The following is a 72,089-nucleotide window of genomic DNA, read 5'->3' as shown; positions in this document are numbered from 1 at the left end:
TAACGGCGGGCTCGGTTGTAGAGTGCTCGGCTCATATCCGCAAGATCGCGAGTTTGCGCCTCGATCCCGGCAGTTACCAATACAATACAATATCCGCAAGATCGCGAGTTTGCGCCTCGATCCCGGCAGTTACTCGATTGCGAGTTTGAGTCTTCAATGTAGTTTGTTCTTGCAGAATAGGAGAGAATAGGGAGGGTTAGGCTGGGATCATTCTCTGCGAGATGATCTTAGTGCGGGAGACAAGTGTAGGAGAGGTGTACTGACTGTGTGGGCAGAACTTTGGAAGTGATTGCCCACCATTCTCAAAAGCCGCTGTGTCTCCCTGTCCCTCCAACTCCAGAGGAATCCGCTCCCCGATGCGCCGCTATGGCGACAAGTGGCTGTTTGCCCACAGCCCGAGTTGCGCCACCCCAAGAACAAGACGTACCTTGCACACCATCAGCTTCTGCCCCTACGTGTTCCTCTGGAGTTGGAGCGGGGCTGTGCTGGAGTTGCTGATCTGGGATCTCCGTGCTTGCAGTGGGCCTGGGGGTCGGTGTCCCGATGAGGGGGCGCAGCTCGGGCCGTGGGCGAACTGCCACTTGTCGCCGTAGCGGCCCATCGGGGAGCGGCTTCTGGTGGTCCTGACATCTCTCAGCTCCTGTCCAGGGGGGTGGCCGGAGACGTCAGGACCAACAGGAACCCGCTCCCCGATGGGCCGCTACAGCGACAAGTGGCAGTTCGCCCACAGCCCAAGCTGCGTCCCCTCATCCGCAACCCGGGTTCCTCTGGAGTTGGAGCAGGGCTGGGCTAGAGTTGCTGCTGGCTGTGAGTCTCTGGGATCTCCGTGCTTGCAGTCGGTGTCCCGTTGGTCCTGACGTCTCCGGCCACCCCCCTGGAAAGGAGCTGAGACTGGGAACTGTACCGCCCTTGCCCCCACCCTCTGCAACTGCAAACAACCCCACTCTCCTGCAAGGGCGGTACAGCTCCCAGTCTCAGCTCCTGTACAGGGGGGTGGCCGGAGACGTCACAGCCCGAGCTGCGCCCCCTCATCCGCAACCCCTAGAACAAGACGTACCTTGCACACCTTCAGCTTCTGTCCTCTGTAGTTGGAACGGGGCTGGGCTGCTGCTGGCTGTGGGTCTCTGGGATCTCCGTGCTTGCAGTGGGCCTGGGGGTCGATGCCCCGTTGGTCCTGACGTCTCCGGTGACTGACACTGACCTGCTGGCATCGCCGACGTGAAGACAGTGCAAAGCCCCCGCGCCGGTGCAATGGGCGGGGAGCTGGAGAGGGGAGGGAAGGGGTCACACACATAGTCGGGAAGCAGAGGGGTGTAGGTGGGGTGAAACTGAAGGGAGCGACAATCTGCTGCTGCCTGACCGCTGAGTTTAAAAAGTTCCCATGCAAGACTCACGATAGACTGTGTATCGTGAGTCTACCGTGGGAACTTTTTAACTCAGCAGGCAGGCAGCAGCAGATTGTCAATTATTAACCCTCCCGCGCAATATACCCTCACCTTCTCTTTTGTGAATGGGGATTTAGTTCCCCTTTCTTCGAGGACCGACCGGAGGTTCCGCTGTCACCTCTGCGGGCCGCCCTTGGTGAACGTCTTCATGGACCTTTCTTCAAGGACCGAAAAAATGTCCGCTATTCGGAGCTTTTCGTTATTTGGAATTTCGGATAAAAGGTTGTGCACCTGTACTTGGATTTTTGTTAGACATATGTCCTAAAGTCAACAGAATCAAGGTACATTTGGTTAACATGCTGACAAACTGTGGTTGCAACAGAGGGACCTGAGAGCAGAGTGGTCGGCTGCTGCTCTCTGCAGTCCTAAAGATTGAAAGTAAACAAGTCTGGAGAGAATATAGGCAATGGTCCAATGCTTGAAACTGCCTTGGTTTATTTTGTTTTCAATTTTTTTTTTTCATTTTGGTATGGAAATCCTCATTGGTTTCCTGCTCTCATCTTAGGAGAAACATAGGGCTGCTATAATGCTTTACCAGCCTCACCCCCAGTCTTTGAATTATTTGCAATGGATCTGCCCTGCAATGCATAATGTCATTTCCTCCATAATTATCATCACCGGAACAATAAAGCTCTAGGATAGCCTTGTCAGTAATTAGGGAAGGATGTTATTTTCCACTGTTTAAAAAGTGCAAGTTCTTTAAGAAACTTGTGAGCCATGAAAATACTCTTGTCCTTGAGTCAGAGGTTTATAGGTACAATTTCCTCTGTGGTTTATGGGAAAAAAAGTCTAAGTAACCACTCTGGGAGAGTTGGCTACTGCCAAGATGTCAAACTAATGCTGTTTCCTTCTCTACGGCTGATATAAAAGGCTCCATTGCACTTTTTGGCTTGACCTATATTTATCCCTTCATGAATAGCATACAAAGAGAATTATCTGTTTCTTATTATGTTGGTATTTGTGGGAGCTTGCAGAGCTGAAATCTAGCTGCTGTTTTTAAGGTTACAGTGGTCAATTACTTGTGTATTTCATTGGCTTCAAAAATATGCCAGACGAGGAAACCCATGAATACACTTCATCACCTTAAATTTTAATTCATTCCTTATTATTTCTGTATAAGTAGATTTCCTCGGCTAATTCATCCATGTTTTTATGAACATGTTTATGAAGCTATGGGATGGAAGCTGTACCGGAATACAGACTTGTGATTCATGTGGTGTGTCATGCGTGTAAATATAGCCTGTTTGCTACGTTTAACGTCAGCTGCTCTTATTTGGTTGATTATCTGATGTCAGTAGTTTGTGTCGTTTGAAGAAAAGCAATGCGTCACTTTATGATAGCTTGCTGTCCTGTGCCACATGAAACAGTGCAATCACCTGGTGCTGCCATGAACTTGATCATGTGAAGAAATCAAGTTCAACTTCAGGTTTATTGTCATATGCGCGAGTATGGTGATGTACAGGTACAATGAAAAGTCATGCTTGCAGCAGTGTCACAGGCACAGCCAAAACGCATATCAACAAAATACACATCAATGACAAATAACATTCTAAAATAGAGAAGACTGCAAAAATAAAACATAATTAGAAATAAAGTGTATAACTTATGAACCTGCCTGATGGTAGCAGTGATAAGTGCGCATTTCACTGCAATCGTTTTTTAGAGGAAAACATGCCATCAAGTGACAGGTATGACATCTCCTGCAGTTGAAGAGAAAAGTACCTGGGGCCAGGGTGGTTTGGATGGGGAGGGATGAGCGAGCCAAGTTGCAGAGGGAGCAGTCTCTGCGGTTGGTGGAAAGGGGATGGAAAGATGTGACCGATGGTGAGATCACGTTGAAAGTGGGTGAAATGAGGTGGGGGGGGGGAACCAAAGATCTCGGAGAAAACCCATGCAGGTCACAGGAAGAAGGTACAGCACCTGTAGTCAGGATCGAACCTGGGTCTCCAGCGCTGCAGTCGCCGTAGGGCAGCAGCTCTGCCGCTGCTCCACAGTGACCACCCATATTTAGCATGGGTAGCTTACAATCCAATGTTCATATCATCTAATGGTATGAACATTGATTTCTCCAATTTCAGGTAACTAACTTCTTTCCTGCCACCATCTTGCCTGTGTCAGACCTAGCCTCGCAACCGTTTCTCCCTTTCCCCCTCCCTCGCCATCCATATTGCTTCTTCTGGCTTCACAATTTACGCATCTATCCTCGTCTCACATATTTTGCCTTTTCGACTCTGGCCTTTGTCGAAGTATTTGTCCTATCAACCCCTCCGCACCACAATCAGCCGGAAGAAGGGTCCCGACTTAAAATGTAATCTATCCATGATCTCCAGAGATACTGCCCGAACTGCTGAGTTACCCCAGCACTTTGTCCTTTTTTGTAAACCAGCACCTGCATTTCCTCATATCAATGTGATTTTGACGTCTGATTTGCAGACACAATGCATTCAGATGAAATCTGTTGGATATATGACGGACATATATCCAACAAATAACGACCTGGTATTGCAGATGCTATCATGCACTTAAGAACCCTGCTTTCCAAACTTGCCATATTATTTCAATTACTGAATAGTGTATTTGAACAATTGGTTGTTACACCTGAAACCATCAGATATCATCTGATCAAATAGAAGTTGCAGTGCAATACATCTGTCTATTTTCACTAATCCAATTTTTTTTAAATTCCTGTTGACTTTAAATAACACAGATATGAAAGTTGTGGATAATCAGCCACTGATTTAAAGACTCGGGAGCATGTAAAAGCTGGGGGCTAAATCTAAACTCAAGAGGTCTGCCAGTGTCTGTGGGGGAAAAGGAAATGTCTGATGGAGGGTCCTCGTGCATGGTTTTGACCTATCACTTCAACCACTCCTTTCCATGTACAGATGCTGCATGATGCACTTCGTTCCTCCAGCAGATTGTTTGTAGTTTCAGATCTAGATCCAGTTCCAAAAATATCTGCATCTTTCATTGACCAGTTTCATTGATGTGGTTAGCATTTTTAGCATCGCAACATAATGGCTGGTATATGTTGGAAAGATGAATATTAAGGCCCTGTCCCACTTTCCCGAGTTACTCACGAACTCTTGAGTTTTCCCCTTGATTCGAACTCGGAGAATTACGGTAATAGCCGTTCATAGATTCTCTCGGGGCTATTTTTTAAACTCGTGGACATTTTTCAAAATGTTGAAAAAACATCTCGACTTACCTGATGCCCCGAGTTCCTACGGCTGGCATTACGAACCCCTACGAAACATCTACTGACTCCCACGGACTCGCTACCGACATTACCCGAGTTCGAATCAAGGGGAAAACTCAGGAGAGTTCGTGAGTAACTCAGGAAAGTGGGACGGGGCCTTTAGTGTGCTTTCAGATTTACATTTTATTTTTATTTTTTATGCTTTGAGCCTTTGTTATCTCAGTCCATTGCTTAAAATGTGCCATTCTTCTATAATCATTTGATAGGAAATTATTGACTCTTTCTAATGTCAAATTTACCTTTGTTTTCCATTCAGTAATCTTAGTCACTCAGTTCTGTGAATGTGTTTTCAGATGAGTAACCATAATGCATCATCCATTATAAAAGCCTGATTCGTATCTCATCAGTTTTTTTCTGGCTAGCCCACCAGGCTGCTGAATTATATATTAAAAATAATCATAATCCTGTTAATAAACAAATAGCATTAAGATGTAGGGTTTAATTAACCTTGCTGAAAATGATAATGTACTGATGATAGCAAAGCTTAGTGAGTTATTTTTATTTTTTCTCAACTTTCCATTTTGAGTAAACATATATTGAGCAGCTGGGCTTCTATGATTATTAGTCGAGTTGAAAATGGGTTTCCTGTTTACAATTTTGAGTGTTTATTACTCGATTGGGCCTAATCTGTATGGTATTTTAGAATTAGCTACCTCTCGTTAATAATGTTATAATAATATTGTAATAACTGGTTTCAGTATTGTTGCCATCAATTCCCTGTTGAACAGAGACATCGATTTAAGAAAAAAAAACATACTTTCCAATGGTAGATGTATTCACGGGAATCTTGCTGTGAAAAATATTTATACAATAATTGTATAAATATTGCATTTTCTATATCAAATTGCATTAATCTAAATACCACTACATTAGGTTTGGCCTGTCATTAATTACCACATGTACCTAATGGAAATGAAACATAAAATACATTTTATTTCAAACATTGCACCTTATATGCAGACTGTTCATATATGTGACAAACTAAAATATAACATTTCAGTCATTAAATTAGCTCATAAATTGAGCTGACCTGTAACATTACTGGTGATAGAAAAGAGAGAAAAAATGAGGCGTAGTGTATGTTAAGACATCAGCTGCTTGCCACATGATTTTACCTTTAATGAAAAGTTTTAGGAAGCTCCAAAATGGTTTCTCATATGCATACATACATAGACATGAATACCAATTCTTAGCAAACACCCCACAGTGATCCAAGTATTTGTTATGCTTAACGCATTCTGTACTTGATTTGTATGATAAAAGTTAGAAGTTTGGCGTGATTAATAGTATGCTAAACATCTTGGCTATGGTATATGTTATCTTATGCGTTGCACATCTGTGGTGAATTTGGGTGTGCTCAGAATTACTTTGCATGGATTTAAGAGCAACTTTGCACAGGGTTTGTTGGACAATCATTGTTACTAAGTCTAAAGAAACACTATAGTGTAATGTAAGGTTAATCTAACCATGTGCTTACAATCCTCCATGCTCTTTTTCTGTTCAATGCTGGGCTATTGTACATCTTTATTTTAGTTCCAACACAATTACCATACAGTACTCTAATCCCTACTTCCCGACCCTAATTTTCCAAGACTCTCTAATTTTGGTCCCCCTTTTTATGTGTTCCTTAACTTGCTTCTTTGACCAAGCATATGAATCTATCTTAAAAGCAGGTGTTAGGCCTTTTGGTCTCTTGTGCTTGCTCCCTAATTTGATACCATCATGGCAGATCCTTTAATTCAACACCACTTGATCAACTGCTCTAAAATCTTTTCATGGTTCAGTACCTAATTTTGTTTAATGGGGCAGCAAGGTGGCGAAGCCCCACTTTGCAATTTTTTCAGCGGCTGTGAACGTCAGTGACTGACGCCCTAAAAACCGTCAAGTTGTACGGCACTCCGCGTCTCCGACACGTCGAGCTGCGACACTTTGCGTCACCCGCCTTCACAACACACGAAGGTTACACTGAAGTATAATAATCACATTGGAAATGAACTTATCTACAATAAATCTAAGGACCAATAACTTTTTAATGGATAAGCCGGCGCTTTACATGCCCGCATCACTGGCCGTCACCCGCAGGACAGCATACGTCAGCGTGTGACAGGGCACATGACATAAGACACCCAGATGTTGCCTGAAGATTTTGAACATTCCAAAATCCAGGGGCGACAGGGAGACACCGCAAGTCACTACAGGCATCACTGCGCGTCATGCCCCGACCACCCCACCACAACATCGTTTCAGGCTGTCGCCGAAAATGTCGCCCAAGTGGGACAGGCCCTGTGGAGTTACAGTGCGAGAGACATGAGTTTGATCCTAACTACGGGTGCTGTCTCGTGAGCACTTGTGTTTTCTCTGGGTGCTCCAGTTTTCTCCCACACCCAAGACGTACAGGTTTGTAGGTTAATTTGCTTCAGTAAAAATTGTGAATTGTCCCTAGTGTGTAGGATAGTGTACGGAGATCGCTGGTTGGTGCAGCTTGATGGCTGGAGGGTCTGTTTCCACACTCTCTCTAAATCTGAAACTAAAACTAAGATAGGTCCTGTAAAGGGTTATGGAATGTTTTTGCATATTTTATAAAAACTATTTGTTGTAGCATTGGAAATAAAGGATGACAATGTTAGGACATGCGGAGTGTATGAAGGAACTGCAGATGCTGGTTTAAACCAAAGATAGACACAAAATACTGGAGTAACTCAGCAGGCCAGGTGGCATCTCTGAGGAGAAGGAATAGGTGGCGTTTTGGGTCTCGACCCTTCTTCAGTGAGTTACTATAGCATTTTATGTCTATCTTTAGCAGATGTAGATACAGATATTTGATGATCTGCTATAAATAATAAAGAAAATGCAATGCATAGTTACATTTAATGCAAACTGAATGGGAGCAGTGGGGTGAGCTGAAAGTTTGAAATACATGTTTAACACATTATGTAGTCCCAGACTGTACTTTCCAGGAAATTCCAGTGTATAAATTATGATGATAAACATGACTTGGATTTTACAGCAGATACATCACCGTTTGGGATATCGGCATCACTGTGAGGCAAGATAGTGGTGGTGTGCCACTGTCCTTCTAGTTAAGGTAGTGCAACAATGCTGGTGGCTGAGGAATTCCAGGATTTGAACCCAGTCATGAGGAAAAGACTGGCTCTTTCCAGGTTGCTATCATATGTGGGGCGGGGGGATGGGATTACCTGGAGGAGTTGGCTTTCTTGTGTGCCTGGTCTCCTTGACTTTCTTGGTAGTAAATCTGTTTTTAAGAGATGCCCACATGGGTATTACAGTGCATTTCGCAGGTGGTGCATGTTATGCCATCTGGATGCGAATAGATGTTCAGAGTGGTGGATCAAGCAGGCTGCTTTGGCTTGGATGGTGTTGAGCCTTTGATTGTTACAGTTCCCATTATGCTGCATCTGACAAGCAAGGTGGAAAGGCTTTGCAACATCAGGTGATCAGTGACCTAGTTGGTCAGTGATGTGCAGCATTTTCTTTACACTCTGACTTTTAAAAATTATTATTCATACTTCTACCCTCACTGCTTGCAGAAAATTGAGAAACAATTTCATTTTGCTCAATTCTTTTTGATTAATTGTGCATTTTAATTCACTACTAATTCAGTTTCTACTGCGTTCTCATATTTACTTGGGTTTGTTTTTCAGAACCGTAACCCATCTGTGGCTGTGTACCACACAAACCGTGCTCTGTGCTATGTGAAGATGCAACAATTCGACAAGGCGGTGGCAGACTGTAAACATGCCCTGGAGTTAGATAGCCAATCTGTTAAGGCTCACTTCTTCCTGGGACAGTGCCTGGTGGAAATGGAGAATTATGATGAAGCAATCGGCAACCTGAATCGAGGTCAGAGATCTAGCTTTTGTTCATGATCAATCCATGCATAATTGTGGGCAGAACTCCGTCAATAGGAAAGATGAGGGGATTCAATTATTGCAGTTATTTTTGGGATGAGGACTTTATTAGCGAGACCAGCAATTATTACTCATTCCAGCTTGCCCTTGAAGGTGGTGGTGAGTGCTTGCCGTCCTCTGGTAAAGGTACTCCCATAATAGTGGGGAGGCTGTCTTTATGTTTAGACCTAACAATCATGAAGGAAGCATTAGTGATGTCCATATGTCATGCAGACGTATCCAGTCACAAATTTAGTGGTTTAAAGTTTTGATTTTTTTTTTTTTTAAGTTCCTGCTTTTGGATAGTTCAGAGAGAAGTTATTGTTTGGCTCATCCATTTAATTAATCAGGCGATCATTGTTGAAGTCTAGTCTTTATTGTAATCACATTGGCTACTTTTTGTGAATATTTCTAATGTGACCTTTTGATTAACTGCTTAATCTGAACATAGTTATGCTGAAAGCCAATTGGCTGTGTTCATCTATGATAAAAATGTAAAAATTAGGCTGTGAAAAATGTTCTCACTGTCATACCATTGGAAGGCATTTCTAACATGATATGGTGTAGGATTCCTATGCATGGTTACAGCATATGGTCATTTTCAGAAGTACAGCCATGATAAACCATTTTGACATTTTCTATATCAACCATCTCTTGGTGTCTCTCAGTGAAACTGAAATATATGGATTATGGGGGGTAAAATAGACACCAAGTGCTGGTTAGGCAGCATCCCTGGAGAACACGGATAGACAATTCTTTGGGTCGGGATCCTTCAGGCTGATTGTAGTTGTGGAGAGAAAGGTGGAGGAGATGTGGGGGTGGCAGACTCTGTCCCACCCCCACTTCTTCTAGGTTTCCTTCCCTAAAATAAATGAGTGATGCAGAGCTGCCAAGTAGTACGGTGTTCTGTATTTTGTACGGAAATGCGATAAGAATACGGATGTACGGATTTGCTTTGTAAAATACGGATTTTTAAAAAATCGGCCCGACTTCCTGTTTCATCTTGCTGCTTAAAAAAATGCAAGGATATAAAAAGTCATACTGTAACTCAAATTATAGCAGATTAAATCTATTAGTATTTTAAATTTCAAGATCTGGATGATTATTTTTGTAAGCTTTGATCTGCCTGTCCCGCTACAGGTTTAAACAGCGCTGTCAGTTTAGCGCGTGGGAATTTAAACGAGCAGCGCTATTGGTTCTAATTATAGCGCTACCAGCTGGAGCGCTATTGCCTTTACACATAGCGCTATGGGCTTTACACAAAGTGCTATGGCCACAGCGCTATGGGTTACAGACTGTTCGGGGAGGGAGAAGGAGAGAGAGTGGGAGGGAGGGAGAAAAGGGAAGGAGAAGGGGAGGGAGAGGGAGAGAGCGAGGGAGGGAGGGTGAGGCTTCCAAAATGTCTTCTACATCATCATCTGGTGCTAAAAGCAGGAAGCAGCCGTTCAAACAGAAGTATACAAAGAGATGGCAATGAATGGCCATGAAAAGGATTTGAGTATAGGAGCAGAGAGGTTCTACTGCAGTTGTACAGGGTCTTGGTGAGACCACACCTGGAGTATTGCGTACAGTTTTGGTCTCCAAATCTGAGGAAGGACATTATTGCCATAGAGGGAGTGCAGAGACGGTTCACCAGACTGATTCCTGGGATGTCAGGACTGTCTTATGAAGAAAGACTGGATAGACTTGGTTTATACTCTCTAGAATTTAGAAGATTGAGAGGGGATCTTATAGAAACTTACAAAATTCTTAAGGGGTTGGACAGGCTAGATGCAGGAAGATTGTTCCCGATGTTAGGGAAGTCCAGGATAAGGGGTCACAGCTTAAGGATAAAGGGGAAATCCTTTAAAACCGAGATGAGGAGAACTTTTTTCACGCAGAGAGTGGTGAATCTCTGGAACTCTCTGCCACAGAGGGTAGTTGAGGCCAGTTCATTGGCTATATTTAAGAGGGAGTTAGATGTGGCCCTTGTGGCTAAGGGGATCAGGGGGTATGGAGAGAAGGCAGGTACGGGATACTGAGTTGGATGATCAGCCATGATCATATTGAATGGCGGTGCAGGCTCGAAGGGCCGAATGGCCTACTCCTGCACCTAATTTCTATGTTTCTATGTTTCTATGAATGCACTGTCAAGTAAGGTGCGTAGAAGACATGTCAATCGGTAGCAAAGTTATGCATTGTTGTACTCTTACATGGGTAAGACCGCACATAAAAAACACATTTTTTTTTCAACAAAATGGAACCTCGTAAAAATACTGATTTCCTCAGCAAAATACTGATTTTCAGGTACTAGAATACTGAAATGCTCTGATAAAACTTAGCAGCTCTGGTGATGTAGTTGGGTCAGGATAGCAACCTTGCAGTTTCATAATCAGTGACACTAGTTAGAGTTTCATGTATTGAATTTAATATCCCCAGCTGCTGTACTAGGATTTTGAATGACATTTAAGATTGTTAGTTTGGGTCTTTGGGTACTCTTCAAATAACATAACTAACTTGTTCTTGTACATCCAGCATGTCTATGTGTGATATGGCCTTAAGCTTTAAACTAGGTGACCGTTCCAGGCAGCACCAATAGTCTGAGAGTTAAATTTATTGCCTTTGCCAATCCATTTTGCTGATTGTGAGGTGCCCTGCACAAGCTGCTAAAAGTCCTATTTATGTCAAGATCCTGTTGTTGTAATCTGGTCTTGACATATGGAGTCACACAGTTATTCAGCCGGTGTGAAGCTTTGCTAAATTTTGTTTTGGAAGGGACATTGGTGCACGTTGTCAACTGCCCAGTTTCTAATTTAGACAAGTCATGCTCTGTAGCCCTGCAAGAGGATTGAGGAACCTGTTCAACTAAAAAAACCGTCAGCAAAAAGCAATTTCATGAGAATCTATAGCAAAAGCATTAAAAAAAATCATATCTACATAGTGTGTGATCTTTAGGAAGCTATAAAGATTTATTAAAAAATTACCATTGCTTTTTGGAAGTGAATAGAACTTTATTTGACCTGAAGAAGGGTTTTGGCCCGAAACGTTGCCTATTCCCTTCGCTCCATAGATGCTGCTGCACCCGCTGAGTTTCTCCAGCTTTTTTGTGTACCTTTTAATTGACCTAAGTGGTTCTTTTCCTTAGTGCTTTAAAATGATGAAAAATGCAAGATGTGTTAAGTAAAGACTGCCCTCATGCGAGCCATGCTCACTCTTTGGAAGTGAGGGTAATATGTTTTTAGACAATAGATATTAGACAATAGGTGCAGAGTAGGCCATTCGGCCCTTCGAGCCAGCATCGCCATCCAATGTGATCATGGCTGATCATCCACAATCAGTTTGCTGATTTTTGTAATAGTTGGCATGCAAATTCTTTTTTCAGCTTACAATTTAGCAAAAGAACAAAGGCTGAATTTTGGGGATGACATTCCAAGTGCCCTGAGGATAGCGAAAAAGAAGCGCTGGAACAACATTGAAGACAAAAGAATACAGCAGGAGAATGATCTTCATGACTACCTCTCCAAACTGATCCTCTCAGAAAAAGAAAGGTTTGTTTCAGTGCTTTAGTATGCAGTTGAAAGAACTGTAAAATAGCTTCAATATCTAAAATGTGTTACATGTAATAGTAATTAAGATTAGAAGGGTGCCCTGAAATGCTCTATTGCTTCCTATTGCTTTGTGCATGGAAAATAATCTTCTACACTGAACAATGAATCGTGAATACTGCACATTGTGAAAACTCCTCTATCCCCTATTTCGACTTCCGCTACTCTTCCCATTCTTATTGCCTTGTTAGGAAAATAGATGATGTGAAAGTTAGGCCCGAAAGTATTTTGAGTATTACGGCCAAAAACGTGCTGATGTACAAGAGGCCATATCAGGAACACTGGTTGCAGTCAATGAGGTTAGACAAGGTGCACCTAGAAGAATTGCTGGGGTTCTTGGATGGAGGTGAGGTTGGAGGTATATGGAAAGGTGTTATATCTCGTGTGGTTTCTGGCAAAAGTACCTGGGGAGAAGGTGATTTGGGTGGAAACGGATGAGTGATGAGTTACAGAGGGAGCAGTCTCCACCCCTTTCCCCTTCCATAGAGACTGCTCCTGTACATCGGCAAGACAAAACGTAGACTTGGCAAATATCACTTGACACCGATCATTTGCACTCAGTCTGCCATGGCATACTGGATCTGCCAGTTGATAACTATTTTAACTCCTCTACCGATTCACTTAATGTTCTTTATCTCTCCACATCACTGCCTATATCCCTTGCTTCCCTTATCCCAAACCAGTCTGAAGAAGGGTCTCGACCTGAAGCGTCACCCATTCCTTCTCTCCTAAGATGCTGCCTGTCCCGCTGAGTTACTCCAGCTTTTTGTGTCTGTCCCTATAATTACCATTCTGTCCTGGCGCCTCTATTGCCAGAAAGAGGCCGCACACAAACTGGAGGAACAACACCACGTTGAATTTCCCGATTTTGGGTACCTACATAAATCCCACCTCTCATCTTTTTGAGGATGTAACCAGGATAATGGACAAGGGAGAGCCAGTGGATGTAGTGCACCTGGACTTTCAGGAAGCATTCGATAAGGTCCCACATAGGAGATTAGTGGGCAAAATTAGAGCACATGGTATTGGGGGTAGGGTGCTGACATGGATAGAAAATTGGTTGGCAGATGGGGAACAAAGGGTAGGAATTAATGGGTTCCTTTCAGAATGGCATGCAGTGACTAGTGGGCTACCGCAAAGCTGGGTACCGCAGCTATTTATAATATATTAATCATTTGGATGAAGGGATTAAAAGTAACATTAGCAAATTAAATATATATATATATCTATATCTTGTGAATATGACTGTAATCATATATAATTATGTATTTTTATTTTCTAAAAATAATATAATTGTGAGTGTTTATTTTGAATGAGACTGCTGCAGGGGTCCGGATCCTGAACCAGCCTAATTAATGGGTGAGGGCAGATCCTGTGGGTTCCCCCGTTTACTGAACCCCACTGAGTGCCAGTGTGCAGAGTGGGACTGTGACAGTGCCAGGCTGGGGGAAAGCTAAGGCATCTTCCACTGACAGGAATATGCCTAACCCTAACTCTCCCCCCCTTCCAGAGCTGCTCACGGCTGGAGCCACGTTGGTACCAGCTGCGGGCTCCTTACGTGTGACCCAGCAGCATGCCCAGCTCGGCCAACATGCCCTTCTGGATCATCGTGGTGATGATGGTGGGGAGCAGCACTGCCCTGCACGCCGCCCGGGTTGCCTTCAGCACCCGCATAGTGCCGGCTCCGTCAGTCCGACTGATCGCTCGCTGCAACACCGGTCTACCGAAAGCCCGACCGACCACTCGCAGCACCCAACAGCCGTCTGACCATTCGCAGCACCCACCGGCGGCCCGGCCCGACCCGACAGCCCGACCGATCCTCCACAGCATCCATCGGCCTACCGACAAGCCCGACCGACTGACTGACCCTAACCCTAATCCTAACTCTAGCTCTACATTTTTTATTTATCATTTTTATTTAACAGTTCACATCATAACTTTATAAAGATAAATCAATTGGAAAAACAAAATTATTAGCAAGGTTAGCATTACCTTTATTCCTTGGAAACCTTGTTATTGTTTTGATGTAATGAGGAGACCAGGGTCCTCGCTGCCTAGCGGCCTTCAAACAAAGCGCAGGATTGATCAATTTGCGTCCGACCTCAATGTCAAACGTGCATTGATTAGACAATTACTACTCGGAAAATTGGAGCTTTTTCTCTTACTTTAAAATAAAATGTGCATGTCTTGACGAGATTCAGGTATGATTTATATAATATTTTTACACTATGTTAAAAATTCAGGTAGTCCCGTGAGTTGGCTCACGAACTTGAACGAAAAAGCTCCTCGGCCCACAGCTTTTGTGTGGAATTCTCTGCCTCAGAGGGCGGTGGAGAGGCTGGTTCTCTGGATGCTTTCAAGAGAGAGTTAGATAGAGCTCTTTGGGATAGTGGAGTTAAGGGATATGGAGAGAAGGCAGGAATGAGGTGTTTAAGAGGGAACTGCAGATGCTGGAGAATCGAAGGTTACACAAAAACCTGGAGAAACTCAGCGGGTGCAGCAGCATCTATGGAGCGAAGGAAATAGGCAACGTTTCGGGCCGAAACCCTTCTTCAGACTGATCGGGGCGGGGGGGGGTGGGTGGGGACAAGAAAGGGAAAAGCAGGAGGAGCCCGAAGGCTGGGGGATGGGAGGAGACAGCAGGGGGGTTGAGGAAGGGGAGGAGACAGCAAGGACTGCAGGAATGAGGTTACACAGAAAAGCTGGAGAAACTCAGCGGGTGCAGCAGCATCTATGGAGCGAAGGAAATAGGCAACTTTTCGGGCCGAAACCCTTCTTCAGAGGAACCCTTCTTCAGAGAAACCCTCCTTCTTCGTCTGAAGAAGGGTTTCGGCCCGAAACGTTGCCTATTTCCTTCGCTCCATAGATGCTGCTGCACCCGCTGAGTTTCTCCAGCTTTTCTGTGTAACCTTCGATACTACAGCATCTGCAGTTCCCTCTTAAACACTGCAGGAATGAGGTACTGATTGTGGATGATCAGCAAAGATCACATTGAATGGCGGTGCTGGCTCGAAGGGCCGTATGGCCTACTCCTGCTCCTATTGTCTATTGTGTATTGTTTATTGTCTAGTCTCCCCCCCCCCCACTCCCATTCCACCATTTTCCCTACCTGTTCCCTGGATCCTTCCTGGACTCAAACCTATTTCACCCCACCCTGCTACCTGCATTTCTTCCTATAGCTTCATAATTTACAACGCTTTAAGCTACTTATCTCACACTGTCATTTTCACTTCTGGCCTTTGTCCAACGATCTGCTTATCTAAAAGCCCTCCTCACCTGTATCAACCCGTTACCTGCCAGGCTGTGTCCTGCGCCTCTCCACTTTCTTATCTCCCCCCCCCCCCCCCCCCCCCCCCCCCCCCCCCCCCCCTCCCACAACCAGTCTGAAGAGCATCCCGACCTGAAACGTCACTTATCTATGTTCTCCAGAGATGCTGCTTGACCTGTTGACTTACTCTTGGCACTTTGACGTTGTTTGATTTCTGTCACGTGAGCTTGCTAATATTTGAATATGCTGCAGATTAAAAGATTACAAAGATTAGCTCTTGTAAATGGTGATTTGGTGATAGTTACTGTTTTGTTTGTATTGTGAATAGGGAAGTGGAACAATGTAAACGAAAACTCCATGAAGAGACCCTGGATGATTCCCGAACACGAATGGAAATTACAAAGATAGAAGTCAGACACGTAGGGCTTGATTTTTTTTTTTTAATTTCCTTGTTGGTTGTATTCTGGGGGATTGTTTTTACTGAATGTTACATAGTAATGATAATGTTTTGTAAACTTGTGTTGCTTTATGTTCCAAGGTATAACCTAACTGCTTCCTAGAGAATGTTTGCACTGCTCTGATATGTTATGGAAACTGGGATATATAATCATTCTGTGATCTTTAAGGCACTGATTTTTATCTGTACCTTTGTTGGATCGTGTATAACACAAGGATGCCACCCTTGACTTTGCTTTAGGCTTTAATTACTAAATTGCAGTTGAATTGTGCAATTAAATGTTATCAGCAATATAAAATATGTATAGAATAATTAAACTTTGTTTCTTTTCTCTCAGGGTAAATAGCGTATAACTTATTCTTAAATGTATCTAGGTTGTGTTCTGAAGTAGCAAATCCTTTCTATTTTTGGAAATAATCTGTTTTAGGCAAATCTTTTTAAGTTCTGTCTCTGAAGGCTATGGATCAGTGCCGGTGATTTGACAAAGGCACCTTGGGCCTAGTAACTGCAGCTACATAAATTTTAATTTGTATCAGACTCGTAGAGATACATACCACCTTGTCGATGCTGACTAAGTTGACATTCTGGTCTCTTCCCATGTGCCTACCATTGGCCCGTTTCCCTCTAAACCCTTCCTATCCATATATCTTTCCAAATGCCTTTTGAAAGTCATAATTGTATTTGATGATATAGTTTTCCCTGACAGCATTACAGATATGGACTACCCTCCAAGTGAAAAAGTTGCCATTGAGGTCCTCTTAAATCTCTCCCCTCTCACTTTAAGCTTTTGCCATCCAGTTTTAGAATGCTCTATCCTGGGAAAAAGACCGTGTTCACTGAGTGTTCACTTATTCATATATCTTGTGGTCTTTACACCTCAATGAACTTATCTTGAACAAAGAATAAGGAGTTGGCCATTTAGTACGGAGATGAGGAAAAACATTTTCACCCAGAGTTGTGAATCTGTGGAATTTTCTGCCTCAGAAGGCAGTGGAGGCCAATTCACTGGATGCGTTCGTGGAAGAGTTAGATAGAGCTCTTAAAGATAGCCGGAGTCAGGGGATATGGGGAGAAGGCAGGAACAGGGTACTGATTGTGGATGATCAGCCATGATCACAGTGCATGGCAGTGCTGGCCCAAAGGGCCGAATGGCCTACTCCTGTACCTATTGTCTATTGCTATACTCCAAACAAAACGGTCCCAGCCTATCCAACCTCTCCCTATAACTCAAGCCCAGGTAACTTATTTGTGAATCTCTTCTGCACCTTTTCTAACTTAATGATGTCCTTCCTATAGCTGGGTGTGACCAGAGCACTCTCGCCAACAATCTTTGAGGCTGATGTCCCAACCTTTGAACTCGTACCCCTTCCCAAGGAAGGCAGGTGTGCCAAACACCCTGTCCACCTGACTTGCCACTTTCAGGGAACCATGCACCTGTACTTTCCAAATCTCTCTGTTCTACAACACTCTCCAGGGTTCTACCATATATTGTCTTCAGTTCTGTCCTGGTTTGTTCAACATCTCACCCATGTTAAATTGCATTTCCCATTGCTTGGCCCAACATCCTAACTGATCTAGATTAAAAAGACTTTGAGGCAAGAAGTGTATTTATATGCAAATTTGTTAAATTATTTTGTTTCTAATTATTGGAGTAATGCAGAACATATTACTGCAATTAAAAAATGCATCTAATTATTACTTGCAATGAGACGCACCACATATTACACAGCCACTATTGTAAGAAAACTGATGATAAACTGAATGGAATGACGGAGAAGAAGAAATGCTTGGTGTTGTTACCTGGCTTGTTGGCTTCAATCTCATTCATATTTAATTTTCCCCTCCGCTCTTTAAAAACTGTCCATATTTGCTGTCGGGCAAATTTGGTTCCCAGCCCCATTCCTTTGTTCTTTTTGTGGGGGTTAAATTGTGTTTCTTTTCAATGTTTAACCAATGTTCAGAGTTTAAATGGAACCTATCAATATGCAACAATTTATTTTTCTCCCACGTTGCAAAGTTTCTGAATTGGATGATTTGGGTTTTTGTTCTTGCATCTTGCTTCTTGCAACCACAGTTTGTACGTTAACGAATAACTAACAAATATACTTTTTTGTGCCTTTTATACATCTTCAAATCCTGATTTTAATTATATTTTGCAGGACAAGTACATGAATGAAATGGATGACTTATTCTCGCAGGTGGATGAGAAGAGAAAGGTACTTTGCCGAATAGGCCTACATAACTCCTGTGTACTGAGACCAAACTATCGCATTTTTGTTTAATATTTATTATTTGTGCTATCGTATTCCCCATATTCCTTTGCAACACATACATTAACGTGCAGTTCTGGTTGCCCCCGTTACAGGAAGGATTTGGAGAGGATGCAAAAGAGGTTTACAGGATGTTGCCTGAATTAAGGGGTATTAGCTGCAAGGAGAGGTTGGACTAACTCTGGAACGAGGGGGGAGATATGACACACATATATCAGATTATGAGAGGCATAGATGGGGGTAGATACTGAACTTTTTTTCCCCCAGGGTGGAAATGCCAAAGACTAGAGGGCATAGGCTTAAGTTGAGAGGTGCAAATATGGAAGGAGATGCGTAGGGCAATTTTGTAGACAGAGGGTGATGGGTGGAATGTGCTGCCAGGGATGGTGGAAGAGGGACATGTTTGCTGCTGCTCTCTGCTCCAGTCTCCCCAATCTGATTTCCAGTCAAATCATGGGCTGATTTTTTTAAACAAGAAACCTTGAAAAGCATCTAGACATGAGCAAAGCAACAGCAGTTGAATGCATCTAACTGAAATGGGGTCTATGAGACTATTTTGCTGTAGATGCTGACAGTTCATCTGTAGACACGTGACAATAAACTAAACAAAAAAAAGATGCGTTTTGAAATTGGAGGACATTTTTTTGGAAACTCTGCTTGGCTGGGGCCAATAGCTCATCTAGGAACAAAATGGGAATGTGGCCTTGTTTGTATGCCCAGAGGCAACATGGGTGATACTGCAAAGGAGTTTGGTGGATATTAGGCACTTTTGACAGTCGGGATCAACAAAAAGTAATCCTGGTCCAAGAGCCACAGGCAAAACTATGATGTTGATGATGATGATGATACTTTATTGTCTCTTGTACCTAGCTAGGTGCAGTGAAATTCTTAGGTTTTGCAGACAAAGTATACAAAAGATTTGCCACAGAGGCGCCAACAGTTACAAAAAGTACTCATCTCTTCTATTTCCCCCCCTCCCCACCCGCTCAGTCCATGGCAACGAGGCCTGTCCACCTCAGCTGGACCTCGAGACTCCGAACCCATCCCCAACCTCAGAGCTCTGACATCCTCTGCCCAGCCGATAATTAAGATGATTGTGTATATATAGATTTAATCAAAATATTCTAATTGTAGTGTAGTAAAGGGAATTTGGAATGAATTAAGTGCGCATTCCCCTCCGCCACCATAGATGAGGCTCGCACCAGGGTCTCATCCATACCCCGCAACACTGCTCTCTCTCCCCATCCCCGCACTCGCAACAAGGGCAGAGTCCCCCTGGTCCTCACCTTTCACCCCACCAGCCGGCAAATACAACAAATAATCCTCCGCCATTTTCCGCCACCTCCAACGTGACCCCACCACTCGCCACATCTTCCCATCTCCCCCCATGTCTGCCTTCCGCAAAGACCGCTCCCTCCGCAACTCCCTTGTCAATTCTTCCCTTTCCTCCCGTACCACCCCCACCCCAGGCACCTTCCGTTGCAACTGCAAGAAATGCAACACCTGTCCCTTCACCTCCCCCCTCGACTCCATTCAAGGTCCCAAGCAGTCGTTCCAGGTGCAACAAAGGTTCACCCGTATCTCCTCTCCACTCAATGATTAACTGCATCCATTTTAAATAGCCCTAGATTCCAAATAATACATCATTTATTTTTTTACTCATCTACTGCATCCAGCTGCTCTAGATGTCAGAACGCTGATTTACATACGGGGAGCCCAAAATGACTAAGCGAAACTTTATATACGGTTGGAAGCCCCTTTTAATGTATCGTTTCGCTGAACACCTCCGCTCAGTCCGCAAGAGTAACCTACCTGAACTCCCGGTAATACTCAGCGACACTTCAACTTTTCCCTCCCATTCCCAATCCGACCTCTTTCGTCCTGGGTCTCCTCCATTGCCAGAGTGAGCAAAACACCGGAAATTGGAGGAACAGCACCTCATACACCGCCTGGGACAGCTTGCATCCTGATGGCAGGAATGTTTTGAATTCTCCCAATTTTGCTAGCCCTTGCTGTCTCCTCCCCTTCCTTAACCCTCGAGCTGTCTCCTCCCTTCCCTCCCACCCGGGCTCCTCCTCCTCCCTTTTTCCTTCCTTCTCCCCCCCAGCCCCATCAGTCTACCGAAGGGTTTTGGCCCGAAACGTCGCCTATTTTTCTTCACTCCATAGATGCTGCTGCACTCGCTGAGTTTCTCCAGCAATTTTGTGTTCCTAAAGTGCACTAAATGCCAGTTTTGTAAATAAAATTACAATTAAACATCTATTTTGATAGACATTAATATGCCAAGCACTTTTTCTCGAGTGGTTTTACATTTGTCATGAAATAATTAGCAGGTATTACAAGTTTCTCCATGGTGTACTGTGTATAATTTGATCTTCTTTGTTTCACTTTAGAAACGAGATATTCCCGACTATCTTTGCGGAAAGATCAGCTTTGAGTTAATGAGGGAGCCATGCATCACGCCCAGTGGGATCACATATGACAGGAAAGATATAGAGGAGCATCTTCAGGTAGTCAAAGGAAAAATTGACAAAGCTTTGACATTTGTAGAAAGTTGTGGGCATTATATATCAAATGAATGCATTTCTTCTGTGCCTTTTTCAGCGGGTGGGTCACTTTGATCCAGTGACTCGAAGTCCATTGACCCAAGAACAGTTGATTCCAAACCTGGCCATGAAGGAGGTAATCGATGCGTTTATATCGGAAAATGGCTGGGTAGAAGATTACTGAACTGGATTTCAGCCCATCAGGACTTGCACATTTGCACTACAGCAGCAACTCGATGATTGGACTAACCAGATGCGCGAGAGTGAGCAAGCCACGGAGATGACCGACTGAGGGAGAGGGGATGTGCAGGTGCCACCTGTACCTCTGTACCTGCTTGTGTTTAAATTTATTTTACATGCATGTATATAAATCTTATTTGCCAGAAGAACTCTGAACTTGGAAAAATTATTAAAGTGTTTAATAATGCTTGGTGTAGTGGGGTGGGGGGGGGGGGGGTGGGGGGGGGAGGGTAATCTGATTTACACGGTTTTGGAATATTTGATTTTTAAATTTAAAGAACAAATTAATTGGTTTCTTGTTCCATACCATATTTGAGTGTGTTTTTGATTGTAAATGTTGGTATGTGATCCGACTGAAAAATGAAAATCTCTGACATCAAAATATCTTGAGGCGACTTGTTTTATGCACTCTTTGTGTTTCACTCCAATGCCTTCTCTCCTTTAGATTGCCTTGCTGTCAAAGTGTGCTGCCTTTCTGTTAGCAGGCTGGCGCACCAACTAAAGTCCAAACGCAGAGTTCTCGATTATCACTAAAGGTACTCCTCTCATCAGTGGTATACCAAGAGAATAACACAAGATCAGGGCTTGGATTTTATCTGTTTCAGTACTGATCTGAGGTTCACTGCAGACATTTTGTATGTGCCTGGAGTTAGGACTTGTGGGGTGTGTGTGTGTGTGGACAAAAGACTTTTATGGAGATAATCTTTGTGACCGCACACTCTAACTGGCCATTTGGTTCATTTGCGCCAGTACTTGAAGTAATGGATCTTGCAAGTCAGAAGCTAAAAATCTGTATTGGGTGCAATGCACAAGTTTAAGTCTGCAGAATATTTAAAATATGACACTCTACCTTGCACATATACATGGATCATTTTAAATTAGCAACTAACTTGCCTAGCTTTACAGTTAACAAGGCCAGTATAAGCCATTCAAGATAGAATGTACTTGTAGCAAATGTGACTGGAGTGTTTCCGTGCAGATTCTGAATACTTCACCAGAAATGTTGGAATACAGGATTGTGTAACCTACTCTATACACAGTCTGGTCGTCTTGTTCACTCGATGCATGCTCATTCACTCTTCCACTGCTCCGCTCCTACAACTTGCAACATTAAACAAAGCAACTGTTGGTGAAAATTGCACATCTTAGCTCTCTCACCTGCAGTGTTTCTTTCTCTGGCATTTGAAAAGGAAATCTCCATAAACATGTGCTATCAGTCTGGGAGATCCCTGACTTGGGTTGCTTTTATTCAGTATTTCTGTAAATGAATGATTCCTAGAAATTTTGTTTCCTTTTTTGATAGTTTTCATGAAATTAGAATAATCTTAGAACATTTGATTGCAAGTATTGAGATATTCCCATTTCCAAGGTGTTTTAAGAGAACATTCATTATGTTAATAAAGTTTATAAATAATTGAAATTTCGATTAACATGTATATTATTCCAATCCATAATTGTCCATATCTCTCCTCCACCGCTCTCTTGTACAGCTCTTGTAAACATTATTGACAGAATTAAGCATCGTACCTGTGGATGCTGGTTCCAGTGACCTCAGCCTTCAGTGAATATGTGAAGGGATGGAAACATATGACACAAACCTCCAGTTCGGGAGTGTAATGGTAATAGTTTGCTTGGCACTCCACTGGAACTTTGGTCACTCACTAACCCATCACCAATATCTGACTGTGATATCCTTGAATACGATCAAGAAATTGAGTGCAAGATATTATTCTTGTGTATTTGCTTTAGACTGACTATCCTAACTTCATATAATATTGCTTTGTCAATGCACAAGCAGTGTTTGGTTTTAGTTCATTATATGTTTAAAATCCCACTTTTTTGATACACATATTGTTGAAGATAGCAAGAGGCTTGGAATTGTTATGATTTCCATTCAGTTTTACAGAGCAAATTAAATGACTATTCTATTGGTTTCCAGCCAGCTGAGAGGTCTCCTTATTATTTTGCGTACATCTTAATAAATGGTCAATAGAGTTAACACTCCCACCTCCGAATCCGAGGGTTATGGGTTCCAATCCTACTCCAGTGTCCTGAGCCCACACATTAATGTTGAAGGAGTGTTGGCCTATTAAGTAGAGGTCATGCCCATCCTAACAGATGTAAAGGATTCATTGACACCGTTTCAGAGAGCAAGGCAATTATACATGGATTCCTGGCCACTGTTCATCACACACTAAGATTGCTTGCCATTTTCACATTGTTGCTTGTGGTAGCTTGATGTATTCAAGTTGATTAGTGTATTAACTACATCAGTGATTACATTTGAGAAAAGGCTATTGGCTGCCAGTGGGATATTGTTAAGGCATAAAGTTCCTCCAGAAATTGAAGTGCGGAATTTTTGAAGAATTTGATGAAACCTAAAGGTCGCCTCAGATTATCCTTATGAACCTTTGACCGTACGAGGAATACTTCACTGCACTAATCTCGATTCAGGAGGTGTTACTTTGCATTCCTGCAGCTGAGAAGACGAATAGTCAAATTATTCACTCAATATTGCTCTAGCTTTAGACATAATTTTCAAGGCCGGGCAGACTATGATCCAAAACAAACGGAAGATGGCTCACAATTGCTTTGGCTTTATGATTGTTATTCAGACCATTTGATCATCGTTTTGGATTATTGAACCTTGACCCATTTGAGGAAACTAGACCTGCATGGGGAGATAGTGTATAGAATCCAGTTAAATATGCAAAATAACAAGTCCATTGCTTTGCCATTGGTAACTACTCAAAGATGCCAAATGTAATCTTTCATGAAATGCGTTGATTTTAATTTTCCTGATGAAATAGTTTTTAATCTCAATTTGTTGTGAATTTGGGATTACTTTGACAAAAATTGAATTGAAACCACCCCGTTATTCTGAATTGGATTGAACATGTCTTACTTATGGGTCTATGTTCATATGATAGTATTTTGATGTCATGAATTTCAGACGTTAATTAACAATGTGATCTGATCAGTATCTGACCAGCAGTGAAACTGTGATCAAATAAAGTACACAAAAATGCTGGAGAAACTCAGCGGGTGCAGCAGCATCTATGGAGCGAAAGAAATAGGCGACGTTTTGGGCCGAAACCCTTCTTCAGACTAATGGGGGGTGGGGGGAGAAGGAAGGAAAAAGGGAGGAGGAGGAGCCCGAGGGCGGGGGGATGGGAGGAGACAGCTCAAGGGTTAAGGAAGGGGAGGAGACAGCAAGGGCTAGCAAAATTGGGAGAATTCAACGTTCATGCCATCTGGACGCAAGCAACCCAGGCGGAATACGAGGTGCTGTTCCTCCAATTTCCGGTTTTGCTCACTCTGGCAATGGAGGAGACCCAGGACAGAGAGGTCGGATTGGGAATGGGAGGGCTGTGCCGGGAGAAACTCAGCGGGTGAGGCAGCATCTATGGAGTGACGGAATAGGTGATGTTTCAGTTCGAGACCTGAAAGGTAGTAACATCAGTTGTGAATAAAGGAGTTGTGTATGAGATACATTGGCTTTAAAATAATCTAAGTTGACTTCAATTTGTCACTGTTTTCTTATTCAGGGGATACATTGGGTCGAGAGGGCAAGAGTCTACATTGTGATGCATAATATGGAATATGGTAGGAAGGGGTTAATGGATCTTTTACTGTAAATCGTTGATAAAACTTCTCTTTACCAAATGGCTGTATATACTCTGTTGCACGGCCCAAATAATGCCAGATAATAAATGTTCTGATGATCAGTCAAGCAGTGAATTGGATATAAATTGTTATTGTTTGTAATATGTATATCCTTCTCATTCAAGGTACAGTGGGGAAAAGTACGCCATTGACAATGTAGTACTAAACAAATGTGAATACATGAGCTCATATTCATGATTTAGTCACATAAAGATGCCTGCTAATGGCTTCATGTTACTCTAACATGGAAGATGCACAATAAGTATACATTGTGTAGAAACAGAATTGAAGATGCTGATATACAAAAAAAGGACACAGTGCTGGAGTGACGCAGTGGGTCAGGCAGCATTTCTGGAGGACATGGACAGGTGACGTTAATGTGGGCTGGAGAAAGCTGGGAGAGAGGCACAAATTGTGTACATTATAGCTTGAATTATATGTTTGTGGTTACTAGCAAAGAGGAAAACTGAGAAGGATGGAAAATTTCTGTGCAGATAATGATTGTAGCGGAAGCATTTAAAACCAGGAGACATAAATTATGATTTGGAGGGGATCTGAGGACAAATGTTTTACCCAGGGGATGCTTGGAATCTGAAATGCACCAGTTGATAGAGACTGGTACCCTCACAACATTTAAGGAGCAGCATAACTTGAATTGCCTTGGCTTAGACGGCTGCAGGCCAAGTGCCAGTAACTGGAATTAGTAAGGATAAGTAGCTGAAAGAAAGTCTGCATGGACATGGTAGACCAGAAGAATTCTGTTGCTGCTGTATGACTCCATGGCAAAAAAAACATATACTGATATACAAGGACATGTTTTGTTTTTACATTCAAATGTTTATTTTTTTCAGTTTGTCCCGTTTGTTTTTATTACAGTAATATTTAACCTTTTCTGTAGCATTCGTCCTGAGAATAACTTAATCACATGGATATCTAGTTCACAGAATCTGACTGATTCATTATTGTGCTCATTTTGGTGGCTCCAAAACGAGAAGTTGAAATGCAAGAGCAGCAGGTAAAAATAAAATAGATGGTTAAAGTGCCAGGAAATGTTTCCAATATTCAAGTACTGAAAATCATCAGGTTGCAATTTGTCTTGTCTTTTAGAATTCTAAAGGTCCTATGAAAATATTGTCATTGGAATATAACATTTAGAACTAATATTAAAGGTCTGAGAACAATCTATCATCAATGGACTAATATCCTGAATGTTCTAACCTTACTTAAATGTGTCAGTTAATGTCACTTTTACGTGTTGTGCTTAATTCATTTGATGGTTATAAAAGTCTTGGTGTAAACATTAAATACTTTTGACAAATTCATTTCTTACTACAAAATAAATTATTGCAACACCTGTAGTATCTAGATTACATTTTCTCAAATGCTTGGGTTATTAAATGTATACCATTTGTCTTTATGCAAAACCTGTAAAAAATATGGCTAACCAGAGAACTAATCATTGCCTTCATTCAGTTATTTGAAACCAATTTATTTTGGTTTACATTTTATTTGTGCAGCCAATCCACTGAAGGAGTGACTTGATCTGTGAACCAGGGGCCACAGTTTTAAGAATAAGGGCTAATCCATTTAGGGATTGGGGATGATCAGCCATGATCACATTGAATGGTGGTGCTGGCTCGAAGGGCCGAATGGCCTACTCCTGCACCTATTGTCCACGTCCCATTTATGGCATCAATGTCAACACTGATCTTCATGTGCAATACTGGGCCACTATTTTTGGTTGAGATAAACTAAAGGGCCTGTCCCACATAGGCATTTTTTTTCTGCGACTGTCACAGTCGTGGCAGGTCGCTGAAAAAGCAGCGACTTGTTTTCCCCCCCCCCCCCCCCCATGACAATGTCTACGACAATCTACCACCTGGTCGATGTCAAGCTAAGGCAAGCTACTGACAACCGGCGACCCATTAGGACGTCCACCTACGGCCACACCTACGACAACGTACGACCACACAGGGAACAACATACGTCCACCCGCAACAAGCAACGACCCTGTCAGCGACAACTGAAGACAATTCAGTCGCTGGTACCTGTCGCCGGTTGACATAGGCGGCAGTCGCCAAAGGAATTCACCGAAGTCAGCACCCGTCAACAACCAACGTCGCCTGGTGACAGCCTATGCCATCCTGGCGACAACCTATGACAGCACAGGACAAGACCAGCTGTGTCAAGCCCACAGTCGTCGAAAAGTTTTGAGCATTTCAAAATCAAGCGGCAAATCAGAAAAATGTTACGACTCTTTAGGCGACTTGAGGAGGCTACTCACGACCATACAGGCTTCACCCCGTGACCATGTGGCAACAGCCTAATCGCCTGTAGTCGCCAAAATAAATCGCCTAAGTGGGCCTGGAGCTTAAAGGGTTTCATTGCTCTCATTACTTCAAAGAGAAGTAAGGGAGAACCCGATTGTACTAGCTAATATTGAACAATCATCTTTACTAAACTGATTATCTGGCCTTCACTTTATCGTTTTAACTTCAAACCTGCCATATGTTTTGGATATAATAATAACTACACTTCAAAAGTACTTAGTGGCTATAAAGTGCGTTGGAATAGCCAGAAATGAATGTGAATCAAAATTGTTTCTTTAGGTATTGCTCTAATTTGACGTGGTATGAGATAGGGAATGTAAACATTTCATACCTTAAAGTAAAAAGGAATTCTCACAGGACACTTTCTTAAACTAAGAGACACCATAACAATATGTAACAGCTCCACATGCAATAACAATCAGATACTATAGAGAATAGAACAAAGCTTGTAAACCATTCCGACATTTCTTGCATTAAAATAACTGAATTGTTTCAGTACCAGAATAGAATAGTGGTTCAAGTTTTCTGTACTCAGACAATGTTTTTAAACTCTAGAGACTTCTATGTTCAGCTGGAGAACCCTTTTCAATAATGATGTCCAGTGTATAGGTGTGTGGTGGTTCAGCCCCAAATTACCATCCTGAGCACCACTCCACCCACAATGGAAAAGACAACTGGAATTATAGTGTGAAGATGGACACAAAGCTGGAGTGACTCAGCGGGTCAGACAGCATCGCTGGAGAAAAGGATTAGATACTGTTTTGGGTCGAACCCCTGTGCTGTTTTTCTCTTTTCATTTGTAGGTTGGGTTGGAAGCTCAGTTGTATTTATGTTTACACCTTGGCATGGCTTTTTCCAGTCATGTTCGCATACCAATTTTGGGCAGCTGTTTTTAGAAGATCATATGGTCTCGATCCAGTGTAGATTCAGGAAATGAACGGGGTAAGCATGCATCTTTTCCTAGAGTTCACAAGAGTTTACCCTAAAAATGTAGAAATGAAGACACAGCTGTCGATATTAAAAGTAGCATGCCACCAGTGATCTGGAAAATACAGTATCTGCAAAAGGAAGAACAAGTTTCCATCAATGTTGTGGTCTCAAATCAAAATATGGCATTTTAAGTATAGCAGGTGTTTGGCCAGTGCCGTTTTACACTCAACAATAAGGTCACCCTTTCAGATTTGAAATCTATTGCACCGGGCATAACTTAAGTTTTGAGATAACATTTTGTTGAAACAATCTTTTTCACTTTCACTTTCATTTCCCAAGCACTTCCTCTCACCCTGGGCAACCCTCTCGAGACCCCTATAGTCCTCTTCCAGGAATAAATTTTTAGTCGCCTTAGCAATCCGTTTGATTTTGGTCATGAGAGGAATAGATCCGGTAGATGCACAGTCTCTTGCCCAGAGTGGGTGAGTCGAGGACCAGAAATCATAGGTTCATGGTGAAGGAGAAAAGATTTAATAGGAAACTGAGGGGTAACTTTTTCACACACAAAAGGTGCTGGGTGTATGGAACAAGCTGCCAGAGGAGGTAGTTGAGGCAAGGACCATGCCAAACATTTAAGAAACATAAGTACATAGAGAGGACAGGTTTGGAGGGAAATGGACCAAATGCGGGCAGGTGGGACTAGTGTAGCTAGGACATGTGGCAGGTTGGGCCGAAGGGCCTGTTTCCACACTGTATCACTCTATGACCTTAAGAATTACTTTAAATTAGCACCCATTTTCACCTGGATTTATTATATTTTTCTCTCTCATCATAAAGACTGGTGATAAATTGAAGATTTTTTGTTCTGTTTAGTTATGTGTAGGAACAATTTATAAAATGTGCATTATTAACTTACTTCTCCTGGGTGTATGGTACACTCCAGTGGTTTGTCCTCCTCTGATAAATATGGATATGTGTCAAGTATCCATGACAGGGTGGTCTTGTTTGGGTGAAACTCTGGTGTTTTGTCTGGTGGATAAAGAAACCAGCGCTGGCCAAAGCAATAAAAAAAGATTAGAGCCAATATACTGGTCCAGAATACATTAATTTACACCCCACCCCCTCCCCTTTCAGTTGATTGGAATACTTAATTTTAAAATCCTTTTTTCCCCCTCATACAAATTGTTTAAGTATAAGCCTCGCTTCATAATCATCTGTTGGAAGACCGCAGATTACTTCAAAGGGTGTCCAAGAAAGACTGTGTTCATTTTTTAAAATCTGTGTCCCAGCCATCATCAGCTTGTACAAAATGTAGTAAGCCCTTGCTTTGTGCTCAAATTACTATTCATTTTTATTTCAAAATGGCTTTAAACATCAAGAAATTATGCATTTGAACACCAAGACTCTGTCTTCTGCTCGTTGTCTTTCCATTGATGATAACCACCCAATCATTTTTTTCTTTATAATGTATCCCCTCATACTCTTTAGTAATAAACTTTATCTGTCATAATGTTTTGATCATCTGGACTGTATAGTGCAGGGTGCAAATTCAACAGGAACTTTAAACAGGTAATTGTGTGTGTGTGTGTGTATATATTTTTAAGTGAAAAGTTGTGGAGTAGTGGGGAAATAATTTAATAGCTCAAATTTGGCATAATTTTATGTTTATTATTGTCACGTATACTGAGGTACAGTGTAAACCTATTTTTGCACGCTATTCAAAACGAGATACTATGCATAAATACAATAGCCAAACTTGAGTATAATACTAAGAGCAAAGGGGAAGAAAGTGTAGAATAGTTCACAACATTCACAAGTTATAGGAGTAGAATTAGGCCATTTGGCCCATTGTGTCCACTCCACCATTCAATCATAGCTGATCTCTGCCTTCTATTCCAATTTTCCTGCCTTCTTCCCATAACTCTTGACACTGGTTCTAATCAAGAATGTGTCCATTTCTGCCTTAAAAATATCCACTGTTTGGCCTCCAGAGCCCTCTGTGGCAATGAGGTCCACAGATTAACTACCCCCTGACTAAAGAAGTTTCACCTCACCTCCTTCTCAAAAGAGCGCCCTTTAATTTTGAGGATATGACCTCTGGTTCTAGATTCTCCCACTAGTGGAAACATCCTTTCCACCTCCACCCTCTCTATGCCCTTCATTATTCTGTAAGTTTCAATCAGGTCCCCCCTCAACTTTCTAAAAGCCAGCGAGTAGAGGCCCAGTGCTGTCAAACGCTCATCATATGCTAACCCACTCACTCCTGGAATCATCCTTGTAAACCTCCTCTGGACCCTCTCCAGAGCCAGCACATCCTTCCTCTGATATGGCACCCAAATTTGTTCACTGTACTCAAAATGCGGCCTGACCAGCGCCTTATAGAATCTCACCATTATATCTTTGATTTTGTATTCCAGTCCTCTTGAGAAAAATGCTAGCATTGAATTTGCCTGCATTGTAGTGCATCAGTTCCATAGACAATGTCCAATGTCCACAATGGGATAGAGGTGAATTGAACAATACTTAGCTTATGGAAGGACTGTTAAGAAACCTAATAACAGAGGGAAAGAAGCTGTTTCTCAGTCTGGTGTGTGCTTTCAAGCTTCTGTACATTCTGCTGGACGGGAGCAAGGATGAGGAGGTATGACCGGGCTTCATAACATGAAGGGCTGAATAATTTTACTTCAGATATTGTTTATAATTCTACACCTGATAAGTTAATTGAAATTCTCACCTTTCGTCCGTATACAACCTCGGAATATCCTGCTCCATGCCAGTGAAAAGGCACTCCTGTACTTGCTCCTTGAAAGACACAACCAACAGAAAACTTAAGATGGATCCCTCGCCTGTGTCTCCTTTGTACCGTGTTATGCTCTCGCTCGCCCTCTCACCAGATGGAATAAGGACAGTTCTTACCATTGACCCAACCAGCATCTGTATCTAATGCACCAATCTCTGACATTTCCAAAGCGATCTTGCTACCAATTGCATCTTCCCATCCCCACTCCTTTCTGCAGAGACCGCTCCCTCCGCATCTCCTTGCTTCACTGATCCCATCCTCCCGAACCACCCACTGCCCCGGATACTTTCCCCAGTAACTGCAGGAGATGTCCTCTAATTTCATCTGCTGCATCCGGTATTCCCAATGTGGCCTCCATTACATCAGGGAGACCCAGCATAGACTTGGCAGCCATTTTGTTGAACATTTTTATACTTGGTCCCCAAGGCCTGCTTGATCGCCTGGATGCTAGCCATTTTTTAAATTCTCCATTCCCATAATGATCTTCCTGTCCTGGGCTGCCTCCATTGTCAGAGTGAGGCTAGATGCAAACTAGAGAAATAAGATCTCATATTCTGCTTGGGCATGAATATTGAATTCCCTTAATTTTAAGTAACTAACTAAACCACCCCACCCCAATCTCTATGCCCCCGACTGGACTTGCACCCATTTCTCCCCTCCTTTCCCCTTCCACATACATTCCTCCATCTGACCCCAATTTGCAATTCTTCTATCCTTATCTCACCTTTTGGCTTTTGATTTTGTTTAGCCTTTATCAACCCATCTGCCTATCAAAACTCCCTTCATCTATATCCATCTATCACTGGCCAAGGTTTGTCCTTCCAGTTAGGCATCCTACTAAAGTTACCAAGTCTTTTTATTAAGATACTCCATGCCCTCTGAACGTTTTCAGACCTTGTTTACACAGCAATTGTGTGTGCACACTTATGCTCATCTGTTCTGATCACCAATGCTTGTTTACACTTGCAGAAATGCAACGTTACACGTCACCTATAAATGACCATTCAGCAACAGATGTGAATGCTTCATAATCAGCTATGGACATACCAGCTATCCCAAAGCTGTAAGCTCCTTTGGTCCCAGGGAGTTGGTATGGAGGCTGGATGTATGTTTTGAAGAGAGAGCCCCACTCTGTAAAATTGTTATCTCCAAAAAAGTACAGTGTATCTGTTCCAACAAAACAAAAACACAAGTATAATTATGGATAAAGACAAGGGAGGCCCACAAGTTAAAATTCTGAATTATGACAAGGCGAAGTTGGCAGGCAAAGGGTCGTCCGGAAAGTGAATTGCTTTTTAAAATGAGGCCATGTTTGGAGTATAGTGTTCTGTTTCGATCACCTAGCTGTAGGATCGTGTTACGCTGGAAAGAGTGCAACATAACAACATTTAAAAGACATTTGGACATGAATAGGAAAGGTTTAGAGGGATATGGGTTAAATGTAGACAGGTGGGACTAGCATAGATGAGGCAATGGACAAGTTGCACCCAAGAGCCTGTTTCCGTGTTGCAAGACTATGATTCTGAGGTCACTGAGCACATTACAGTCTTACTGCAACCATCTAGTTAACTGCCTTACGGTAAAGGGCCTGTCCCACGACCATGCGGCAAGCGCGACCTAACATGGTCGCTTCAGCCGTACGGCCTCTCGGGGCCGATCCCACTTCGATCGCCAGATCCGTATGGAGTTGTGCGGAGCTGGTCCCGACATCGAGCGGGGCTCCGAAAAACTGACGCTGTCCAAAAATTAAGCGCGGCAATGGCCTACCGGCCTGCAGCCGCATTGAGGCCGTACGCAGTGCCTCGACGGGCATGTGCAGCGTCTTGACGCCGTATGTCATGCGCAAACTTCCCGCGGACTTAGCTCGAACTTCACGTCAACTCGTACGGGATCACTCGACCTCTGCGCGGCCCCTGCTTCCGGTTCGGTCGCGCTTGCCGCATGCAGTCGCATGCTCGTGGGACAGGCCCTGTACGGGGATCACTCGACCTCCGCGCGGCCCCCGCTTCCGGTTTGGTCGCGCTTGCCGCATGCAGTCAAATGCTCGTGGGACAGGCCCTTAAGGGAATGTACAGAAACGATAGTTAACAAAACCCAGCATTACTAAGTGATGCTCTGCGATGGAGACTGGTGCCTAATGTTCACCAGCTGAGGTAGCTCCCCACATCAAGGTGGAAAATCACAAGGGACTCTCAGCTTTGGCTGTTCTCATTTTGAATCTTCATCAATGATAAATGAAATTGAACAAGGGTTAAAAGCAATAAAGAAGCACGAGAAACAATACATTTTTGTCAATTTTCATCTTATAAAATAGTTCACTTTAAAAGTGGAGTTTGAGTTGACTTGTTACAATAACAAATGTAAATGCTGTTTACTATTGATTCACTCAGTGCCCTGTGTTTAAACATATTTGGAACTGTTGACTGCATTAAGTTCAACAGTTGACTAGCGTGCACTAATCCTGTTTGAACAGAAGGCTTCAATTGTTTTCATCCAATGTTTTCTTTGTTGCTTGGACATACTTTGCACAAATGGTTTGGTTTAGAATCAACATATTTTTAGCCAGATTAAAAACAACTTACCATTACCCAAAGACTTCAAAGATTGAGGCTTCATCATGTACTCAACATATTCTTTAAAAGGAACATCAACTGAGAGGAAGGAAGAGAATAGATTCACGATAGAAATACAACAGCAAAGAAAGAATAGTTACAGTGGCAACCACAATGCTAGCATTTATTTCAAGACTAGAATACAAAAATAGGGCTGTATTGCTGAGGCTCTATACGCCGCTGGTTAGGCCGCATTTGGAATATTGTGAGCAATTTTGGGCCCCGTATCTGAGGAAAGATTTGTTGTCTTTGGAGAGGGTCTAGAGGAAGTTTACAAGAATGACACCAGGAATGAGTGGGTTAACATATGATGAGTGTTTGATGGCACTGGGCCTGCACTCGCTGGTGAATTTAAAAGATGATGAGGGGGAATGGGGGGGGGGACTCATTGAAACTTACTGAATAGTGACCGGCATAGACAGAGTAGATGTGTAGAGGATGTTTCCACTAGTGGGAGAGTCTAGGACTAGAGGTCATAGACTCAGTATTAAAGGATGTTCCTTTTGGAAGGAGATGATTAGGAATTTCTTTAGTCAGAGGGTGGTGAATCTGTGGAATTCTTTGCCACAGAAGGCTGTGAAGGCTAAATCAGTGAATGTTGTTAAGGCAGAGATAGATAGATAGATTCATGATTAGTATAGGGTCAGGGGTTATGGGGAGAAGGCAAGAGAATGGGATTTGGAGGGTATGCATGATTGAATGGCGGAGTAGACTTGATGGGCCAATTGGCCTAATTCGGGTCCTATGACTTATGACCTTATGAGTTGACAGTCCATTGCTTCACCCACATACACCTTGCCCACCGACTTAGTTATGAGTCATTTCTGCACTGTGTTCCTTGTGCGTAAACAGAATGAAAGTTGTAGAAATAAATCATATTCATCAAATAAGATGAGTAGATAGGGCGGGGGCCAGTAGAGGTCACACGGTGTTCCTTTGCTTGTTTATATTAATATGACCTGCTGTATTTATAATACCCAATGGACTACCTTTCCAATATAGGGTAGAATAAACATGAAAATGCTGTGAAATGGAAAAGTAATAGGAAATATAATTCAACAGAATGTTTCTTTTACAGAGTACAACATTTGGGATTCTAGTGAATGGGGAAAAATATGTTTTTTATTGAGGCATGGCAGATCAGTACACTGCTGGCATGCATCCTGGACAATTACAGGTGCAGGAATTAAGAGTTGTTGACATGTGAGTATTTCACAAGGCGACCATCCCACAGTTGCAGACGTCCAGGCAGAGCAAACTGCCAGCCAGACAAAATAGAGCAAGCAGGTAGTTCAGGGGCTCCTGTGGGCATTCTGCTCTCTAACCAGTACCTGGGTTTGGATTCTGCTGCAGAAGAGGGCTCCCTGGGGAGTGTAGCCGCTGTCAAGACTATGGCATCACTCGGCAGAGCAAGAGTGAAAAGGTCAACGGAGCAAATACAAACACAGCTCTATAGCTGAAGAAACGGACAGTTTTTGTGATCACTAGATCGATTCCAGGATGGTATGTTGCCTCCCCAATGTCTGGGTAGCTGATATCACCAAGCAGCTGCAGTGCATTCTAAAGAGTAGAAGGTAAACCACCAGAATCCATGGTGTGTATTGGTACCAGCAACGTATTTAGATACAGGGATGAGGTGATGATGGATTTTAAGGAGATAGGAAAGTGATTAAGAGTTCAAAGATAACAATTTAGAAGTTATTCCCAGTGCCTGAAATAAGAAGATGGTGAAGATAAATGCAATGATGAGGGGAGTACACAGGAGATGGTTTTAGATGTTTGAGGCATTGGGGTTAATTGTGGGAAAGGTGGGATCTGTGTAGATCGGATGGGAAGCACCCGGCAAAGGCCCAGATTAATTTCTTATGGAGATGGGAAGCCAAATTCAGAGTCGAAAGGGAGAGAGGCAGTACTGGAAATGGAGGACAAAAATTTAGTAACAGTTTGGAAGTCAAAGAGGTTGGAAAATAGCCGAAAAAAAAGTGTCAGGCTCAGCTTGATGCAATGACATTAGTGAACAAGACGGGTGAACTGAAGGTATGATATATTTGCTATTAATAAAACAAATGTATAGGATTGGCAGTGAGATAAAGAGGTTTACAGATGATACAAACATTGATTGTGCTATTGAGAAGGAGGAGGACGTCTGTGGTCTGTTAGAAGACACAAATGGTTTGATCAGCTGGACAGAAAAGTACTGCCTACTGTGGTCATCATAATACAGTAATATATGATATGACCAGTGAGAAGCTAGAGGAGGTCACAACAACATTGCAACGACTAGAACAATTTGGATATGAGGAAAGAATGGCTCAGATAAGGTGTTTTCTATGGAATGGAAGATGTTTGTAAAGTTAATTGGGGTGTATAAATCTATAATGGGCTTAGATAAAGTAAATAGGAAGGATGTACTTTTGCAAGCAGAATAGTCAAACATTAGGCGTGTACATTTAAAGTACATGTCAGAAGGGTGAGAGAGAAGATAAATAACTTTTTCATCCAGTGTGTGGTACGATTTGGAACAATGAAGGCATAGAAAGCTTCATCAGATTTGAAAAGTACCTGCATGTTCATTTGTCAAGCCATATCCGACAGAGTATTGGTAAAAGGGTGAAGTGAGGCAGGGGAGAGTTGGAGGGTGGGAATAGACTAGAGATAGCGTTTTTCCCCATCGGCATAAAATGGCTTCCATCTGTTGCAAATTATCCATACAGCATGGATCAATCGATGTTCAAAGGTTTATAGTGCGGCAGCTCATTTGGTTTAATGGTGTGAGCTAAAAAAAGACTTTGCCTCATCCCATGTTCTTATTCCCAGCTTAGAGGTTTATAAATTACAACTTATCAGGTACCATATAATAATTCACATTTAATTTATAGTGGTTACTTAATTAACCTGTAACTGGCACACATGTTATGGAATCCCAGTAGCCCTGTGTGTTATAGTGGCGGGCAGAGATAGAATAAATCCATGAAGACAGCAGACAATTTGCACTAGCAGTGATGTTTTGTACTTGGAAAGGTTTCCAATAAGTTGACAGAACACTTGTTAATAGGGGTCTTATAATACTGGCTGTGCCTGTGAAAATGTCAGGGCCTCCTGCCAATCAATATGTTTCCAATCATCCAGAGGTCTGGCTGTATACTGTGAACAGCTCGGTTGTATTGGGAACTGAAGAATGCAATTGACAGGGAAGGGGAGAAGTAGAAAAAACACTTAATATGGACACTCTATGAATAGTCTGACCAAAGAGAGAACATTTATAGATCAGTAAACTATGATCGGTATTGACGTTAAGTCATTGTGTGGATGTATACAATTTATCCCCAAGCAGAAGGAGCTCAACTCAAAATTTACTGTTAGTATTAAGGTCAAAGTAAAAGGTCATGTATTTTAATATTCTTCTGGAAGAAAAAGTAAGGAATGAGAGTATACACAAAAGGCTGAAAGATGCAAATGAACAGGATTAAAATCACATAATTACTCTGCAAAAATGAAGGAAAATAGTCATATAAATTAGCAATATTTTAATTTTATAAAGAGATCATTGCATTTTTCAAAGGAAATTTAGATTAATAAGAGGCAGAGCAAAAAGCAGTACTATAGGATTGGACTATAGGATTACAGCAGGGAGGATATTTTTAGACACAATATGATCATCTTTCCAGATGTTAAAGAAAATGGGAGACAAAAACAAATTGAATCAATTCACCAGAAAAGGCCGAAGGTTAGAATTTTATTTGCCCTATTAGACAGTAGGGGATGTGGTTACTAAAAGTATAAGTACCTTTATGATAGGAGTACGTGTTTGCTGTGCTCAGTCTCACCAACCGATTTCCAAACTCCTGCAGAAGTCTTTGCTTCGAGCAGAGAGCCCTGAATTGCTACAAAATAGAATCGCACAAAATGCTTAGCCAGAGTTTTGCATTCAGAAAGGTTGTGTCAATTCACTTTATCCATGTGCTGTGTGTATCATTAAAGGCTGCTGTTGGTTTAGTAATGCCATTCCTAAATTTGCAGCATCACATGACATGTGGAACAATAGATTGGTTTGGGAAGGAATAATGGGCCTTTTTTTAAGTGAACACTGATTGTATCGTGAATCATGTGACTGCTGTTTGAGGTTAAAAATTGTACATGGGATGAAATTATAGCCCTGATAACGGATATGTCCTGATGTGCACAATCAGATGACAATAGTATATGCAATTACATGTGCTTTGTTAGCAGAGCAAGAGTTGGCAGATGGGTGGTATGTTAACCTGCTTCTCATTTGCACCTTTAATGAACTCTAGCAAAGTGTGTAATTTTCTTGAAGACAAGAAATAAATAATAATCATCACTGCTTTAGAGATCAGCTTCACGGGACTTTGTAGATGATATAAAGAAAGGCCTCTGTAGATTTCAGGTTTGGGAGGACATTCAAGAACCCAATAGATATCTCAGCCAAAGTTTGACCTGAAAACAACAGCAGAGAGTGCAAAATAGACACAGGATGATGGAGTAACTCAGTGGGTCAGACAGCATCTCTGGAGAACACAGATAGACAACCTTTCGGGTTGGGACCCTTTTTCAGAGAGAGCAGAATGACTTGCCATTGATTTCATTGGCAAGGACCCTGTGCGGCACATTGAATGGTTACAATGTTCACATACAGAACTATGATTGTACTTAGAAAATAATTTGTAGTATATGAAGTATTGTTTTAAAAATTTCAGAGTTCTTAGATCCACCCAGTACAATTGCAATTTCTCAGTTCCAGGAAGGGAGAAAAAGTGAGGTAAAATGGTTTAGTTGTGGTTCAAAAATAGCCAACATTGGAAGCAACTAACAGGTCAATGGGGGCAGAAACCGTTTTAGGTCAGACCCTTCATCAAAACTGGTAGTCAGCCCATTAGTGAATTTTAAATCACCAATTTAGCTGACAAGGTAATATATATAATTATTTAATACACTACATCAACATATGGTGACCACACTGATATGAAACCATATGGGTTATATATCATTTAAGCAAGGAGCACAATTTTTCTATTTCGATTTTTTAATTTCTAAGAAACTGATAAACTGAGAGTATCACCATCATAAGAGAGAAAAATGTAGCTTGACTGCTTTTGGTTTAAAAAAATTGTAAGAACAGTATTCAAAGAAGAGATAACAATTTGTTTATGAGGGTATTTCCTATCATAAACTAGGCTCAGTGCCAGCAGCAGTAGGTTGGGCCTCAGGTCAGTACTGCATCGAATTCTGGGCAGCACACTTCAGGAATTATGTTAAATCCTTTGAGAAGGACTGGAATTTAATTTCTAAACAATGGGACTGGTAAAGGTGGGTTTTCTCCCTACAACTTGGCGAGGTTTGCTAAGTGTCAATATCATGAATAGTTCCGATGGAGTACATAAAGAATATCTGTAAGCAGTGGGAAGTGGATCCGTAATGTGAGGGCAAAGATTTAAGGCAAATAGTAAATAAAATCTCTGGAAGAAATAAAACCCTTCCTCAACTCGATCACTAATTGTCCATGAACACACAAGGATATGTAAAACATGAAATGTAATAGAATAGTTCAAATTGCAGCCAAATTGCTTCTTACTTAGCCTTGTTGGGTCAGAAAATAGCACATTGACAGATTCTTACCTCATTCTGGGTGAGTCCTCGAATAATCACTGGCTTTGTATATGCGTACCTGAGAGACAATGACATTTTGCATTTTTACTTGTTTTGCTTTAGAATGGGATCATATAAACATTTTGCCTTCTTTAGCTGCTATGTGTAAGATGGAATGGATATCTGAAGGTTAAATCTATACTCATTAATTTACATTGCTGCTGCTCACTGAACTTGTTCTTGCACTTAGGATTTACTGATCAATGAGGTGGCGGGCAGTAGCATGAGCAATCATTTTCAAATATGTAGGTTACAAAATTCATGACAAGAAATGATTTGTTCCAAGGATCCCCCCCCCCCCCTCACTCTTTCATTCATTTCATTTCATATATAAAACTGATTTTATCAAGCTCAAATTTGGTCCAGGTTTTTGGTCCAGGCTTTAGTTATATTACATGTTATTCCCTGAGCAAACATTTGCTGCAATGGTGATATTGGCAACAAGTGTTATCATTTAGGTCGTTACATCCTCTCATCTATCTTTGGTTTCATTTATATTGTATCTACATTTAAGGCAAGGTTTTCTGGTGAACAAATTGAGCCATACCACTCCACATTAAAAGTAACCTGATTGATGACTGATATATTGATCCTGTAAATAGTATATTTCCCATGTTTTCAATTTCAGTATCTTGTTTAAACTAGTACCTTAATTCCTGATTATTATTTGTACTGACTTTAAAGTCAGGTAGCTCATTGGGTAATTTAAAGGAAAGGTTATCGCTTAAAAATATATACCATGGGAGCACGAGTGGGTCATTTTCTCGCTCTGTCCTGCTGCGCAGTTAATGTTGATGCTAATCCTTTGTCTTAATACCATTGTCCTGGCGTATCCCAACATCCTCAAATTTATTTGATATCTAAAAAATATTCTCAGAAATCAAAGACTGAGCTTCCAGCTTTCTGAGGTGGAGAACTTCAATGATTCATGATTCTTTGGTAAAGACATTCCTCCTGCTCTACAACCACCTTTTAATCCAGACTCACTACCACAGAGTGTGAAGGCTCACCTTTTCCTTTTCGACGGAGAGGCTGCCTAGCCCGCTGAGATACTCCAGCTTTTTGTATCTATCTTCGGTTTAAACCAGCAACTGCAGTTCCTTCCTACACTTTCTTATTTCAATCCTGGAATGGCTGAGCCTTTACTTTGTAACTGTCATCTGGTTCTAGACATCCTTCCACTAGACACATCTCTGCTTCCATCCTTTGGAGCCCTCAAGGAATTTTGTATGTTTCAGTGAGATCCTCTCTCATTCTGGTCTATTCAATCTCTTCATGCATCAAACCTGCCATCCCAGAAACTAATGCATTGAATCTTTGTTGCATAAACATTTAAGTAAGGAGACCTATCCTGTACACAATACTTCAAGTATAGTCTCACCATGGCCCTATATAATTGGAATATGCAATTTTTATTATTATATTCAAATCATCTAGAAATAAAGACAAACTAATCATTTGTCTTCCTATTTGCCTGCTGCACCTAAGTATTTGTTTTTAGTGCCTTGAGTACAAGGACACACAGTTCCCACTGAACATCAATCTTTCATCATTCAAAGAAAATCAGCAATTCGGTTTCCCTTACCAAAGTTCATAACCGCACATATTTCCACATTGTACACCATCTGCGACGTTGGTGCCCATTTATTTAGCTTTTCCATATCCGCTTGAAATCTCTTTGCTTTCTCAGCACTACACTCGTTCTGATCTGGTTTTGGGTCACCAACAAACTTGGAAAGTTGTACCTTGTCTCTTCAGTCAAATTATTGGCATAGTTTCTAAATAAATGGGGTCAAAACAATGATTCCCATGGTACCCTTCTCCTCACAACCTACCAACCAGAATAAGACCATTGCAGTGCCTCCATCCATTTTGAGGGCACTATAGGTATAATCTTCATTTCGTGCAGCTCAAACAAAAATGAAATAAACTGCATTAGTTGTTAAACATGACCTTGTTTCAGCATAAAGATCTGTCAATATGTGGCAAATATCTCACTAATTTGGCTACACTCAGATGTCTTATGTATTTGCCACACAATGACATGCATGGCGAGACCAAGCGTGGTCTTTGCCGAATGTTTTTACGCTCAGTCTGCCAAGGCCGTCTGGATCTCCCAGTTGCTAACCATTTTAACTTCTCTTTTCATTCCAATACTGACGTGGACATCCTTGAGTGTCAGAGAGCGGTCACGGGCAAACAGGAGAATCAGCAACTCGTATTCTGCTTGGGTAGCTTGCAACTCAACGATATGAACATTGATTTCTCCAATTTTAGGTAACTATAAACACACACACCCCCGCCCTCCCCATCGCACTCCCTCCTTTCGTAAATGGTGGGCTCATGTTTGCCACCCTCCAATCTGCAGGAACCAGAATCTATAGTGTTTTTGAAGATGAAATCCTGAGCATTTGCTTCATCCAAAGCTACTCCTTTCAAAAGATCATTGTGATTTATCAGTTTTCAGCCTCATTGACATCTATAGTAGTATTTCTTCATTACTACTCCTTCGCTTGCACTGGACCGTTCGTTCTCCAGTATTTACGGGAAGTATGTTGTGTCTTCTCCCATGAAAGTAGACACAACGTATTTATGTAACTTCTCTGCAATTATAAGTTCTGCATTCTCGATCTTTATTCATATTTGCCTTCACTGTAGTCTTTTTCTTTTACGTAGCCATAGGAGCTTCTACAATTTTGTTTTATGTTTCCTGCCAGTCTACTTTCATATTCTTGTCTCCCCGTTCTTGATCGTCCTTTGTTGAATTACAAAACACCAATAACCCTCAGGCTCAATTTCTTCCAGTCATTTTGAGCACCTATCCTTAGATTTAATGTAAGGAAAAGCATTAAAGAAGTGTTATACGCAACTCTAATGTCCCTACTTATGACGTGCTCTACGCCATTTCTCCTATTTAGATGCCTATTAACAACTCCCACTGTTTCTTCCAGCCATTTTATGCACATTTCCATAGATTTAAAGCAATTTTTACTTTATCCGGTAATCTACGATTGGACCAATTTTGTCTTAAAGATATTAATATTTTCTGCAAATCTTGTCGCAGATTACTTTTCATTGTTTGTTCTTCTATCCGATAATATAATTTCCCAATCTACCCTACCCAAACTGTCCCTCATACAATCCTGGTTTCCTGGTTAATAATGATTATTGGCATAAGGATGATAATCAATGACGAGGGTTTTGCATTGATCTGTGAGGATGTGAATTCATTTCATTAATATTCAGGCTACTTTGGAAGTTGCCCACTCTGATCAAGGGAAATGTTTGGCCTGTAATTGCTTACGTGGAATCCCAATAATTAAACGGAAGGAAAGCTTGAGAATGGACAACAGGGTAAGGTCAGGGCCAATTGCGAGCGGTGCGAGGGGGGAAGTGAATACGGAGGTGAAAGTGCTGTATATGAATGCACAAAGTTTAAGGAATAAAGTGGATGAGCTTGAGGCTCAGTTAGAAACTGGCAAGTATGATGTTGTGGGAATTACTGAGACATGGCTGCGAGAGGGCCAGGGCTGGGAACTGAATATTCAAGGGTCCTCCTATCAAAAAGACAGACAGGCAGAGGGGGTGGGGTTGCCCTGTTGGTGAGGAATGAAATTCAGTCCCTTGTAAGGGGTGACATCGAAACAGGTGATGTGGAGTCAGTATGGATAGAGCTAAGGAATTGTAAGGGTAAGAAGACCCTAATGGGACTAATCTACAGGCCCCCAAACAGTAGCCTGGACATAGGGTGCAAGTTGAATCAGGAGTTAAAATTGGCATGTAGTAAAAGTAATGCTGTGGTTGTTATGGGAGATTCCAACATGCAGGTAGACTTGGAAAATCAGGTTGGTACTGGACCCCAAGAAAGGGACTTTGTAGAGTGCCTTTGTGATGGATTATTTGAATAGCTCGTATTGGAGCCTACCAGGGAGAAGGCAATTCTGGATTTAGTGTTATGTAATGAACCGGATTTAATAAAGAACCTTGAGGTTAATGAGCCATTAGGAGGCAATGACCATAACATGGTAGATCGGAGGTGTCAGTGTTACTGACACCACAGTGTTACAGTTGAATAAAGGGGACTATGGGGCCATGAGGGAGGAGCTGGCCAAAGTTGACTGGAAAGATACACTAGCAGGGATGACAGTGGAACAAAAATGGCAGGTGTTTCTAGGAATAATACAGAAGGTGCAGGATCAGTTCATTCCTAGGAGGAAGAAAGATTCCAAGGGGAGAAAGGGACGACGGGAACAGTATTAAAATTAAAGTGAAGAAGTACAACGTAGCAAAGATGAGCGGGAAGCAAGAGGATTGGGTAATGTTTAAAGAACAACAGAAGATAACTAAAAAGACAAAACGGGGAGAAAAGATGAGGTACGAAGGTAAGCTAGCCAAGAATATAAAGCAGGATAGTAAAAGCTTCTTTAGATATGTGAAGAGGGAAAAATTAGTTAAGACCAAAGTTGGACCCTTGAAAACCGAAAAAGGTGAATTTATTATGGGGAACAAGGAAATGGCAGATGAGTTGAACAGGTACTTTGGATCTGTCTTCACTAAGGAGGACACAAACAATCTTCCCGATATAGTAGTGGCCAGAGGATCTGGGGTGACGGAGGATCTGAAGGAAGTCCACATTGGGCAGGAAATGGTGTTGGATAGACTGATGGGACTGAGGGCTGATAAATCCCCAGGGCCTGATGGTCTGCAGCCCAGGGTACTTAACGAAATGGCTCTAGACATCGTGGATGCATTGGTGATAATTTTCCAATGTTCTATAGACTCAGGATAAGTTCCTGTGGATTGGAGGGTAGCTAATGTTGTCCCACTTTTTAAGAAAGGCGGGAGAGAGAAAACAGGGAATTATAGACCAGTTAGCCTGACATCCGTGGTGGGGAAGATGCTGGAGTCAATTAGAAAAGATGAGATAGCCGAACATTTGGATAGAAGTAACAGGATCGCTCCAAGTCAGCATGGATTGGAAATCATGCTTGACTAATCTTCTGGAATTTTTTGAAGATGTAACTAGGAAATTGGACAAGGGAGAGCCAGTGGATGTAGTGTACCAGGACTTTCAGAAAGCATTTGATGAAGTCCCACATGGGAGATTAGTGAGCAAAATTAGGGCACATGGTATTGGGGGTAGAGTGCTGATATGGATAGAGAAGTGGTTGGCAGACAGGAAACAATTAAGGATTAACGGGTCTCTTTCAGAATGGCAAGCAGTGACTAGTGGAGTACTGCAAGGCTCGGTGCTGGGACCGCAGCTATTTACAATATACATCAATGATTTGGATGAAGGGATTCAAAGTAACATTAGCAAATTTGCAGATGACACAAAGCTGGGTGGCAGTGTGAACTGTGAGGAGGATGCTATGAGAATGCAGGGTGACTTGGACAGGTTGGGGGCATGGGCAGATGCATGGCAGATGAAGTTTAATGCGGATAAATGTGAGGTTATCCACTTTGGTAGCAAAAACAGGAAGGCCGATTACTATCTAAATGGCGTCAAGTTTGGAAAAGGGGAAGTACAACGGAATCTGGGGGTCCTTGTACATCAGTCTATGAAAGTAAGCATGCAGGTACAGCAGGCAGTGAAGAAAGCTAATGGCATGTTGGCCTTTATAACAAGAGGAATCGAATATATGAGCAAAGAGGTCCTTCTGCAGTTGTACAGAGCCCTAGTGAGACCACACCTGGAGTATTGTGTGCAGTTTTGGTCTCTTAATTTGAGGAAGGACATTCTTGCTATTGAGGGAGTGCAGCGTAGGTTTACAAGGTTAATTCCCGGGATGGTGGGACTGTCATATGTTCAGAGAATGGAGCAGCTGGGCTTGTACACTCTGGAGTTTAGAAGGATGAGAGGCTATCTCATTGAAACATACAAGATTGTTAAGGGTTTGGACACGCTAGAGGCAGGAAGCATGTTCCCGATGTTGGGGGAGTCCAGAACCAGGGGCCACAGTTTAAGAATAAGGAGTAAGCCATTTAGAATGGAGACAAGGAAACACTTTTTCTCACAGAGAGTGGTGAGTGTGCAATTCTCTGCCTTAGAGGGCAGTGGAGGCAGATTCTCTGGATGCTTTCAAGAGAGAGCTAGATAGGGCTCTTAAAGTTAGTGGAGTCAGGGGATATGGGGAGAAGGCAGGATCGGGGTACTGATTGGGGATGATCAGCCATGATCACATTGAATCGCATTGCTGGCTCGAAGGGCCGAATGGCCTACTCCTGCACCTATTGTCTATTGTCTATAGACAGAAATGAGTTTGTGGCCTGCAGCAAGCTTCACAAAGATTCCAAACCCTGCGGAATAAAAAAAGAATTTCCTCAAAAATGTCTTCACAAATCTTACCACCATGTGATTAGTGCCATTAATTTTAAGCCCAGGCGACAGTAGCACAAAGAATTACTTAAATTCAGAAAATGTTATCACCATAGGTTTTAATGGGATTTTGCCAAGACAACAGCAAGATAAAAATTCTAATAAATCATAAAGTATTCGAGTCTCCCATGTCTAACACCCTAGGCCACCTGGTGTACGTAATATATTCCATGCTTTCATCAAGATCTAAATTGATAAGATTGAGGTACTCTGAGATCTGGCAGTAAAACAAGCTCAAAATCACAGGGCTCTGATGTAATCCAATTCTTACTCCAAGATAGAAGGTAGCAAATAATGCTGCTTTGATTATAAAAACATACCAGTGAATAAATTCGGAATAAGTCAAAGAGTCTCTCACTTCCACATTGCATGATCCTTTACCAACCAGTTGCATGGAGTGATCTGTATGCCTGCAAAAATGAGGTGCAAAATTGTTACTGAATATTTCAATTAGTAATTGAGATTAAAATATTCAAAACAATAAATCAGTAACACATACCCACATGACATAGAAAATAGGTGCAGGAGTAGGCCATTCTGCCCTTTCAGCCAGCATCGCTATTCAATATGATCATAGCTGAACATCCAAAGTCAGTGCCCAGTTTCTGCTTTTTCCCCATATCCCTTGATTCTGTGAGCCCTAAGAGCTAAATCTAACTCTCTCTTGAGATGGGAGAATTAGCCTCCACTGCTTTCTGTGGCAGAGAATTCCACAGATTTACAACTCTCTGGGTGAAATGTCTACAATGTCATCTGGGTTCATCTATCAAAGAACCATGGTTTGATAAGTGAAGCATTTCTGGTTGATCTTGGAATATGAATGTAATTCTACATGGTATTACTGTCCTTTGATATGCAAGATCTACAAGGGGCGGCACAGTGGCGTAGCGATAGAGTTGCTGCCTTACAGTGCCAGAGACCTGGGTTCGATCCTGACTACAGGTGCTATGTATATGGAGCTTCTACGTTCTCCTTGTGATGACGTGGATTTTCTCTGGGTGCTCTGGTTTCCTTCTACATTCCAAAGATGTACAGGTTTGTAGGTTAATTGGCTTAGGTGAAATTGTAAAGTGCTAGTGTACAGGGCGATTGCTGGTTGGCGTGGACTCAGTGGGATGAAGGGCTTGTTTTCATGCTGTATCTCTTCTTCTTCTTGCGTATGGGGTGCACAGGCTAAAGTTGTAGGACAATTTGTTCTATTTGATCTTATTTGATTGTGCACGCCGGGTTGATTGCATTCGTTGAAACAGGGCAGACCACGTGAAGGTTGCAATCTTCCACCCCACTGTATCTCTAAGTCTAAAGAATTTCAAATCGTGAGTGTTTATTGTTTGTGACCAAAACCTTAAAAATCCAATCTGGGCCATTGTAACAGTCTGCCAACTCTCAAATTTTATATATTTCTAAAGCTATTGACATGGATATGCAATATATTGCGTATAGTTCTATTATTTAACAGTAGTGCATGTGCATAAGTTACTCAGCTCAGGAGATAAACTATTTCCCTATAATCAGTCGAGTTTCCTGAGTGCCACAGAGAAGATATACAAGCAGTTTATGTAACAATTTGCCAGAGAACTGGTCCACATTTGTAGATTATGACTCATGGCTACTGTGTAAAATAATTTCACATTAATAGTTCAAGAAGGAGTCAAAACATTTTGTTCCCGAATGTGTGGCAAGTTTCTGTTTGCTCTCTGACGTAATTGTTTAAGATCCCTTGACGTTATTTCAAAGGGCAGAAAGTTTCCCCCTAGCATTCTCACCAATATTTATTCCACATTGAATATGACTAAGAATAGGCTATTGTGGGAACTTGGGTGTCAATTAACTGGAACATTTCCTTCAAAATAACTGCAAGTGCGGGAAATCTGATATGAAAACAGAAAATACTGGATAATACTCAGCAGTTGGTGCAGCACCATGGAAAGAGACATGGTGTTAATGTTTCAGATAGAAGGCTTTTTGTCAAAACTCGCAATAATTAAATAATTAAATTTATTAGAATGAAGTTCACTCATTTTGGTACAGGTGCACAACCTTTTATCCGAAGTTCCAAATAACGAAAACCTCCGAATAGCGACATTTTTTCAGTCCTTGAAGAAAGGTCCTTGAAAACGTTCACCGAGGGCGGCCCGCAGAGGTGACAGCGGAACCTCCGGTCGGTCCTCGAAGAAAGGGGAACTAAATCCCCATTCATAAAAGAGAAGGTGAGGGTATATTGCGCGGGTGGGTTAATAATTGACAATATGCTGCTGCCTGCCCGCTGAGTTAAAAAAAGTTCCCACGGTAGACTCACGATACACAGTGTATCGTGAGTCTTGCATGAGAACTTTTTAACTCAGCGGGCAGGCAGCAGCAAATTGTCGCTCCCTTAAGTTTCACCCCACCTACACCCCTCTGCTTCCCGGCCATGTGTGTGACCCCTTCCCTCCCCTCTCCAGCTCCCCGCCCATTGCACCGGCGCGGGGGTTTTGCACTGTCTTCACGTCGGAGTTAATGCCAATCACCGGAGACGTCAGGACCAACGGGACACCGGCCCCCAGGCCCACTGCAAGCACGGAGATCCCAGAGACCCACAGCCAGCAGCAGCCCAGCCACGTTCCAATTCCAGAGGAACACGCTCCCCGTAGGGACAGAAGCTGATGGTGCAAGGTGCGTCTTGGTCTTGAGGTTGCGGATGAGGGGGCGCAGCTCGGGCTGTGACGTCTCCGGCCACCCCCCTGTACAGGAGCTGAGACTGGGAACTGTGGGGTTGTTTGCAGTTGCAGAGGGAGGGGGGGGTAAGGGCGGTACAGTTCCAAGTCTCAGCTCCAGTCCAGAGGGGTGACCGGAGACGTCAGGACCAACGGGACACCGACTGCAAGCACGGAGATCCCAGAGACTCACAGCCAGCAGCAACTCTAGCCCAGCCCCGCTCCAACTCCAGAGGAACCCGGGTTGCGGATGAGGGGGCGCAGCTCGGGCTGTGGGCGAACTGCCACTTGTCGCTGTAGCTGCGCATCGGGGAGCAGGTTCTTGTTGGTCCTGACGTCTCCGGCCATCCCCCTGGACAGGAGCTGAGAGACGTCAGGACCACCAGAAGCCGCTCCCCGATGCGCCGCTACAGCGACAAGTGGCAGTTCGCCCACAGCCTGAGCTGCGCCCCCTCATCGGGACACCGACCCCCAGGCCCACTGCAAGCACGGAGATCCCAGAGACTCACAGCCAGCAACAACTCTAGCCCAGCCCCACTCCAACTCCAGAGGAACCCGGGTTGCGGATGAGGGGGCGCAGCTCGGGCTGTGGGCGAACTGCCACTTGTCGCCGTAGCGGCGCATCGGGGAGCGGATTCCTCTGGAGTTGGAGGGACAGGGAGACACAGCGGCTTTTGAGAATGGTGGGCAATCACTTCCAAAGTTCTGCCCACACAGTCAGTACACCTCTCCTACACTTGTCTCCCGCACTAAGATTATCTAGCAGAGAATGATCCCAGCCTAACCCTCCCTATTCTCTCCTATTCTGCAAGAAAAAACTACATTGAAGACTCAAACTCGCGATCGAGTAACTGCCGGGATCGAGGCGCAAACTCGCGACCTTGCGGATATGAGCCGAGCACTCTACCACTGAGCCAGCCGTTAAAATCTATGCTAAAAATCTTCCATTCTGAAAGCCGAAAATTTCTGAATTACGAAAAGTGTCTGGTCCCAAGGCTTTCGGATAAAAGGTTGTGCACCTGTATACTAATGTGACATTTTAATCTGTTAACATCAAGCTTGGCTGAACAGCTCTTACACTACTGCGCTCACACCCAAACTTCAATATTTTAAATTCTTTGTCCTGACTGCTTTCATCCTAATCTGGTAAAACAACTTACACTTAACATATCAAAACATCATAAAGGTCTTCACAGGTGTGTTACCACCTGAAAGCAAGGTAACAATTTAAAACATTGCCACAACAATATTTAACAAAGGGATCAATTAGATTTTGTTCAAGTTAAAACAAAGGTGGCAGATTTTTTGATAACCTCGAGCATTTCAGAACCTGGAAGACTGGAGATCTACAATGAGAGCAATGAATAGTGGAATCTAAAGACAAAAGTGTAGGAAGGATGTGGTTTAAACTGAGATAGACACAAAATGCTGGAGTAACTCAGCGGGACAGGCAGCATCTCAGGAGAGAAGGAATGGGTGGCGTTTTGGGTCGAGAACCTTCTTCAGACAGTCAGGGGAGGGGGAGGTACAGAGATATGGAAGTGTAAGGTGGGAGAACGAGATATCAAAGGGTGTGGAGATCAAGGAAAATGTGGAATAAAAATCATTGTTAGCTAGGAGACGGTAACAGCAAAGCAAACAGATCAAATTTAATTAGGGACAGTCAGACTGGTCGGAGAATTGGGAAGGGGGTGGGATGGAAAGATAGGGAAAGCAAGGAATACTTAAAGTTAGAAAGGGATGGATAAGTGGTTCAGCGGCTGGTGTGCGCGACAGGGATAGAGTTATAAAGGTACGTCGTAATGATGAGTATTACCCTACGTAAATAGTGATATTGCAGAACTGTGGCCTCTCTCTTCAATGACTTTTGAAAATTATTACCATAATAGCAAGTAAATATTACTTTCTTCACTTTGTAAATTGTCTACAACGTCTCGCTTATGTTTGGAATTCATCCCACAATTTCGGTGTGGTCTTTAGTAATGAGAAGATTTTGGAGTTAGTAGTTCAGCTCAGGGTGGTGAGTGGAGTACATCATCAGTAGATGGAGTCAGTTACCAGAGACTGGAATTATGGCAACTTAAAATAATTGCAGTGTTATTTTTTTCTTTCATTAGTAGAAAAATTGCAAGGTCGTTGTGCCTTTCAGAATGTCCCAAAATGTTTTACAGCCCATGAAACATTTCTGAAATGCAGAAACAGTTCAAATACAGCAGACCCACGTAAACAGCAAACTCCCAGTTTTTAGTGAGTTTATTTAAGGATAATATTGGTTAGGAATCCAGGACTAATTCTCTGCACAAAATCAAAATTGCCCCTTGAGATGATTTACACCAACATGAGAATGAATAGGCCCTTAATTTATACAGTTTTCCGAAATGCGGGGATCTCTGACATTGTAGGATTCCATCTGAAATGCAGATGCGACAGCCAATCTGCAAGCATCAAGCTCCTACAAACTGCAAAATAATCTGGATTTTATGATATGAATATTGATCAGGATAACATCATAATTTGCTATTTTTGTACATCTGAAAAGTAACAACTTGTTTTCAAAAGACAGCATACTGCTGGCATTGCACCACACATTTTTAGCAAATTGGGAGTGTTTGTCTAGATTTTTGTACTCAGGTTTTTGATTAGAGAAATTAATTCCTACCCATATTTAACGTGCTATCCAAATCCACTCATCACAATACAGGACATTAGATAAGCAGTATGTTAATAAGAGGGAGGAGTGGGGTTAAGAATGGTAGTGGTCAGCTTATGAATAGATGGTCAACCTGAAACATTAACTGTGTTTCTTTTTCAATAGATGCTTCTTGACTTGCTGGGCACTTCCAGTAATCTTGGTTTTATTTCAGATTTCCAACGTCTGCAGATTTTCTGATTATTTGAGTAGATATTATTGGTATACGTATAAAAAATACATTGTTAAAGAATTATATTGCAAGGAATGACAAGACTAAATGACGTGAACTCAAAAGTAACTTCTTGGCAGTAAAACAACTTGTTCTAATCATTGAAACCTCAAGGCCAGCATGGGAATTAACTCCTTCTGAGATTGTAACATTGCATGATCCTGAGAGGGTGTTCCCTGCGGGAAAATCTAGAACAAGGGACATTGTTTCAGAATAAGGGATTGTCTATATAAGATAGGGATGAATTTATTATCTTTAAGAACTGTAAATCTTTGGAATTCTCCACCTTCAAGAGCTATGGAGGTGGAAACATTGAATATTTTTTGGACAGAGGAATTTTGTTCTAGGGGGGGAAGTTGAGCTTATGGGGAAATAAGGAAGGAAGTGGAGTTGAGGCCAGGATCAGATCAAATATGATCTATGTGAAAGGTGACAAAGTCTAAAGGATCGATTTCACCACTCGTGTACTTATCTCTTAAGTTTGAATGCTGTGTGTCCAAAGATGCCTCCTTTCACTCAAGACATTGAGGTCCTGTCAATTCCCTCAGACCATTGGACTGATTGTACCAAATATTTTTGGACCTTCCCAAAAGTAAGGAATTTTAGTTGTTAGGTTCTCTTAGAGGAAGCCGGGTTTAGTCATTGAGTGCAAAGTAGGTTATTAGAATTAATATAGGCACAAAAAAAATAAGATGAGTTTCGATAAGCAAAATAGAAAAACTGTTCCCTTTAACAGACTGTTAAAAAAAAAAACCAAGAGACAAAAATTTTAACTGAGGGCTCAGAGTAGAAATTTTAAAAACTTGAACCGAGGACTCAGAGGAGATGTTCAGATGGGGAGTTACAATCACTTAGAGGAGAAAAAGTTAGTATATCCAGTAAGCAGGATGGGGGGCAGAGTTAATGGTCATGAGAGAAATACAAAGTTAAACTCGACATTTTTATGCAATCATAAAAAAACCCATCAATGCCTCTACTTCCTTAGAAGATTGAGGAGATTCCGTACATCAACAAATACTCTCTTCAACTGTACAGGTGAACAGAGGAGAGCATATTGATGGTTGCATCACAGCCTCGTTCAGCAACTCGAATGCCCAGGAATGTAGACGATTACAAAATGTGGTGAACACTGCCAGTGGATCGCGGGTGCTCCCCTCCACACCATCAAGAGTCAAGAATCAAGAGTATATTTAATTGTCATTTGGACCCCTGGAGGTCCAAATGAAATGCCGTTTCTGCAGCCATACATTACACACAAATAGACCCCAGACACAACATAATTACATTTTACATAAACATCCATCACATAGCTGTGATGGAAGGCCAAATAAACTTATCTCTCCACTGCACTCTCTCCCCCCCCGATGTCAGAGTCAAAGTCAAAGCCCCCGGCTGGCGATGGCGATTGTCCCGCGGCCATTAAAGCCACGCCGGGTGGTGCGAGGTCGCACACCGGGTCTTGGTGTTGGAGCCCCCGGTGTGCGCTCGCAAAGTCCCGCATTCCAAGCCGCGCGGGGCAGTGGTGCTAAGCCCCGCTCCAGGAGCTCTTCGACCCCGCAACTCGGGCGGGAGAAGTCGCCGTTGCAGGAGCCCCGAAAAGCGGTCTCCCGGTGCCGCCGTCCGCAGACCCGCAGCAGCGGCAACGCTCCTCCACCGCTCCACCCGCTCCGGTCTCGGCCAGCTCCGCGACGGTGAGGCGAGTCGGCACCCGAGTCCCCGGCTTCTTCCTGTTGGAGGCCGCTCCTCGTTGCGGCCCCAACGACAGCTGAGGGCCGACGAGAAAAGGTCGGGTCTCCAGTGCAGGGAGAGATTCAAAAGTTTCCCCCCCCCTCCCACCCCACCCCCACACACACACACCCCAACATAAAAAATAACAAAAACTACATAAAAACACAGACAAAAAATAATAAAAACGCGGACAGGCTGCAGAGGCCGCTGCTGACCAGAGTCGCGCCAAAGGATCAAAAGGATCTATTGGAGGTGCTGTCTCAAAGGCAGCCAGTACCATCAAGGACTCGCATCACCCTGACTATGTTCTCATTTCACTGTCATCAGAAAAAAGGTAAAGGATCCTGAAAACTGTAATGTCCAAGTTCAGGAGCAGCTTCTTTCCAACACCATAAATGTAAACTAATCTCCGATCTACCTTCATTGTACTATGGACTTGAGGCTTGCCTTTTTACTATATTGTTCGTTTGTTTTTATAAATGTAACTTATTTTGTTGTTCATTATGGTGTCACATGTCTGTGATGCTATTGCAAGTAAGAATTTCATTGTTCCATTTCAGGACATATGACAACAAAACAGTCTTGACATGAACTCCAAGCTTTAATTAACATGTGGGATTACAACATTATTACCATCACTGAGACAAGGTTGAATGACAGACAAGACTAACAACTCCATATCGCTGGAAATCACATTTTCAGGAGAAACAAAGGAGGATATAAATGAGGAAATGGCATTATATCACTGGTCAAAGACTGCATTACTTCAGTACTACGGGATGGTATTCTGGAAGACTCCTGAAATGAGGCCACATTAATGGAAATTAGCAACAATCACTTTGCTGGGGGGTATTACAGATCTTCCAACAGTCAACTGCAGAAAGAGGAACAGATACATAAACACACAGGAGAGATTTGATCAAAATTGAGTTATTATATTTGGAGAGACTAATTTCACAAATATTATCTGAGATTGTCTTAACGCAAAAAGGCTGGGGGATGAAAAGTTTAAAATGGATTCAGGAAGCCATTTTGACAATATTTATATAGACTAATGAGGGATGGAGAATCACAGCATCGTGGGAAATGAGGCCAGTCAGGTGTAGGGAATGTAAGTGGAGGATTCATTTTGGTGAGAGAGTGACCATAACTGTCTATTTCAACGTGGTTATGAAAAAAGACAGGGATAGATCATGAATAAAGGTCTTAAACTGGAGAAAGGCAGCAGCTCTACCGCTGCACCACCATACCGCCCAAGCATAATAATTAAAGGGGGGGGGAAAGGATGATTAGTATAAGAACAAAGGGTGACACTTAAAGGGAAAGATAAATCCAGAAATAAATTTTATGTATACGAGTGACAAAATAATAACCAGGGAAAGAGAAGGGTAGGAGAGAGACAACAAGGGAATCTGTCTGGAGACAGAAATTACGCGAGGTCCTAAATTAAAACTTTTCATTGGTATTCAAAAAGGAAATGGACTTTGCCATTGGTAAACTCAATGAATAGGAAGTGGAAATTCTACTGCATGTCTCAATAAATAAAGAGGTACAATGCCTCAGCAGGCTTAAAGGCCACATGAGATTTATCCCAAAGCAGAGAAGATGTTTCTGCTGCTCTGCCTGAAACTTTCAAATCTTGACTAGCCACAAGTGAGGTACCAAATGACCGGAAGACAGCAAATATCTAGCCATTGCAGACCTATAACTCTAAAACGCCAGTGGAGAAGTTTTGGTAAAATGATTCTAAGGGTCAGGATTAATGATCACTTGGAAAGGCAGGGGACTAATCTCGAAACAAGGAACTGCAGATACTTATTTACAAAAGAAGGTACAAAGTGCTGGAGTAACTCAGTGGGTTAGGCAGCATCTCAGGAGAACATGGATAGGTAATGTTTCAGGTCAGGACCCTTCTTCAGACTGCAGAAGGGTCCTGACCTGAAACCTCTCCTATCCTTATTCTCTTGAGATGCTGCCTGACCCGCTGAGTTACTCCAGCACTTTGTGTTTTCCAGGAACTAATCTAGATAGCATAGGTTTTTCAAGGGCATATCCCGTATGACTAATTTGTTTGAAGTTCTTGCAGGTGGTAAGAAAATGTATGATGAGAGCAGTGTGGTAGGTATAGTTTACTAGGCCATGAATACATTATTCAACAAGGACCTACATGGGACATTGGTCCAAAGATGAAGGCCCATGAGTTGCATGGCAAATTGGATCGAAAATTGTCTTGACATTAAGATACAGAGGGTGATGGTCAGTGATGCAAATGGATTTTAGGAACTAGGGGTACGCTAAGGTCCGTGAGGCTGAGGTTGGGGGGGGGGGGGGGGGGTGCTATGCCCCCCCCCCCCCCCCCCCCCCCTCCGTGAGCATTTTTTTGGAATATGGTAAATTTCAGGGCCATTTTGAGCGTATATGCACTGGGTATAATGATTACATACACATTGTATCAGTAACTCAGTCAAATAAAGATAGGTATAACAAATATAGGTCGGTAATTGGTCACAACGCTCCTCAGAGACTGTGTCTGATTGGCCGCCGAGTGACCAGCGCATGATGTGATTGGACACAATGCCCTTGGAGAGCGGCTGATTGGACGGGAGGAGACCGATTTGTTGAATGGACGGGACTTTTAAGGGAAGCTGGTCGGTGCTTGGACGCAACCTCCTTAGAGACAGAAGTTGATTGGCCGCCAAATGATCGGGCACAAAAAATTGGCAAATAGGAAAACAATAAAATCGGAATTCTGATTTAAATCGGAAGATCTGCTGATCTGCAGCAAACATATTAGTACCCGCTCTTGTATCTTTGATCTGCAGTTCCTTCCTATTGAAGAAGAACCCTGGCCCGAAACAACTCCCAATCCATTCCGTCCACAGATGCCGCCTAGCCCGCTGAGTTCCTCCAGCACTCGGTGCTTTTTATTTAACTCTGAAATTGAAGGTAGACATAAAGCTGGAGTAACTCAGCGGAACAGGCAGGCCAGGAGGCACCCACGGAGGGAACAGACCAGGAGCCGCCACGGGCCAGGGCTCCCCCCCCCAACAGGAAGGAACCACAGATGCAGCCATCACCACAAAACGCCAAATGATTCCGGGAATGCCGAGGGAGCGAGAGAGCGAAAGACAGAGAGACACAATGTGGGTGAATTACTTTACCTGCACACCAGGAAGAAGCCCGTGCTCGCGGTCCGGAGCCCTCAATTACTGCGTTTTAAGAAATTCTCCCGTGAATTTTATTCAAAGGAACGCGGCATCATTAATACTTGGTGACACATTGTATAACTACATGTTAACTACTGGTAGTTAGTTAACAAATCGTTTTAGTGTTTAAGAAGGAACTGCAGATGCCGGAAAATCGAAGGTACACAAAAATGCTGGAGAAACTCAGCGGGTGCAGCAGCATATATGTAGCGAAGTGGGGGGAGGCGGTGAGAAGAAAAGAAAAAGGTGGAGGAGGAGCCTGAGGGCTGAGGGAGAGGTAGGAAGGGGAGGAGACAGCAAGGGTTAACAGAATTGTGCGAATTCAATGTTCATGCCACCAGGATGCAGACTCCCCAAGTGGAATATGAGGTGCTGTTCCTCCAATTTCCGATGTTGCTCACTCTGGCCATGGAGGAGGCCCAGGACAGAGAGGTCGGATACGGAATGGGAGGAGGAGTTGAAGTGCTGAGCCACCGGGAGGTCAGGTTGGTTAGTGCGGACCGAGCGGAGGTGTTCGGCGAAAGATCGCCAAGCCTACGCTTGGTCTCACCGATATAGATCAGCTGACATCTAGAGCAGCGGATGCAATAGATGAGGTTGGAGGAGGTGCAGGTGAACCTCTGTTGCACCTTAAACGACTGCTTGAGTCCTTGAAAGGAGTAGAGGGGGGAGGTAAAGCGACAGGTGTAGCATCTCTTGTGATTGCAAGGGAAAGTGCCCGGGTAAGGGGTGGAGCGGGAGGGAAGGGAAGAATTGACAAGGGAGTTACTGAGGGAGTGGTCTTTGCGGAAGGCAGACAGGTGGGGAGATGGGAAGATGTGGCGAGTGGTGGGGTCACGTTGGAGGTGGCGAAACTGACGCAGGACTATTTGTTTTACGTGCCGGCTGGTGGGGTGAAAGGTGAGGACCAGGGGGACTCTGCCCTTGTTGCGAGTGGGGGGGATGGGGAGAGAGAGCAGTGTTACGGGGTATGGAGGAGACCCTGGTGCGAGCCTCATCTATGGTAGGGGAGGGGAAATTTTAGTCTCATGGCCGATGCAGCGATGACTCGTTGCAACGATTATCCATGGTCGTTTTTAAAAAAAATCTGTAATTAACGCGACTTCGTATTTCCGTATTTGTATTGCATTTCCGTACGAAATACGGAAACCCCGTACTACTTGGCAGCCATGAGGATAGCTAATAAACATGCGTCTCTGACTCCCTTCTAGTACATAAATTGGACATAAACTGGAAACTGAAAAGTAGGGGAACGCCGTCCCCCTGTGTACCTCCCACCCACCCATTTCCATCACTGGTGATGGTATATGGTTATTTTTGTGATTGGAAGACTGTAACTAGTGATGTTCCACAGAGATCGTCATTATTACAGCTGGGACCATTGCCATCTGTAATAAATATGAAAGATTTGTACGTGAACAGCGTGGGTAGTCTTAACCCACAGGTTGATATTAAATGCAGTGGCCACGATCTGGGACTCAATGTCTGTAGCAATGGCTGAAACCAAGCTAACGAGGACTATCAGAAGGGCAATGAGGAAGAATAATTTGCAGGGTTTTCGAAAAAAGTCTATTGTGGGGAGGATTACGGGAAGTCTTTCGAGCAGTCACCACCTTTATTGCCTAAAGGTTTTTTTGGGCGTTGGTACAATCGTAGGCGGATGCAAAGAGCCACGTCGTCATATGTTGAAATTCAATGGGCAATATTTACCGAAGTCAATGAAAACCAGCAGATACCAGAAATGTCCAAGATACATTGGGAACACTCGGCAGGTCAAACAGCACCAGTCGTGAGAGAAACCCCAGTGGAAGCTGAAACGTTTAACTTTTTCCACAGGTGCTGCCCCGACCAGGTGTGTGTTGCCAGCATTTTTATGTCAAACATATTTATGAAGGGAGCTTGGTGTGCGCACACTGCGCATCCCACAGCTGTCTCTGCAGAATAGCCGGAGATCAGCAAAATCTGCGCATCGCACAGCTGCCACCGTGAAACTGTACCGAGCAAACGGGAGAAAGAAAAAAAAGAGCAGCCCCCAACCCAGCTCTCACCAGCCTCCGTCCGTCTCCACGTCCACCGGCGAGACGACGCCGAGCAACGCCAATACAAGTAGTAGCAGCAGCAGCAGCCGCTCCATCACCGCGCTCCCGGCCACCGTTACCCCGGCAACCCCGGGTACACTTCCCAGCGGCCACCGTTACCCCGGCAACCCCGGGTACACTTCCCAGCGGCCACCGCTACCCCGGCAACCCCGGGTACACTTCCCAGCGGCCACCGCTAGCCCGGCAACCCCGGGTACACTTCCCAGCCGCCACCGCAGCGCCGCTTCTGACCTTCACCGCCGTCCCGCCCTGCACCGCGCGCTGCCAGGGACTCATGCACCACGGGAATTGTAGTTCCACCACCTGTTCTTCAATCAAGGTGAGGCATGTGGTGCAAGGAACTGCAAGTGCTGGTTTAAACCTAAGAAAGACACAACATGTTGGAGTAACAACGGGTCAGACTGCATCTCTGGGGAAAAGGAATGGGTGACATTTTGTGTCGAGACCCTTCTTCAGAATGAAAGATATGCACAAAAGTAATAAAGGGAAAATAACCTATTTTTATCATAATTACCTTTTTGCATATGTTTAATTCATTTGTTCTACATCCCTCCACATCACTGCCTATATGTCTTATTTCCCTTTACCCCAGACTCTCATGCACTAATTGACTTCAGGGTTTATTTTGCACTAGTATTGAGGTTATTAATTTATTGAATTTGTGTTTATTATATACTATCATTGTGTATTGTATTTGAATGTAAGAATATCATTGTTGCATTGTTGACAGTTAAGCACTCTCTTGAATTTTGTTGCATCCCAGTGTATCAGACAATAAGCTAGTCAAAATCTGAATATACAAACATTGCAGTGGAAATCAACTGTAACTGGGACCCCCAGCACAATCTCCATATTTTCTCAGATCATGAGGCATTCCTGAAAGAGATTTTAAAATCGTATTTCTTTCATGTGGCTGACATTTCTGGAAAGTGCATATTCCATCATCTTTTGTTATATGAAAGTGTGTCACTGAGTACTCTGACAAACTTCTGCAGTTGCACTGTAGAAGGTTTGCAGACTGGTTGCATCATGGTAATTCCAATGCACTAGAACACAAGAGGCTGCAGAGACTGTGGATTCAGCTGGGTCCATCCCAGACACAGCTCTCCCCACCATCAAAACCATCCATCAAAACCATCCACATGAGGTGCTTCCTCAAGAAGGCAGAATCCATCATCAAGGATCCTCACCATTTGGGCCATGCCCTCTTCTCACTGCCACTACGTGGGCAGGAGGCCTGAAGTCCCACAGAAGCCTGAAGTTCCACATTGCCTGCGTCAGGAATAGGTACATTCTTACAACCATCTGATTCTTCAACTGACCTGCACAACTCTAATCCTACCTCAGCAACAGAATACCACAGACGACCTCATGGACTTGTTTTCTAATTGTGTTTTTGCAGTTATGCCTTGATTTTTACACAGACTTTTCCTTTTCATATCTTGTATAACTTGTTTATAATCAATGCATCATTTAGGTTTTTGTATGTTGTCTGAGCCTATGTGCCTGAGATGCTGTTGCAGGCAAGATTTTCATTGTACCTGTACCTCACTGTACTTATGTTTATGTCAATAAACTCAACTTGATTTGATGGGTAGGCATTTTTAACTTGGATGTAATGGATTACTGGTTAAAGCACAACTTGCAGCAGGACTGTTTCAAACTGCTGCAGTCCCATTGGGCACCTCTTGGTGGCAGTGCTGATATTAGTTCCCTCTGAACTTAATGCTGTGGAATCAAAATGCAAATATTTTCCTACCCCAGCAATTCTACTCTTTTTCTTTCTAAATTGGTTTAATTTAATTTAACGATATTATGTATATATAAAATGGAGCAATGGGCAAACATGCAAGCGAGAGGCACCTCTGCTCAAAAGGTCAAGTTGGAATAGCATTTTAGTATGCACAAAGCCAAGGCCTTGTCAATGCATTAGTCAATTGTGCTGCACCACAGCTACACTATCTGGGTCATCTGGGAAGAAAGGATCGCTATTTATATAGAACCTATCCTGGATTCAAGGCATCCCCAGAAATTTAATAGCTAAAGTAGAAATGTAATCATCATTATAATGTGGGGGAAATGTAGCAAACAATATACACGTGACAAGACTTCAATATTGGATAATTGATATAATCATTACTGTGTTCAATATTTTGCTGAGGAATAAATTTTAACCATCGCATCCACCTTATTCTTAAAAAGACCTAGAACGAACATTCGTCTATGTGATGGACAATGGGCTTCAATTTAGCATCTCAAGGGGCTGTTAACACTTCCATCAGTACAAGCCTCAAACCCAAAAGTTTATTTTTTGAACCAAATTTGACATTATTGCATAGCAATCGTGAGCCAGCTACATAGGGAGTGAAAACCAATCCTGCTAAATTTGTGGATAGGGTTGCCAACTTTCTCACTCTCAAATAAGGGACAAAAGGTCAAAATACGGGACAAATTCACGATGGCAATTCGTTGACCGACTCGGCCGTGGCTGGGTGAATGATGAGTTGTCCTGGGTGCTGAACTGCACACAAAGCCCAGCCGGCGGGCCAGCTGAGGAGTTTTGGCCTGGGCCACACAATGTCGCACGCAAAGTCCGGCACCCAATCCAACTCATGAACCGATGATCGGCCATGAGAATGAGGGGTGGTGGTGGGGGTGGTAAGCGAAGGTTCGAAGGTCGGACAGTTGCCGGGCTGCCGACCGACGGGGCCATGAGCGAGGCGTTGCTGCTGCACTCCATGGGCTGCACTACATCAGGACGGGTGAAGCAGGGCCAGACGTGGCGCTCCGACCCGATAGTCCCCTCAACCCGAGTAGTGGCCGTTAAATACGGGACAAGGGCAGTCCCTTGCGGAACAAACCAATTTAGCCCAATATACGGGATGTCCTGGCTAATGCGGGACAGTTGGCAACCCTATTTGTAGAGGAAAATGGATGTGTCATATCGGGTCGAGACCCGTCCTCTGGACTGAAAGAGTGGAGAGGAGATAACTGGTATAAAGAGGTGAGGGATTGCAGCAAGAGCTGGCATGAGATAAGTAATTCCAACTTGAGTTGCTAGTCTGAAGAAGGGTCTCGATCTGAAACGTTACCCATTCCTTCTCTCCAGAGATGCTGCCAGTCCCACTGAGTTACTCCAGCTTTTTATGTCCTTCCAAGTTTAGTTTAGTTTAGAGATTCAGTGCAGAAACTGACCTTTCGGCCCACTGATTCCATGCCGACCAGCGATCCCCACAAACTAACAGTATCCTACGCACACAAGGGACAATTTACATTTATACCAAGCCAATTAACCTACAAACCGAGATAGACACAAAAAACTGGAGTAACTCAGCGGGACAGGCAGCATCTCTGCTGCCTGTCAGAGATGCTACCTGTCACGCTGAGTTACTCCAGATTTTTGTGTCTATCTGCGGTATAAACCAGCATCTGCAGTTCGTTCCTACACAACCTACAAACCTGTACTTTTTTGGAATGTGGGAGGAAACCAGAGCACCCGGAGAAAACCCACGCTATCACAGGGAGAATGTACAAACTCCGTAAAAGTAGCACCGTGGTCAGGATTGAACCCGGGTCCCTGACGCTGTAAGGCAGCAACTCTACTGCTGTGCCACTGTGTCGTCCAGGTGAGGAGGCTGGGATTGTGAGATGGGACTCAGGTGAGGGAGAGAGGGGTGGAAATAACAGAGGCTGGGACGTGATTATTGGTGGAATCTGATGGGAAAGGAAGGTGGATCATGGGTAGTAAAGGAGGTTCAGTCACCAGAGGGGAACAGTGGGGGGAGGGAAGTCAGTGGTAGAAGTTTGTAGTGGTGGGCAGATGGAGTGAGTGGGGATGAAGGGGCAGGTGTGGTGGGACAGAACAGTATAAGCGGGAAGATCTGGCTGGTTAGAGCAACCAAGGGAGAACGGGTTACCAGAAATTAGAAAATTCAATGATATGCCATTGGGTTGTAGATTACCAAGGTGATGTTTATCTAGGTTGCATTTGGCCTCACCCTGGCACTGGAGGAGGCCAAGGACAGGCAGATTAATGAGGGAATAGGGTGGGAAATAGAAATGGCTAGCAACTAAGAGCTCCAAGTGGCCACAGTGGTCTGAACGCAAGTGCTCGGCGAAGCCATTGCCCAGACTACACACGGCCTCACTGATGTAGAGGAGGCCACATCCAGAGCACTGAGTATAACAGACTAGGTTAGAGAAGATGCATGTGAATCAAGCAGTGCTGGGTTGGTGAACTCTTAAGGTTGATGGTTGTGGAGGGGTTGAATATCCAGAAGTAATGCAATCTGTAATGGTACGGAAGGCAATGGCCAGGTAATTGTTGGCGGAGTCAGTGTCAGGGAGTCAGTATGAAGAGATGTCCAACAACTCTTATGTTTAAGAATAAGGAGTCAACCATTTAGAACGGAGATGAGGAAACACTTTTTCTCACAGAGAGTCGTGAGTCTGTGGAATTCTCTGCCTCAGCGGGCGGTGGAGGCAGGTTCTCTGGATGCTTTCAAAGATTCAGATTCAGATTCAATTTTAATTGTCATTGTCAGTGTACAGTACAGAGACAACGAAATGCATTTAGCATCTCCCTTGAAGAGCGACATAGCAAACGATTTGAATTAAAAAAAAATAATAAGTGTCCGGGGGGGGGGGGTGGTGATTGGCAGTCACCGAGGTACGTTGTTTAGTAGAGTGACAGCCGCCGGAAAGAAGCTGTTCCTCGACCTGCTGGTTCGGCAACGGAGAGGCCTGTAGCGCCTCCCGGATGGTAGGAGGGTAAACAGTCCATGGTTGGGGTGAGAGCAGTCCTTGGCGATGCTGAGCGCCCTCCGCAGACAGCGCTTGCTTCGGACAGACTCAATTGAGGGGAGCGTGGAACCGGTGATGCGATGGGCAATTTTCACCACTCTCTGCAATGCCTCTTCAAGAGAGAGCTAGATGGGGCTCTTAAATATAGCAGAGTCAGGGGATATGGGGAGAAGGCGGGAACGGGGTACTGATTGGGGATGATCAGCCATGATCACATTGAATGGCGGTGCTGGGCCGAATGGCCTACTCCTCCACCTATTGTCTATTGTCGACTTTGTTATCATATGAACAAATGCACTGAGGTACAGGTCTAGTGAAAATCTTGCTTGCACATAGGCACGGACACATAGATCAGACAAACATAAGAAAACATAAATTATCCATACGTGTAGCATTCTCCAAGACTGTAAAAAGCATAAATACGATGCAAATGAAAATTAAGTAATGGGTGCAACACACAATTAAAGTCCCATGGTGTTCCGATGCTGATGCTGGCTCGAAGGGCCAAATGGCCTGTTCCTGCACCTATTGTCTTTAACTGTTGCCAAGCCTCTGCAAGATAGAAATCCTGATCACCAAGTTTTGTGGCTCAATCACTTCTTCTCATAAACAGTAAGTTTGATTCAGTCTCACACAATAGGAATCAGTACAAAATGCTGGAGTAACTCAGTTGGGACAGGCAGCATCTCTGGCTAGAAGGAATCGGTAATGTTTTGGATCGAGACCCTTCTTCAGACCCTTCTTCCATCCAGAGATGCTGCCTGTCCCGCTGATTTACTCCGACATTTTGTGTCTATCTTCGGTTGCAAAACATACCTGGCTAATAAAGTATGATTAGGATTAAACCAGCATCTGCAGTTCCTTCCTACACAGTGGGAATTGGTACATCACGTGTCGGCTGAGTTGAAGAGGTTACATGTCGTTGATCATAAGATGCACTGATCTGCCATTGGAGACAGCATATGTGGGAAAAGGAAACCAACATCACACAGGAAAGAAAAAAAAATAACCTTCAAACAGTTAAAATCTCACATGAATTGTGCTCAATGAGATTGATTTAAAAGATTATGCCATTCTCACTACTTTTAACAACTGGCAAATTTGTGAATCCATCAAGCAACCTTTCCTGGGAGTATTTCCAGGGCACAAAGTCAGTATTTCCCTCGGAGGATCTATAGAAAATCCCAGTATGAGAAAATTAAAGGCTGTCTACTTGACAGAGCTTCGTGATCTTCAGTTGTAACAAGAGAACACTGGAGGAACACAACAGTTATCTCATCATGTGTAAACTTAAATAGAATTTGACTCAATAATTATGAAGGAAGTCAAGCCAAGTACCCTCTCCAAGTTTTAGTCACATCGGCCCCACAAATGTGACATACTCTGGCATATTAGTCCAAGTATCTGTCACAAAATAATGTTCCCTTTTGCCTTCACCCAAGCATATCGTCCTGGGTGGATAAGGAGGTATCATGCTGCTTCTGCCTTGCTCCATGCCAAGAAAATGTTGTTTTTAAGTACCTCATAATCCAACCCCCAAAAGGACGTTGAACTCTGTACAATGTGTTGGAAAGAACTGCAAATGCTGGTTTAAATCGAAGGTAGACACAATATGCTGTAGTAACTCAGCAGGCCAGGCAGCATGTCTGGAGAGAAGGAACGGGTGACATTTCGGATCGAGACCCTTCTTTAGACTGAACGTTGAACACTGTAAAATATTGAGTGGCAAAATGAGTAGTCTATTCAGCCCAGTGGTAAACAAGGAGATTATGGCTATTCTGTATTATAGCTCCATCTACCAACCTTGGCCCATATTGCCTTAGTATCCTCAGCAGAGATTAACAATCTCAGATTTATTTTTTGAATCAATGTTTTGTGTCCTGAGCTCTATACCTCTCCTACCTCTTGTTTTAGTTTTAATATTTAGGTTTAGTTTAGTTTTGGAGATACAACATGAAAACAGGCCCTTCTGTCCATTGGATCCATGCTAACCAGCAATCACTTGTTCAAGCCTACACACTGGGGCCAAGTTGCAGAAGCCAATTAACCTACATACCTGTACATCTTTGGAGTGTGGGAGGAATCCGGAGCTCTCAGAGAAAACCCATGCGGTCACAAGGAGGACATATAAACTCCATACAGATAATGCCCATAATTTGGATCGAACCCGGGTCTCTGACGCTGTAAGGCAGTAACTCTACCACTCTGCGTCGCCCATTATATGAAGAACCTTTCCCTAACATCTCCCTGACTGGACGGCCTGTGATTTTATCAATTCCTCTGTCTCCCAAATAACATGATGTGTTTATCCACTGTACCTTATCAATCCCAGCAGAATCCCCATCCAGGAAACTCTCCCCTTAACCTTTTATAGTTTTGGGAAAAAACATTTAACTTTTGTAATATCTCATAATATAACCCTGGATAAAACATTGACAGCTCAGTGTCATGCCTCCTTCAAGACCCTGTATCCTTTCTCAGATGACCTTTGCGTCGCATTACAGCTGTCCTTCAGGATACTAACAAAGATCAGTGGATAACAGAGGCAAACAGCTAAAGGGAACTTACAGAAACAGGTATTTGTGAAATGTTATCAACCCCGCTCACCTAAAGCTCGATATCATTTACAAGGATCGGAGGCTATGAAAGGCAAGTTATTTTCTTTCAATTTTAAGCGTAAACCCAGATAAGCTTTTAATGAGAAACTCTCACCTATAATTCTGTTCCCAGGATGCTGATATGTTGCCATCCTGAAAATTCAATAAATAAAAATCAGAATAAACATCTAAAAATAAACATCAATTTTTCCTATCAAAATTATTTAAAAAATTAACGAGTGTAGTTTGTCAACCCTATCAGTCTTCACTGTTAAGCAAAGATACTGCTCCTCTAGTATGTTAGCTTTCATTGCAAAAGGATTTGAGTATAGGAGCAGAGAGGTTCTACTGCAGTTGTACAGGGTCTTGGTGAGACCACACCTGGAGTATTGCGTACAGTTTTGGTCTCCAAATCTGAGGAAGGACATTATTGCCATAGAGGGAGTGCAGAGACGGTTCACCAGACTGATTCCTGGGATGTCAGGACTGTCTTATGAAGAAAGACTGGATAGACTTGGTTTATACTCTCTAGAATTTAGAAGATTGAGAGGGGATCTTATAGAAACTTACAAAATTATTAAGGGGTTGGACAGGCTAGATGCAGGAAGATTGTTCCCGATGTTAGGGAAGTCCAGGACAAGGGGTCACAGCTTAAGGATAAAGGGGAAATCCTTTAAAACCGAGATGAGAAGAACTTTTTTCACGCAGAGAGTGGTGAATCTCTGGAACTCTCTGCCACAGAGGGTAGTTGAGGCCAGTTCATTGGCTATATTTAAGAGGGAGTTAGATGTGGCCCTTGTGGCTAAGGGGATCAGGGGGTATGGAGAGAAGGCAGGTACGGGATACTGAGTTGGATGATCAGCCATGATCATATTGAATGGCGGTGCAGGCTCGAAGGGCCGAATGGCCTACTCCTGCACCTAATTTCTATGTTTCTATGTATCTATATAACAGCTTGTGATGTATTTTCTGGCTGCTTAAATGGCAGAATATACATGTAATATCTTTTGCCACAACTGACCGGATCCAGAATGGTTGAAGTTATCTGAGCAGATGATCTGTGAGATGCCATCAAGCTTTGGGTACACAAGGCTTCTTCTCTTTCCAAGAGAGACACAAACTGCTGGAGTAACTCAGCGGGACAGGCAGCATCTCTGGAGATGTGCCTAGTTCATCTGAAGTTCACTGTCATTACATATGCCAGCGGCCAGCTCATTGCAAAACCTTCCATCGACAGACACAAAACATCGTAGTAACTCAGCAGGTCAGACAGCATCTCTGGAGAGAAGGAATGGGTGACATTTCCGGTCGAGACCCTTCTTCAGACTGTCTGTGTCTGCCTTCAATTTAAACCAGCATCTGCAGTTCTTTCCTACACATTTCTTCTCTTTCCAGTCTATTCCTATTTAAAACCTATAACCAGTCCATGTAAATCATACCAACAAAGATCAGAACCTTATCAGCCCAAACATGTTAAGAGGAAGACAAGCTCCTTTCTCAGGTAATAAGACCTCTTCTCAAGGTCAGTGTTTACAAGAGGAGGACATTTAATTCCTGCTTCCTTGCTGAATTCACAGATCCACCCGTTATTAAAAGTAGTGAGAATGACATAATCTTTTAAGCCATTTTTATTGAACGTAATTCACAGGAGACATTCTCTCTATTTCAAGCTTTTTATTTCCTTCTCCTGTGCGCTGGCTGTTATAATTTGGTTGTTGTCCAAATCTCTAATTACCCACGAGTAGGTGGTGGTGTGCTGTCTTCCTGAACTGCTTCAGTTCCTGTGGTGTAGGTATCATCCACACGCTGTTTGGGAGAGAGTTGCAGCACCTGGAACGAGTGCTGATGAAGGAACTGCAATGATTTTCCAAGTCTGGATGGTGTGAAAATTTCCCCTGGCACCTCACCCCTTGCTCATCCATGTTGTGCCTAGTTTGGCTACTTCCCCACACTGTGCATCTGACTGACGGATTTTAAAGAATATCTGCAGAACATGCTGTAGGCGGTACCTGTACTTTTAATCTTAGTGCATAATTTAAACCTCCCCAGGTTCACTCTTCACAATTTGTAACATTATTTCAACGCTTTAATAAGGTTCCTTCGGTCCATTTTGCCTACTTAATGTAGCATCAGGCAGAATAGCCCAAAAGATTGCAACTGGATAAGGGTGAGTAGACTAAATAATGACAGACTTATACAGACTTATACAGAATAAGCGGTAAGCCATTTAGAACGGAGATGAGGAAAAACTTTTTCACACTGAGAGTTGTGAGTGTGAATTCTCATAGTAGGCCGGTTCGCTGGATGCTTTAAAGAGAGAGCTAGACAGAGCTCTTAAAGATAGCGGAGTCAAGGGATATGGGGAGAAGGCAGGAACGGGTTACTGATTATGGATGATCAGCCTTGATCACATTGAATGGCGGTGCTGGCTCGAAGGGCCGAATGGCCTCCTCCTGCACCTATTGTCTATTGTTTGTTGTCTATGGAATAGTTTTATAAATATAACTGATTAGATGATGATTTATTTCAGGTCATTCCATAATGCTTTCTAATCACATGGTGCAACTGTGCCATCAGATGGCATTCATAAAACAGAAGATTTTCACACAAAATTCCCAGAAATAGATTGCACAGCTTCAGTAACCTGTTCGCTGTCGGTTCAATGTTGCATTGACAAATGAGCAGCCTTGCTACTGTTGCATATGTAACAGCAGAATCTCTCATTACACCTAAATATGTTTGCATGCCAACACCATTCTCATTACTTCAAAGACCAGGAGATTTAAAAAATAGGGCAAACGACATTGGGAATACCAGAATTTTTTGTTCTCACTTTAGAGAGCAATTATCATCCAGAATTCACTGCTCGGTAATATTATTAGTCAGTGCCTTTGAAGAGAAATTGGACAAGCACTTAAGAAAGAATAATTTAAAAAGCTCTGAAGAAATAATATTGGTGGTAGGAGAATGGTGGGATTGCTCTACTAGGTTTCATTAATTTGATGGCTGAATGGCCTCCTTCTGTGCCACAACACTTTTATGATTATTGAATTATTGCATCATTACAACAGGGCACTCAGTCAGTCAACTGAGTGTGCAGTTGTGTGCAGTTTTGGTCCCCTAATTTGAGGAAGGACATTCTTGCTATTGAGGGAGTGCAGCGTAAGTTTACAAGGTTAATTCCCGGGATGGTGGGGCTGTCATATGCTGAGAGAATGGAGCAGCTGGGCTTGTACACTCTGGAGTTTTGAAGGATGAGAGGTAATCTCATTGAAACATATAAGATTGTTAAGGGCCTGGACACGCTAGAGGCAGGAAACATGTTCCTGATGTTGGGGGTGTCCAGAACCAGGGGCCACAGTTTAAGAATAAGCCATTTAGAACGGAGATGAGGAAACACTTATTCTCACAGAGAGTGGTGAGTCTTTGGAATTCTCTGCCTCAGAGGGCGGTGGAGGCAGGTTCTCTGATGCTTTCAAAGAGAGCTAGATAGGGCTCTTAAAAATAACGGAGTCAGGGGATATGGGGAGAAGGGCAGGAACGGGGATAATCAGCCATGATCACATTGAATGGCCATGCTGGCACGAAGGGCCGAATGGCCTACTCCTGCACCTATTGTCTATTGTCGACTTTGTTATCATATGAACAAATGCACTGAGGTACAGGCCTAGTGAAAATCTTGCTTGCACATAGGCATGGACACATAGATCAGACAAACATAAGAAAACATAAATTATCCATACGTGTAGCATTCACCAAGACTGTAAAACGCATAAATACGATGCAAATCAAAACTAAGTAATTAGTGCAACACACAATTAAAGTCCCATGGTGTGCCGATGTCAAGGCAGGGTTCGTTCAACACCCTGATAGTTGTAGGAAAGTGTAGGAAAAGAACTGCAGATGCTGGTTTAAACTGAAGACAGACACAAAAAGCTGGAGTAATTCAGCAGGTCATCTCTGGAGAAAAGGAATAGGTGACCATTCGGGCCAAGACGTAGGGTCTCGACCCAAAACGTCACCTATTCCTTTCCTCCAGAGATGCCGCCTGACCTGCTGAATTACTCCAGCTTTTTGTGTCTCTCTTTAGCTGTAGGAGAGTAGCTGGATGTTGCAAGCATCAGAAACATTGAAGGTGTGAGATGCAGTATCATGCTGCTTGGCAGTGTGGACTGTAAGTGGCTTCTCCCACTGATTGCAAACAGATGTCGGGACTTTTGAATAGGTTGTGTGGTAACAGCAGATGATGGACTGAAAATTATTATGCATGGGGACACAGCACCAGAGCCCGAGGTGTGACTTCTCGCAGCCACTAATCAATTCAATTTTAAGATGTTTTCCTTTATTTAGCACCCAGGCTTGACTCCATGAGCTTTCACGCATCTGATGTGGAGCCGAGGGCCACAAACACCGAGGACAGATACAAAATCCAGTTCAGAGCTTGCTAACCTAGTTGCCTTAATAAAGCTTTTAGCTCGCAGCCAAATCCTTGGAAGATACGTGAACGACAACTGTCAAATAACTGGCATGGCTGTGTGATGATGGAGGTGGCGATCTGCTTATTGCCTCCTGGGTCTAGAAACAGTTTTGAACCAGCTTGCCGTGTGTCATAAGATGCTCTAATTCCGCAGCTCATCCCTGCTGCACATGATTTATGGAGCCAATCCTTTATCAGGCTGCCTGCTTTGTTGACAGTTACTTTTCCACCTACTTTAATCAGACTGAATTCCCATATATATTCCAGTGTAGCTTTTTTGGAGTTGCTTATTTCCGCTGGTGTCTCGAGTCTCGGGATTTTGTCCCTTCTATCTCATCTTGGTTAAAGAGTGATTTCAGCTGCAGAAGGTGATTGTGTGACTGGTAAGATAACCCACTTACTGGGTCAGTCCTGCCCTGATGGGTGGGTTGACCTGCTTCTACACAGGTATGACCTCCTTCTATGTTGTCTCTACTTCAACCTCTCCTGAATTAAGTGCAGAGGAGAGAGCATTGTCTGGAAAGTTGGAAACGAAAGGTGGTGGTGGTGGTGGCTAGTTTTTGTGAATTAGTCAAGTCAAGTCAAGTCAAGTTTATTTGTCACATACACATACGAGATGCGCAGTGAAATGAAAGTGGCAATGCTCGCGGACTTTTCTGCAAAAGACAAACAACCAAACAACCAAACAAACTATAAACACAATCATAACACACATATTCTTTTACATAATAAATAATGGAAGGAAAAACGTTCAGTAGAGTTAGTCCCTGGTGAGATAGGCGTTTACAGTCCGAATGGTCTCTGGGAAGAAACTCCTTCTCAACCTCTCCGTTCTCACCGCATGGCAACGGAGGCGTTTGCCTGACCGTAGCAGCTGGAACAGTCCGTTGCAGGGGTGGAAGGGGTCTCTCATGATATTGTTGGCTCTGGAGTTGCACCTCCTGATGTATAGTTCCTGCAAGGGGGCAAGTGAAGTTCCCATAGTACGTTTGGCTGAACGCACTACTCTCTGCAGAGCCTTCTTGTCCTTGGCAGAGCAATTCCCAAGCCAGATGGTAATGTTCCCGGACAAGATGCTTTCCACCGCCGCTGCGTAGAAGCACTGGAGGATCCTCGGAGACACTCTGAATTTCCTCAATTGCCTGAGGTGGTAAAGACGCTGCCTTGCCTTACTCATGAGTGCTGAGGCGTGTGATGCCCATGTCATATCCACGGAGATGTGGACTCCCAGATATTTAAAACAGTTCACCCTATCCACAGGATCCCCATTTATACTCAATGGAATGTACGTCGTCAGATGATGTGCCCTCCTAAAGTCCATGATCAGCTCCTTCGTTTTTTTGATGGTTTTTAGAAGCCTGGGGCTAGTGGTGTAACGCAGGCAATGGTGCTGGAGCCCTGCCTGATCATTATAAATATTAATGTGTTGGATATGAATGTTCGAAGTATGATTAGTAAGCCTGCAGATGAATGAAAATTTGTAGTGTTTAATTTAGTTTAGTAATACTCTTTAAACAGGCCCTTTGGCCCACTGAGTCCGAGCCGGCCAACAATCGCCCCTACACTAGTTCTATCCAACACACACTAGGGACAATTAACAGAAGCCAATTAACCTACAAACCTGCACGTCTTTGGAATGAGGGAGGAAACCGGAATACCCAGAGAAAACCCACGTGGTCACAGGGAGAACATGCAAACTCCGTACAGACAGCACCCATTGTCAGGATCAATACAGGGTCTCTGGCGCTGTAAGGCAACAACTCTATCACCGCACCACTATGTTGATAGTAAGGAGGATAATTGTAGTCCCAGCGGTATGAACATTGACTTCTCTAATTTTAGACAGTCCTTACTTTCTCCTCCCCTTCTCAGCTCTCCCTCAGCCCACTGGCTCCTCCTCTTCCTTTCTTCTCCACCCCCCTCCCCCTCACATCAGTCTGAAGAAGGGTTTTGGCCTGAAACGTTGCCTATTGCCTTCGCTCCATAGGTGCTGTCTCACCCGCTGAGTTTCTCCAGCATTTTTGTCTTCCTTTGATTTTCCAGCATCTGCAGTTCCTTCTTAACCAAATTATATTTATTGGTTAGTAGGCAGGGCACAGCGATGGCATATGCAACTTAATGGGATACATGTTGGGAGATCTAAAAAGAATAGGACGTACACAATGAGGGTGTATTGAGAAACAGAGGAACGCAGGTGTACC

At 43.2% G+C, this 72,089-nt stretch overlaps 2 protein-coding genes across 2 annotated transcripts in view; one reads left to right on the top strand and one right to left on the bottom strand.

Annotated features, from left to right (window-relative positions):
* The window catches only part of stub1 (STIP1 homology and U-Box containing protein 1), a 28,597-nt gene extending 7,413 nt beyond the window's left edge, over nt 1-21,184 (top strand). Inside the window, exons 2-7 of the mRNA XM_055651795.1 lie at nt 8,367-8,565; nt 11,974-12,139; nt 15,793-15,883; nt 18,081-18,137; nt 20,585-20,701; nt 20,796-21,184. Coding sequence (XP_055507770.1) covers nt 8,367-8,565; nt 11,974-12,139; nt 15,793-15,883; nt 18,081-18,137; nt 20,585-20,701; nt 20,796-20,921 — 756 coding nt within the window. The 3' untranslated portion in view covers nt 20,922-21,184. The remainder of the gene's footprint in view (nt 1-8,366; nt 8,566-11,973; nt 12,140-15,792; nt 15,884-18,080; nt 18,138-20,584; nt 20,702-20,795) is intronic.
* Nucleotides 21,185-25,485: 4,301 nt separating this feature from the next.
* On the bottom strand, nt 25,486-58,466 carry jmjd8 (jumonji domain containing 8). The gene is made up of 9 exons (XM_055651796.1): nt 57,961-58,466; nt 45,682-45,771; nt 38,953-39,001; nt 37,103-37,199; nt 33,286-33,354; nt 31,751-31,870; nt 30,638-30,705; nt 28,820-28,954; nt 25,486-28,031 (listed from the first exon to the last, which is right to left on the bottom strand). Exons 1-9 carry the CDS (start codon nt 58,044-58,046, stop codon nt 27,951-27,953), a joined length of 795 nt encoding a protein of 264 aa, XP_055507771.1. The 5' UTR covers nt 58,047-58,466; the 3' UTR covers nt 25,486-27,950.
* Between the last annotated feature and the right edge of the window lie 13,623 nt (nt 58,467-72,089).

This window comes from Leucoraja erinacea, chromosome 20, assembly GCF_028641065.1.
Source record: "Leucoraja erinacea ecotype New England chromosome 20, Leri_hhj_1, whole genome shotgun sequence".
In the NCBI taxonomy this organism is placed as follows: Eukaryota; Metazoa; Chordata; class Chondrichthyes; order Rajiformes; family Rajidae; genus Leucoraja; species Leucoraja erinaceus.
Note: the sequence above shows the minus strand (reverse complement) of the source record. Positions and strands in the feature narration are given on the sequence as shown.

What these genes read in the sequence shown, in the direction of transcription:
- jmjd8 (XM_055651796.1), bottom strand. Translation starts at nt 58,046, where the DNA reads ATGGAGCGGCTGCTGCTGCTGCTACTACTTGTATTGGCGTTGCTCGGC. An exon ending in GTGGAGACGGACGGAGGCTG is followed by an intron (nt 45,772 to 57,960) that starts GTGAGAGCTGGG and finishes TCATTTTTGCAG; the next exon opens with GCATACAGATCACTCCATGC. An exon ending in TATTCCGAATTTATTCACTG is followed by an intron (nt 39,002 to 45,681) that starts GTATGTTTTTAT and finishes ATTGTCTCTCAG; the next exon opens with GTACGCATATACAAAGCCAG.